The sequence below is a fragment of the Eulemur rufifrons genome, chromosome 3 (assembly GCF_041146395.1).
Source record: "Eulemur rufifrons isolate Redbay chromosome 3, OSU_ERuf_1, whole genome shotgun sequence".
NCBI classification, from domain to species: domain Eukaryota; kingdom Metazoa; phylum Chordata; class Mammalia; order Primates; family Lemuridae; genus Eulemur; species Eulemur rufifrons.
In genome coordinates this window covers 71,976,853-72,048,941 of record NC_090985.1, presented here as the reverse complement: position 1 = coordinate 72,048,941, position 72,089 = coordinate 71,976,853, and the positions used below count along the sequence as shown (strand labels likewise).

Below are 72,089 nucleotides of genomic sequence, written 5' to 3'. Positions count from 1 at the left end.
TTAAAGTCTTTTGAAATTACATAAGACCATTTGAAAATCTTTTGCTACAAATTTATTTCAGTAATATATAATTAAGGCCAAATTTCACCTTGATTATTCATTAGCTTTCTGAGTCTTGTTTCCTGTATAAGGTGAACACTTACTTTACAAAACTGCTGTGAGCATTAAATTAGACAACATCTGTGTAAGATCCTATTATACAATTATCCAATTATTGGCTTATAAAAGGTTCCTCTTAATTATGGATTGAAATCAAACATCCTAAATATTAATTATCTTTAACAGCGTTTGAAATTAGGTAATAATTAGTCCCAACCTTATCATGGAATAGATCAACATAAAATGCCATGTGGCATAGTTGGAAGTGAGTTTGTTCAGTTTTTTTAAGTTCTCATTAAAATATTTTAAAGGCAATCTTGTGCATCACTTCAGGTCTTTCCATCTTAGTTTTAGGTAGAGCTAATTGGTTTTATATAGTATTTCTGTTACACATTTTTGATTTTTGGATTCTGGTTCTCACTGTCATATTAATTTCTGAAGCTCAGTAGCTATTAATAAAACATTGAGCGCAGGTATTGACTGTTGTGGTCCTGAAAGAGAGTAAATTACCCTCTTTGAGAACCTGAGAGACTGGATGTTTCCTATAGTTACTGTTTTGATGTTAGCCTTTTTGAGTGCAACACCATGCTCCATCAGAAGAACATCCCTAAACAAACGAGCCACAACTAATCCTAACACAAATAAAGCTACCACTCTCTTCCTATCCCGAGTTAACACTGGGTCTTAGTGGACTCCTTTGTTTAAGTGAAGGGGTGTGGCTTCATGGTTCTAAAGCCCTTTTTAGCACTTACTATCTCTCTCAGCTATCCTGGTTTATTTGTCTTCCTGAACCTTTAAAAACATCATAAGCTTTAATTTTGTTCCACCTATAGACATTGCTTTGTTCACCATTGGTGAGATACCATATTTTTAGAAAATAATTTAGTGTTTGGAAGGGAGATCTATTTCTTTCAGAGTGATATTTTTATTTGTTTATTTTTCCTGTAAACTGAGTTGGTGTGATAAAATGAGATGCTTCCTTTATGGCTGTGTAGTTCAAACCCTGTTAGAGTAAATGCAGCCTTTTAAGTAGATTTGCTGCATGCATGTGTGCATTTATTCAGCAGCTGCAGTGCAAGCATGGGATGAGGATGGTGACTCACTTTGCTTTCCTCGTACCTCTTGTCTATACCCGGGCAGTTCTCCAGGGCTGGAGAAAAATGCACAATGATGCGGGTAAGTCTCACTTTAAATTCATGACCACTAACTTCAAAAGGGCCAGTGGTGCTGTCCAGCATTCCTTTTAGGCTACCTACTCTCTTGCTTTCTTATATGAGTATTTCCCATTTTTCTCCTCTCCATCATTAATTGTCCCCTCCCTAACCCCATTCCCACCCCCACCCCAATGCTGATGAGAAAATAAAAAGCACCAGAAGGAAATGTCTAACCTCTCTCCTGACCTTATCTACTAATGTATCTATATCTGCACCCAGGTACTCTGCGGAACTTCAGTTATTAATATGCCCTGTTATTAAGGCCAATCCTCAGCTCGTCTGATTTGCATGCCCCCTTGCCTACTATCTCTTTTAGCAATTGTCCCTTTTCTCTTCCCCATTGTAAGTGATCCTTTGCTTTTACCACATCATTCCTATCTGCATACTCACATATTAAATAGTTCCTGTCTTAAAAGAAAAAGAGAAAGGAATGAAAACACTTCCTGGAGACTTCACGGTTCCCTACAGATACCGCCCCATTTCTCTGTGCCTCTTTGCAGGAGAACTTTTCAGGAGTTGTCCACTCTAGCTTTCCTTCTACTCTTTCTTGAAATTTCTCCATTAAGGTTTTTGGCCCCACCACTCTACCAAAACAGCTCCGATCAAGGTCACCAGTGATCTTTCCAAAGACAAATCACTGATAAGTTCTCGGTGACTTGCCCTGACAGCAGTACTTGACATGGTTACTCTTTCTTACACTCTCTTCCCTTGGATTCCAAGACCCCACTCTTCCTGCCTCTCTGACCTCAGTGGCAGGTTCATCCTCCTTTCCCAGACCTTAAACTGCCCTAGAGTCAGTCTTTGAGCCCCTTCTCTTTCTATGCTCACCTCCTGTGTGAATCTAGGGTATTTCATCTTGTTGTCTAAAATGTCTGCTCGCTGATGACTGCCAGATTTCTCTATCCAGCTTACACCTGTCCCCTAAGCCACAAACTCATGTTCAGTGGTCTCCTTGGTTTTTCCCCTTGGATGTCAGAATGTCCGAGATAAGTTCTTGATTTTTAATGCCCCAAACCCGTTCCTCCTGTAGTATTCCTCCACTGTAATTGCTCACGTTGAAAACTATCATCCTTGACTCCTCTCTCAGTATCTACTGCTTACTGTACCTTCAGAACACATCCAGACTCTCACCAATTCTTACCACCTCCACAGCTGCCCCCTCTATCCACGCCACTACCATCTCTTGAGTGGACTATTGTCATAGCTTCTCATTGGCCTTTCTTCTGCCTCCACCCCCTACAGAAGATTCTCCATATTGCCACCAGAAGGAGCCTTTTAAAATGTGAAATCAGATCACCATGTGCTCAAAGCTCTCCAGCGGCTCTCCATTTCACTGGGAGTAAAAGCTGAAGCCCTTACAATGGCTTGCAAAGCCCCACTGATCTGGCCCCTTGCTGTCTCTGTGGCCTTATTGTCTTTATCTCCTCTCTCCCTTTCCCTCGCTCCCACCCTTCCTCCCCTCACCATTTTCCCTCTGGTCATTCAGGCCATACTGGCCTGCCTGCCTTTCTCTCTCTGAAGGAACTACACCTCCCACTTCAGAGCCTATGTGCTTGCTGCTTCCTCTGCCCAGATGCTCTTCCACCAGATATTTGCAGGGGTCACTTTCTCCATTCAGTTCTATTGTCACCCTATCAGAGAGTGCCTCCCAGAAAATCCTATTTAATATAGCACCTTTCTCCTACCTGCATTCCCTCCAAATACAGTTATTGGTATATTATTAATACCCCTCCTCGCTTTGGGGGCAGGGGCTTTATTCTGTCACTGTTGTATCCCAGAACCCAGCCCAGAACATGGTAGGTGTTAAATGAATGGAAGAATGTAGTAGAGATGGGGATCCATGGTATGATTCTGTTAAACATGAAAGTCTCAAGTTATTTAATAAAAGTTTTTAAGAATTCACAGGCAACATGTTTTTAAAACACTGTATAAAACAAGGTAGGTCTGTATACATACAAACTCTAAATCTTTCCCATGATCTGTTTTGACCTGTATTTGATGATGAGGCTATTACTAACCAACACTTAACTATGCAGCAGACATTGTGTAAGATTATCTAGTTTAATCCCCACAATACCTCTACTCAGTATATGCTGTTATCTCATTTTACAAAACAGGAAATGAGGCTTAGTAAATTTAAGAGACCAGCTGGAGATAGGAAGTAGTGCTGGGAAGAAGTGCTAGGGGAATTCAGTGTTCTTACGAATGCTAAAATAAAAGCCTTCTGAAGATCCTTTTAAGTGTTGGTCATTTATATGCTTATATACTTAAATAGAAAAGTCCTGAGAAAATAATGTTTAGTTTTAGAAATCAAGGGTTAAATGTGATTGTTAAGTAGTAACAAGTATAAATGAGATAGCTTTTTAAAATTTTGAGCTAAAAGTTAGGTCTCATGGCACTTTGCCTAATGGCCTAGAATAGCTCTTGTGGTCTGGTTCATATAAACATGTTCCAGTACCCAAAGCGGTGAGCTGTTGCTATGGTTGTGAACGCCGTTGTCTGTGAGTACATAGATACCCATAACACAGAGCCCCGGCTTGAAGTGCTCTGGGTTACTTCTCTAGACAGCCTCTTCAGAGGACGGTGAGAAGTGAATCCTCAGCTTCAGATTTGTGCAGTTAACTATGCAGTAGTAGTCTACTGCTCTTCAGAAAAACAGCCTCCCAGTCCAGAACAGAAATTCTATAAAGGTAGATAAAACAGAGAGAGGGAATTGCTAAGTATAGGGGAAGAAGTTATCAGTGAAAGCATGCCTAGTCCTACTCTTTATTTTCTGGTTCTTTAGAAAAGATCATGCCACAGCAGAGTTGGGGGCCCCAAAGAGCCCCATTTTCCAGTTATTCCTTCTCTTTGCCACGTCCTACGTACTCTCCTGGTCCACTGAAGCATGAATCCCCTTCTTGAAGAAGACCTGAATGATTAGGCAGTAGTAACCTGGGATTTTTAGTAGCACAAAAAAATGGACTAAGCCAGCCATAGTGGCACATGCTGGTGATCCCAGCTACTCTAAAAGCTGAGGTGGGAGGATCCCTTGAGTCCAGGAGTTCAAATCCAGCCTGGGCAGCATAGCAAGGACCCATTGCTTAAAATAATAGTAATAATCATCATCATTTCTGTTATTAGTTAAAAAAAAAAAATGAACTGAGAGAACTGACATTTGACTTAAGGTTCCAAATGGCTGTGAAGTGAGCCATAGCTGTTGGTGGCACTTGCTCCCTGTGGAAAGTAGGTCCTGGTTGCAAACACTATATCCTGTGCTGGGTTTTTGTAGGAGCTAATTTTTTACATAATCAAGAAAGTGGTGATGCCCTGGGAGAGCTGGTAACCAATTATGTGAAGCTAAATCTTGTTTATTAATTTAGATGATATGCTGAAAATTGTCAGTAGGGGCATAAATAAGTTTTTTCATTACTAACATGAATCTTAAATGTGGCTCTGCATGGAAGGCAGGTTATTGTCTAGTCTACTCTAAAAAAGAGCTGTAGGGTAACCTTTTCTTTGAGGTTCTTTGTTCTATTGAGAATAAATGTCAGAAATGTGAGTGGGAACTAATTAGAAGAATTGTACAGCATTCTTGAATTCATTCATAACATGATAGGATGTAATATTTTTGTTGATCTTAATGCGAATGAAACTACCAAGCTTTTATATAATAGTTGCTCATAGAACAACCTTGTGCTACTGATTTTGATTTCTTGTTGATTTTATGCCCTATATTGGCATTATTCATTCCTCTATTTTCATTGTGAGTTTTAAAAATGCAGATAGTTATTTCAAGGTATTACAAATGTGTGTATAATGCAAAATTTCCCAAGTGTCTTCATTACCAAAGTAAATTGCTGAGATACAATTTTTCAAAGCTTCAAAAAATAATTAAGGCCATCTTTAGATGATACTGTTTATGAACAGAGGAGTAAGATAGGAGGTGACACGGATAGACAATTAGTAGCTCCTCCGCAGGATTAGTCCATAAGGTGACGTGAAGGATTCTTACTGTGTTCTTTTATTTTTGTAGGCTTTGTGTCATGACCTTAATTTTTTCTTTTTCTGTTCCAACATCTGCTAGCTTTTAAAGAGAATAATTTCTTTGGTATTTGCAGTGTTTGGGAGATGCTTTGAACATACCCAGCCATTGTCTCCAAGCAACTGACTGGGTCAAATTTGGGATTGGACTCTCATGCTGTGAACTTAATAATCAACCCTTTTTGGCTCTAAAATATGAATTGCCTTTTTATTTCATTGTTTTCCTTGTTTGTTTCTCCTAAACAGGCTGCAGATACTTTGGCTGTGAGGCAAAAAAGAAGAATTTATGATATCACCAATGTCTTAGAAGGAATTGACCTGATTGAAAAAAAGTCAAAAAATAGTATCCAGTGGAAGTAAGTTACAAACCAGCACCCTATTCTAAAACCTTTATTTTTCTTCCCTTTGCTCTGTAACAATCTGACTTCTCCAGTATTTCTCTCTCCTAAATCCTCTATTTCAGCACTTTGCTCTAGTCCCACCAGGCTCATTAGGTTCCCCTGGACATACTGCCCTGGGCCTCTGTATATGTCACCCTCGTGTTGGGATGTTCCCTCACTTTCTTGGCTGTTGAATTTTCACTCTTAAAGTTCAAATCTTACTTTCTCCCGCAAGCTACTCATTTGGCATACATAGCTACTGCTTTGCATTATTAGTCCCTTTCTGCCTAAGCCTTTATCTACCCAAATAATATAAAGTCCTTGAAACAGGAACTATGTCTTATGCATAGGAATATGTACTTTGTAAATAATAATTGATTAAAATGCATGTTGTTATTTATTAACTGTTGCCCGGTTATATATTTGAACGTAACAAATACTTTCTGTTCTTCACATGTGTCCTCTTCTTAGAGGGTTTTTTTTTTTTTTAAATTCTATCAATATACTAAAAGGTTGCAATTTCTTTCTCTAGCTCCTCAGTCAGTCTACATTATGAGACTGCTAGGTGTGGCTACTGAGCATTGACATATTTTTGGCACCTCAGTCATCAGCCTGACCTTACAGATGCCAAAAAACACTGTAGAGCAGATTGAGAATTTTTGTAATTTGGTGGTTCTAATCAGTAAATTTTCTAAGCAAATATGTTCTGAGGTATGGTGTTTAAAATTTCTAAGGATTTCAGTGCTTGATCTTTAGAAGAGTATAAAGATTTTTGTTTTAAATATATTTCTAAATAAATCAGTTTTACTACAACAAAAATTAAGTGATGTTAACCTAGGTCTGATATTGGGGATGCTAATTCTCATATCTTTTTAAGAGGTGTCGGCGCTGGCTGTAATACTAAAGAAGTCATAGATAGATTAAGATATCTTAAAGCTGAAATTGAAGATCTAGAACTGAAGGAAAGAGAACTTGATCAGCAGAAGCTGTGGCTACAGCAGAGCATCAAAAATGTGATGGATGACACCTCTAATAATAGATATCCTTTTAAATAAGCTATGTATATACATATAGCTATGGAATATGTATATATAAGATTTTTTTAGTCTGAAGCTCAGTTACTTTAGTGTTTTAGAGAGTTAAGTTTTATTAGTGAATAAAACATTTTAATTTTATAATCTTATAATATATACTAATATTTTAAAAATTTTACCTTTTTAAGTTACATAATACATCCATTGACATTATTCCTGTGTTGTACTGAAGAAAAACAAAGATTAGGCTACTTTTAGTCTATGTATTGATAGGATACAATATGCTAGCCGAAGTGTGCTTAGGTGGTCTGTGAATATTGGAAGCCATTGTTAAGTGTATAGGTATGTTTAAATAATTATGTCCTCCAGTATTTTGAAGTGGTAAAAATGCAGCAACTCTCAACGTTTTGAAAAATTTTGGTTTGAAGATGAGATATCACCTGCACACAATCAATCCATGATACTTTCTAATGTTGACCCGAAGATATTAATAGTTCCTACTGGAGGAGAAAGGTCCAAGGCTTGTGTGTCTGTATTACCTTGGGGGAAAAACATTGGTGATATGTACTCCATGTGTTTCTCATAAACCCCTGTTTTCTCTTAGATATATGCAATTCTCTTCCTTTATGAACTTACCTGTACTCTAAGGAAACTAGCCACATTTTATCTTGTATCACCCCTCGTGAAATTTTGACTAATGTATACAATGTAATTTATTTTTCATGTTGTGTTTGGTGAACAAGTCCATAATCTCATTTGTTATTTCCTTTCTGTGGGTCAGAGCTCCTTAACAGTTTGAGAACAATGGGAGTTTTTAAGCTGTGCCTTGTGGAGCCCCAAGATTCAAAAGCCATTGATCTATTTGACCTTAGACTTTGCTGCCCTGGTTTGTAAGATTCTGGCCACTCTCAATTCTCCAAACCATGATTATGTTTTTATATTTTATATAATTTTTTTTTCCTGTATGTTATGATACTTTGATAACCTAAGAAAAACCTTTCTGGCTGAGTAAAGACTGCCCATCCTGGGACTAGCTGATTCTTAGAAACAGCAAGGACTCAGCCAGGATCATGCCTTTGATATACAAACTAACCAGTCCAGAACCAGATGACTCTCTCTGGCCTGTACACTGCATGTGGAAATACTTCTCTGCCTTAATCATCCCAGGGCCAGGTACCAGACAACTAGGGACCACCCTTATAGCTTAGAACTTGTCAAAATTATTCAAACTAGCCCATCCTGAAGTGTTCACCCTGTCCTGTCTTGCCTTTCCCAAGGAAATTCCAATAAAGGTTTGTCTCCTGCCCCCTGACCACCCTAGTGTCTTTCCCATGTAGCTCTGCATGGCTGCCCTGCCTCCTGTCTGTAGGACTTGTGAGTAAAATAAATAAACTTTGTCTTCCCGAGCCTCTCCCATCTCCTCTTGTGGTCTCCTCTGACAGATCATCTTATAAAAGAACATAAAACAGTGACCCCAGAAGATTCTCGATGTGGAGGCTTATATGGTTGCTCTCCACTCCTGATGGCCTCCTTTTGCCCACCTACTCCCTTCTTGATAGCCCCTGCTTCCATGAGGAATGTGCATTGTTTTCCATATCTCTCCCAAGGATCCTAAGATGTCACAAAAATCGGAATGGCTTCTCTTCCGAGCAAGGGATGAGAACTCCTCTTATGGACCCTTATTTCATTGTGTTTGCCTTTTTTTACGTGACCATGTGTGCATTTGGCCATTTAGTTATTCCGGCCATTAGATTATCTTAATTTAAATGCCTAGACCTTGATATAAATGTTCCTTAACTCTTAGGATAGTAGTACATTTTCCTATGTAACTCATGATGACATCTGTAATTGCTTTAATGGTAAGTACTTTTAGATTTTTTTTCTTACGTTCTTCCTCTGTTAATCCATTCAGTGTAGAGTGTACTCATTGTACACTGAATATCCATGTACTCATTAGTCTCAGGAGTTACAGACATTGTGTTTCACTCTGCAGTGCTGTGTATTGATAGCCTGCTTTTGTTTCTGTTTTTATAAGAATTGCTTTGCACAGCTTTCACTTCATTGGCTCCCTTGGTAGTCATAAACTCTGTGGGGGGAGGGGGGGCAGGGGATGGAGGAGAAACTAAATCAGCATAGGGTTAAGCAACAGTTTCAAAGTCAGAGTCACAGAGTCAGTAACCAAACTTGAATTAGAACATGGTTCGCATCAGCACTGTAGAGGCAGCAGGTGTGCTGATCACAAATGAAACTTGAAGCAAGCATGAGGGAAGAATTAGTGAATCCATTTTATAACCATTCAACCTACTCCTATTCAGTTCTCTACCTCCATGTTTTCCCTTTGAAATGATAACATCATGTTAATAATAATTAATTACTGTAACTAAAATGGAGGGACTTGTATTCCCATAATTATAACACAAGTAAAATGAAATTTTGCATATACATTTGTACTTAATTATGCATGTTCCATTAAAAGGACAGCCTTGTGTTGTCTACATATTAAAAAAAAATTCTCCCAAGTATCTTGTCAAGTGGAGTCTGACTTTCCATGTAAAAGTATGTTGGAAATATGTGTGGGTTTATTGCTCTATTTTGCCACCATATTTCCTGAGCTTTCTAAGAAAGTTTGGGGAAAGTTTTATTAATCTGCAACTCAACAGAAATCCGTTGTAGAATTTGACTTCAAAAATAACTTCATTTAAGCTCAAGATTTCACAGTATCATACTTAATCTCTAGTATCTTCAGTCATTTAAATAGATCAAATAAACTTAATTGAAGCTAAAGGGTTTTAAGAATTGCAGACTTTATGGGAGGCTACAGTGAAAGCAAAATTAACTTGAGCTGAATTTGTTAATGAGAATGGAGCTAACACTGAGTATTTACCCTGTTCTCAGAGCTAATACATGCATCATCCCATTTAATCCTTAAAATAAACCTATGTAGTAGGTTATATGTCCCCCATTTTATAGAATTAAAAACCAAAGCCCAGGGTCATCCAGCCTGGGATTGAACCAAACATTCTGACTCCAGAGCCTATACTCTTGCCACTGTATTCTGTGATCAATATTTTCTACAATTTTTTATGTTTATTTTTTTGAATAGGTGATACACTTTTGGCCATTCAGGCACCTTCTGGTACACAGTTGGAGGTACCTATTCCAGAAATGGTATGCAGAATAACTTTTATATAAGTGGAAAAATGGATCTACTGTGTCAAGAGGGACAAGTATATTTTCCTTAGCTCAGTATGAGCTATTAATAGTTGTTATGTAAACATTTTTGAGTTACTACTTTAAAGTTTTATATCTGAAAATGTTGGTATCTGAATCAATGTCTTTAATACTTTTGTAAAATTGGAGAAGTAACAATGAATCATAAATGATTTTTAAGATTGGCCATATTATTAGACATTTCTTGATATTCAATAGCTCAATAAAATGTAAAAACATGTAATCAAAATGTTAAGTCATTTTGTTAAATCATTTTGATTACTTTTTAAAAAATTTATTTGAGCTACAGGATATCAAGAAGTGACAAATGATGTGGTCAATAATCTTCGAAAATCAGTTAAAATGACCACATCTATAACTAATAAAAAATCCCAACTGAGGAAAAAGTGAATTGCCCTAAATTAGGTCTTTTAAAAAACATTTTCTTGCTTACTGAGTCAAAGGCATTTATTTACTCTATGCTGTAAATGAGTTTCATGATTTTAGTTTTCAGGTTCAGATTTTCTAAAACAAACTGATTTGAAAGCTATAACAGCCAAAAAAGAGAGTAGAAAAAGATTACTATATATCTACCTGGCCTCCCCACCATTCTAGAAGTTTGTATTCAGGCATTTATAGTACAGTCTGAAGCCTGGGGGTACAAATTAATTTTCGGAACTGCAGGGATTTTATATTTATTTCTCTGTAGGAAAAATCAGTTGTCTTTGTACTTACAAAATGGGGAAACAGTTTTGATTTGTGAAATAGTTGTAAACTAAGAGAGCATGTTGAGATGAAGACATCCATGGTGGCCAGCTACCTCCAGTAGATGGAGTTCCTGCATATGGAGAATGCTTGGAGCACTGCTGAGCACTGACATGTATAATACACACAGTGAAAATGGATGGTTGCCAGAATTCTACAACCGAGAGTTTTTGCTGATCGGTGATTGAGAAAAGTTTACTTTTTAGAAACAAGTGGTTTACATCCCTCAATATCTCATTCTACTCTTGTGTTTTGACTTAATGATTTTATTTTGTTATATGAATTTAGTTATTAGTCCCCAGTAGCTTTGCCTGTCTTATTGTTAATGTTTCAAGGAAGCTAGAATTGTTAGTAATTATTCATTTGTTTATACCCAATAACTTCAAAGGGTCAGAATGGACAAAAGAAATACCAGATCAATCTAAAGAGTCATTCAGGACCTATCCACGTGCTGCTTATAAATAAAGAGTCCAGTTCATCTAAGCCCGTGGTTTTTCCTGTTCCTCCACCTGATGACCTCACACAGTCTTCCTCTCAGTCCTCAACTCCAGTGACTCCACAGAAATCCAACACAGCAACTCAGAACCTGCCTGAGCAACATGTTTCTGAAAGAAGCCAGAATCTCCTCCAGCAGACACCAGCTACAGATATATCTTCCGGTGGGTTCAGAGCCTTTGTTTTACAAATTAGAGAGGGGAAAGTATGAATACAGATTGAGTATCCCTTATCCAAAGTGCTTGGGACCAGAAGCATTTTGGATTTTTTTAGATTTTGGAATATTTGCATATACATAATGAGATATCTTAGGGGTGGGGCCCAAGTCTAAACACAAAATTCATTTATATTTTATATATACCTTATAGCCTGAAGGTAATATTATAACAATATTTTCAGTAATTTTATGTGCACAAAACAAAGTTTTGACTGTGCATTGACTGATCCATCACATGAGGTCAGGTATGGAATTTTCCACTTATGGCATCATGTTTGTGCTCAAAGTTTCAGATTTTGAATTTTCAGATTAGGGATGTTCAACCTGTACTACAGTCACGCGCCACATAATAATGTTTCAGTCAATGATGGACCATGGTTACAATGGTCCCATAAAATAAGGGAGCTATGTAATGGAGTAGGCCATGCCATCTAGGTTTGTGTAAGTACTCTATCATGTTCTCATGATGCATTTCTCTGCATAAGTTGGAGAGCTTTTCTGAATTTATCAGTTGTGACGTTATTCTGTTGTCTAATACAGAAGGCAAAAGAGTAAGCTTAATTTAATGAACAAGTATTCATTTAGTGTCTCTTGTTTACCCAGCACTGGGATAGGTATTTATGATAAAAATTTAAAAACAGATCCTGTGTTTATATTACTACATGTGTGTCTTACACACACACACACACACACACACTCTCAGAAATATTCAATCAAGTATAATATTAACGTGGTTAAGACTATATATAGAACTATGAATACTGAGAAATGGAAGAATTTATGGGCCAAGGTTTGCTGTTTTCCTTAGGATTCCATTTTTGGGATCAATTAAGCCAAAACTATTCCTTTCCCTTCTTTTACTATTTACCTATGTCAGCTTTTATCTCAAGTTTACTTGGTAAGGTTCTTTTATCTCTGAGTGTGTTTAGTATAAATAATTGAAATATGTTCTATCTACCTTTAAGAAAAATCAAACTTGTGTAGAACATAGTAACTTATGCCTCCTGTTTCTCCATATTGTTATACTTTTTAATTGGGAAGCTTAGTTTTATAAAGTTGATAAATGGTCTCAACTCCAATTATTTGGGAAATCTTGCCTTCCTAAATTCCTTGCATTTCATCTATGAAATGATAAATAGCTAAAATACTAAAGACTGGGTATCAGGAGTAGGAAGCACAACTCCTAAATTTATAAAAATTTCCTTGTTACCCAGTCTTTCCCACTGGTTACATGGCTAGGTATTTAGCAACTCCTTAGTATTCCAAATAAAGGGGTTCATGGTAGGCATTTTCTCAATGATTGCTGAATAGATTAGTTGTGCCAATATAGATGTCATATTGTAGATAATTAAAAACTATTGCACATAATCCAAATTATTTATTTTTACCTCTGGGATGTGTCTCATTACTATTTTGAGAATTTACAGTAGTTAAAAGTGAAGCTAAAAAGGTCTAACTGGACATGAAATGTTTTTTAGCATCTTTTTGCGCCATCCTTCCCTTTCCTTCCCCTAAAAATATTGCTATACTATTTGCCACTTGGATGCACAATAGAAGGCATAGTTCTTAAAAAGCTTATATTCTAATTGGGATAAATAAAGCAGGCAAGCTCTATATGGTTTAGTTTAGACATAGTTAGTACATTGGCTTCCATATGGTTTTATATTTGAAAATACTAGGGAAAGTAATTTTGGGGCAGATTAGAGAGGGCCTCGAATATCAGAGTGAGTTAGGACTTTTAGCCAATAAGCCAGCGAAGATTTGTGACCAAGGAAGTTGCACAATTAGAGCTATACAGTGCTGAGCACAGGATAACATGATTGGGAAAGAAGATGCTTTTGGCCTTGGGAAGCAAAAGAGATCAGAGGCTATGGAGATTGAAGATTAGATATCTGCACCTATGTAACAGAGAACATTAAGGCTGAAATAGTGATGAGAGTGGGAGTCGGAAGAAAAATAACAGATTTGGTGAATATTATTTAGGCAAAATAAGCAACATTTGATGTGTATGAGATCTGGAGATAAAGCAGACAGGAGGAATAGAAAGTGATGTTAAAGTTTTAAGGTTGGGTGACTGGGAGAATTACAATACCACTGACTCTGTAAAACTGAGTTAGTTTTGGGAGTAGGATGATGAGTCTTCTGGTTTTCATCTTGAGTTGTGAAGTATGAAAGTAATGCCAGACACAGAGTAGGTACTCGTGAGAATGATCTTTCCACAAAGTACCAGGACTTTAACTTTGCAATGTCAGTCAGGATGCTTCTATGGCTACCTGTGTTTAAATATAAGTGTCTTTTACTGTTAAAATATGTAAACAGAAATGTAACAAAACTTTTTTACATTTCTGTTTCCAGCAGGATCTATTAGTGGTGATATCATTGATGAGTTAATGTCTTCTGATGGTAAGTAGGTTAAAATTTTACTACCTTATACATCAATAATGCTTTTCTACAATTTGTAAATGACACGATTTAAAAGAAATGAAGAACTTATATTTTCTAACTGCTTTACTATGATGATTCATGAAAATCCTCCCCTAATAATACTTTACAGTAAATGACAGGCATCCTTCCGAATTTATTTTTCTTTGCCTGCATTTTGATGGAAAGAAATCCATTTGGGGATACTTCTCACCTTCCTGAATAAACTTATCAACTGTTGGCACACCAGCCCTTTCTACTCCTGAAGAATCTGGCCCAAGAAGAGTAAAATAGCCTATCTAAATCAACAGGTGATCAGAACACTCACTTGCGTAAATACCCCTACCATGGCCAATTTCAGCCTGCCAATGTGAAGTCAACGAACTATTACTAGCATTAGCCATGTTGTCATCTAATCTGAAAAATTCTTAAAAATCAGTTAGCCACAATGTGCTAATTACTTTAATAATTTTTCTCTGGGCTTCATCTTTTTATAGGTTCTTGGATTCAGAGTTCTAGTTCCTAACAAATATAACAGAGACCTAGCAAATGGTACACTAACCACTTAGAGATATACTAAACACTTATGTAGAAGCAGGCAATGTCAGCAAATTTAGTAAGTCTAGTTCATAATTGTTTTTAAAGTGGCAAACAAAATAAACTTTGATCAATGTTTTTAATCATACATCTTAGTGACAAGTTGAATAAAATTTTAACCTCTATTTCTCAAACTAATACCAATAATCAATGTACAAATTGTCACTAAATGAGAATCTCTTAAAATATATATTAAACAAGTCATTAATTTGATCATTTTCCTATACTTAAAAAATTCATGTGTCAGCCAGGTGCAGTGGCTCACGGCTATAATCCTAGGACTCTGGGAGGCCCAGGCGGGTGGATCGCGTGAGGTCAGGAGTTCGAGCAGCCTGAGCAAGAGTGAGACCCCATCTCTACTAAAAATAGAAAGAAATTATCTGGCCAACTAAAAATATATATAGAAAAAATTAGCTGGGCATGGTGGCACATGCCTGTAGTCCCAGCTACTTGGGAGGCTGAGGCAGTAGGATCGCTTAAGCCCAGGAGTTTGAGGTTGCTGTGAGCTAGGCTGACGCCACAGCACTCACTCTAGCCCGGGCAACAAAGTGAGACTCTGTCTCAAAAAAAAAAAAAAAAATTTCATGTGTCACAACAAACAATTTAATTTGGATTGATGTATTTAAGCATATTTTATGTTTTATAGAAACGATCTTTAACACTGAATTTATTTTTTGTTTGCAGTGTTTCCTCTCTTAAGGCTTTCTCCTACCCCAGCAGATGACTACAACTTTAATTTAGATGATAATGAAGGAGTCTGTGATCTGTTTGATGTCCAGATACTAAATTATTAGATTCTATGGAAACTTGGGACTGTTATCTACCTCTAACTGTGTAACATTTTAGACTTCTTAATAACCTAAGTATTTAAAATAATGAATGTAACACCTTTTTAGTTCACTGATACTGAAGTCTTTTTCCCTAATACTTTCTTTTTTACTTCACAAAACTTCAACCATAAAAACATAGGGCTCTGATTGCTTCATGGGAAAAGTGGTTTAATATCCACCAACTTCCCTACCCTCCCACCCCCCCAAGTAATTACATTCTGCGATTTCAACTTTTCTTCCAGTTCTGAATTCTTCTGTTTTTTTTTCCTCCTATGAGAGGAGAGTTAAAATAGACTACAGCTCAGCAAAAACAAAATAAGTTGGCCAAGGGCTCATCATTTGTTTGTCTTATATTTTTACTGCCATGAAATTGTATTTCTGTATGTCCTTCAATCCAAACAGACATTCACTGCCACTTATAAAGTGAAGGATGTAAATGAGGATATATAACTGTTTCAGTGAACAGATTTTGTGAAGTGCCTTCTGTTTTAGCACTTTAAGTTTATCACATTTTGTTGACTTCTGACATTCCACTTTCCTAGATTATTAGGAAAGATCTGTTTATGTAGTTTATTTTTTAAATGTGCCAATGCCTGTACATTAACAAGATTTTTAAAAATAAAATTGTATAAAACATTTAATTTATTGGTCTTTTTGGGGAATTAGCTATATCATCACTGTATTACAATTGAGCCATTAATCTTGTAGCTTCATCAACATTAACTGGTTCGCTTTCATGAGGCGGCTGAGGAATCTAAAGGGAGAAAGTGTTATATTGAAAAACTTAGATAACAACAGCAAACAAAAATGACTTGTATATAATCTGTTATCCAATTAAATTTCTTCTAGTCATACCTTTGGAAGTACAATAAGTTCTTATATTCAGACTCATTGTTTTAGAGTCTGAATATGACTAAACATGCTATATATACTATAGAGCCAAGTACACTGAAGAGCCAAGTCCTAAAAATTACACTCAACATACAGGTTTGGAAAATTTGGAGTTTAATTTGTTAGCCCTCAATTTATAGGCTATAAACAAAGCAAGTGATTTCTACTTACCAATTCTTTCTCCACAGGTTCAAGAGAAAGGCCTTTTGAGAAGTGGGCAAGTTCCTTTTGTATATTTACAAAAGCTTTATTGACTCTCTTAACTTTTTCATCATTCATAATGTTTATCTTTTAAAAAAGAAAAAAAGCATTAATCTATGTTCTCATAGCCATGAAAGATAAAATATGTTCAACCTTAACCTTGTTAAACCTAAAAATCTAAAAACTCTTATCTACAAATTGGGGATAATTCACACTAAAATTCTTAATCTTATTGGGAAATTTGAGACAAAAGGTTTTGATTTCCAAAAATAAGATTTATGTGGATATGCCTCACACTTAGACTTTACTAATATAGGAAGGCCAAAATATGTCCGATAAGGTGATTTGTAATTAGATATATATATTTGGTCTTTGTCCCCATTTCCTGTCATACAACTTCTAAAATCCTTGGAATCTGCAGAGGGATATGCCTGTCTTTTGAATGCTAACGAGATGGCTTATGGCTAAGGTCTCTTTAGATAACTTCAGGATAGGGGCTGGTCACCTGAAGGACCCTCCCAGGGTTAGAAAGTTGGGACTTTTAGCTTAGGGAGGGGAAAGGGAGATAAGATGAGGGTTAAATTAATCAGAAATGGCCAATAAGATTTAATCAATCATGCCTACATAATGAAACCTCCATAAAACACCAAAAGAATAGGGTTTGGAGAGCATCTGGATGGATAGCGAAACACACAGAGGTCCCTGCAGAGTAGTATGCCCCTTCCGCATACACCCCTTGTCCTAGGCATCTGCCATTTGGCTGTGCGTCTCTTAGGTTGGTACAAAAGTAATTGCGGTTTCTGACTGTGAATTTTAAATTATAACTAGGCTCAAACACATCTTTTTAATCAAAATAGGAACCATTACAATGAACACATTTTTGCCAATGAGAAATAAGTTTGTTTATTCCTGTAGTGTAAAAATCCATGCTTCAGGATTCCATAAACTCTTGGAAAGCATTCTCTGCATCCTGCTGGTTGTGGAAGTGTTTTCCCTGCAAAAAGTTGTCAAAATGCTTGAAGAAGTGGTGGTTGGTGAGAGGTCAGGTGAATATGGTGGATGAGGCAAAACTTTGTAGCCCAATTCATTCAACTTTTGAAGCGTTGGTTGTGTGACCTGTGGTCGGGTGTTGTTATGGAGAAGAATTGGGCCCTTTTTATTGACCAATGCTAGCTGCAGGGAATGCAGTTTTTGGTGCATCTCATCAATTTGTTGAGCATACTTCTCAGATGTAATAGTTTCGTTGGGATTCAGAAAGCTGTAGTGGATCAGACTGGCAGCAGACCACCAAACAATGACCATGACCTTTTTTTGGTGCACGTTTGGCTTTGGGAAGTGATTTAGAACTTCTTTTCAGTCCAACCAATGAGCCGGTCTTCACCAGCTGTCGTATAAAATGTGGTGTAGTTTCTAAAGCCACTTCACATTTGAAATTTTTCTTACCTTAGAAAGTTTCTAGTTATCTGAATGTCTAGTTTTGTATTCTTTTGTGTATGTTCACTGTTTCTCAGTATTACCACTTGAATAATTCTCTGTACAGGGGGGTTTGTGCTATACACTGGGGTGTCTAATTGCAGCAATAAAGCCTTTCTTTAAAAAGGAAAAAAAAAAATCCACTTTTTATTGCACATCACAATCCAACAGAGAAATGGTTCATTCTTGTTGCGTACAATAAGAGAAGATGACACTTCAAAACGATGATTTTTTTGATTTTTGGTCAGCTCATAAGGCACTCACTTTTCAAGCTTTTTCACCTTTCCAATTTGCTTCAAATGCCAAACGACCGTAGAACAGTTGACATTGAGTTCTTCAGCAACTTCTCGTGTAGTTGTAAGAGGATCAGCTTCAATGATTGCTCTCAACTGGCTGTTGTCAACTTCTGATGGCTGGCCACTGTGCTCCTCATCTTCAAGGCTCTCATCTCCTTTGCCAAACTTCTTGAACCATCACTGCACTGTGTTGTTCTTCTTCTTCTTCTTTTTTTTTTTTTTTTTTCATTTCAGCTCATTATGGGGGTACAAAAGTTCAGGTTATATATATTGCCCATGCCTCCCCATCCCCCTGAGTCTGAGCTTCAAGCGTGTCCATTCCCTAGACAGTGCACATCGCACTCATCATGTAGGTCCTGGGCCAAATACATTGTTGATGTTGCAAGTTGTCTCTGCTGCTTTATGACCCATTTTGAACTCGAATAAGAAAATTGCTCAGATTTGCTTTTTGTCTAACATCATTTCCATAGTCTAAAATAAATATAAGTGGCAAGTAATGTCATTAGCAAAAAAAGCATAAAGCAAGAAATGTGCATTAAAATGATGTATAACATACCCACATTTATTTAAGAATGTATTCCAATATCAAACGGCAAATTTCAACAATGCTAAAACTGCAATTACTTTTGCACCAACCTTAATAAAATCCTTTATAACATAACATAATAAATCAATAAAAGTAAGTAGTGTTTTCCTGGGTTATGTGAGCTGCTCCAGCAAATTAATAGAACCCAAGGAGGGGGTTATGGGGGTTAGAAGTTCAGGTAAAACAACCTGGGGCTTGCAACTGGCATCACAAGTGGAGGGGGCAGTCTTGTGGGGACTGAACCCACAACCTGGGAGGTCTGATGCCATCTCCAGGTAGACAGTGTCAGATTTGAATTAAATTAGAGGACACCCAGCTGATGCCTGCTGGTGATTCACCTGCAGAATTGCTTGGTGTGGGGAAAACCCCCACAAATCTTCTATCAGAAGTGGTGAGTGTCTATGTGAGAGAAAGAACAGGAGAAACTTGAGTTTGTTTTTTCCTATATTCTTACAGTGACTGTGATTTTTCTGGGCTATGGTACTGTCATCCCTTATCTATAAAAAAAGAAACCTAGATCAAATACTTTTAATGTCTTCTAACAGTACATCTCTGAATCCTTCCTTAACCTTTTTGTCTGAATGGAATTTCCCTGAGGACAGCTTCCCTTGCAGTCCTCCTCTTTTGAGTATAAGAGGTTAGGCTGGTGGTCTTGTTCTTCACTGCTGCTAGCAAACAATTTCTCCTTCAAAACCCTCAGCTCCTTTGCATCTTATGCCGCCCACCCACAGATCTCTCTTAGATCCTACCTATCAGCACATGTGAAGGTTCTAGTACCTCCCATCCAAACAAAATAATCTTCCTCAAGTATACCAAGCTTTTCCATAGCTCAGAGCCTCTGCACTTGCTATTATCTCTGCCTAGCACACACTGCTCCCAACACTTCCCAGCTCCTTATCATTCTGGTCTTGGTTTCAGTGTCACCTATGAGCAAAATCCAATGTAAAATTGTCATCCCCAAACCCCCATCACATCATCCAGCTTTATTTCGTTTTTAGCATTTACAAAATCATAAAACTGCTCAACCAAAAAGCGTAACTGACTAGCTCATGAAAGTTGGAAGATAAAATGTTACATTCCTATGGACTATTATAATTACTGAGTCCTAGAGAGCTGACTCCACCTACTACCAACACTTGAAAACATTTTCTTAAGGAATTTTCTTAAAAGACTCTACTTAATCTTGATGAAGAAATTTCTCAAGTATTTTGAAATATAAACAAAGAAACTCCTTTGTTTTCAAATTTTACATGTCAAGAAATAAAATATTTTATCTTAACAGGATTTTGAGTTTCAGTTATCTTCAGACAGATAAGAATTACTAAGGAGAAAATAGAATGGGTGCTCACTGACATCCCGTCTTGGCTCTATTAATATGTTCTTGGATGTATTTCCCATACTGTGGTTTTTCATGATTTTTATGCTCTAATAAAGCTATTAAACTGTTACATGGAGCTTCACATATTTGTAGTTAAAATGCTTTTTTCTTACATTTGGATTCAAGGAAAGGTGGTTATCCTTCATTTTTTTTAAGCAAATGTTTAAGATCATCTTGCCTTTGTACAAAAAGCTAAAAAAAATTTTTTTAAAATATCTAGTTCAGTAGCTTATAACTGTGCTTTGCTTTAAGTCAAGAAGAGTACTTTATTAATACTCACCTTCTTAAGATTAGTTGTAACTGGTTTTGCTTTGTTTTTAGCCTTAAAGTTTTTTTGGCTGGCTATGTGAAATACATTCCTGGACTTCTGCCCTCTTAATTTGTTCTTGGCCATTGTCTAGGAAAGAAAGAAAATAAGTTCAATTAAATTCCCTACATTTATGAACTAAATCATTTTAATTTTTAAAGCAAAGGTACCAATTAAGTCTAAGAAATTCCATCTTACCTCCTGATTATTTTAGAAGTTGCTGCATGTATTAAATTACTTCCATGTCTACCCCTACTATTGTATCTAATTCTGTTCTGCGTCCCCAGCACCTGGCCCACGGGAGGCACCCAATTAACATCTGCTGGTTGAATTCATTTACCAGCACAACTACTTTTTCTCAGCAGCATCTCTGATGAGGTTAACCATCACCATCTATCCCTCTACTCCTCTACTACACTATTTTGGTTCCTGTCATACTTTAGGGACTGACTCTGTCTCCTTCTTGACTTCTTTTTCGTTCCTTTTTACTCTTTCCACTTTCTCTCCTGTGCATCCCGTCAAAATCAGTTCTTAATCCTCAACTCCCTACCTCCCTCTCTCCCTTAAATTACTTTTTTTTTTTTTTATTAATATAGGGTCTCATTATGTTGCCCAGCTAGAATGCAGTGGCATCATCATGGCTCACAGCAACCTCAAACTCCTGGGATCAAGCAATCCTCCTGGCTCAGCCTCCCAAGTAGCTGGGACTACAGGCAAGCGCCACCATACCCAGCTAATTTTTCTATTTTTAGTAGAGGCAGGGTCTCACTCTTACTCAAGCTGGTCTCAAACACTTGACCTCAGGCTATCCTCCCACCTCAGCCACCCAGCGTGCAAGGATTACAGGGGTGAGCCACCATGCTCAGCCACTTAAATTACTTTTATGACTTCCATATCACCTCTATGTGAATGGCTCTTGCCTTGAAACCTTGGATATTTTCTTCTCTCTGTAGCTAGACATGCATTAAGCTGGTAAATTCTACCTTAGAAACATCTCTCAAATCTGTCTTTAGTAACATATGTGAAAACAATTTAAAAAATATTAATAGTTAACGCTTATTGGGCTTTTACGTACAAGCACTATGCTAATAGCATTTTATATGTTTTAACTAATTTACACATCACAACAATCCTCTGTGGGAGGTAGTATTATCCCCATTTTACAGATAAAAACTGGTACAAAGAGAAGTTAATTTGCCCGACACCACACTTTTAGTAACCAGGGGATGCCAGGACTTACAGGTGACTAGATCAGAGCTAACATCATGTAATATTGCCTCTCATGTATAAAAAAAAAGCAATACAAAGACATGGTGTGGTATTGCATGGTTCAGAATGGAGTTACTGCTCAGTCCCAAGGTCCATTAGGTTAGACCACAGGTTGTCAAATTATGCCCATGGACCAATCATGCCAGGAACCTGTCTTTGTAACTAAAGTTTAATTGGAACACAGCTCCGTCCACTCAATTATGTATTGTCTACAGCTGCTTTCCTAGTACAACTATGACCCACAAAGCCTAAGATACTTACTGTCTCGCCTTTTATAGAAAGTTTGCCAACCCCTGGCTTAAGCCATCTGCACAAATGGCTATCTGGCACAGTGCTATGTGATGAACCTTCCCAACGTTAAGAACCTTCAATGGCTCTCCCAATGCATAAGGGGCAATATGCCTTGGCCTAGAATATTACTGCTACCCTGAATCTAGCCTAAATTTGTCAAACACATCTCCTGCTACCTCTATATACACACTGCACTAGCCAGTCTAGACTACTGACTGTTCTATGAAGACACCTTGCACATTTTCTTTCCTTTGCTCACTTAGTATCTCTTGACCAAAATTTTTCTCTTCCTTCAATGTAGCCTCAGGGGCAGCAACACTTCTGAAACCCAATAGTACTCCTACTTAAAAACATTATTATCACAGAAGCAGCAAAACACACAATAAAACTCCTCAACTCAAGTAATCTAAAAGCCTCCTAATAGTAACCAAAACCCAGTCACTCATCTAGTATTTATTAATCAATTACTGTGTGTCAGGTGTGGTACAGAACTGATAAAAATGTGTGTTTATAGATTAAAAATATATGGAACATAAACACCTAATGTTAAGTGATATATACAGAACATACACAAATAGACATGATAGGTATAATGTGTATTACATATGATACTATATATAACATACATATGGAACATAGGTGTTGTTAAGGATAGCATACAAATGAGGACGCAAGAGGAAGAGGTCTACTAGAGTTGGGGATGTAAGCAAGGTTCGCGGAGAAGCTAATACGCATGTTGGGGGCATACGGAAATTCTCTGATAACCACGTGAAAACTGCGATCATGAAAGCCCAAAACTGGGGACCCTGCCAAGAGAGTAAGGCCCCTCTCTTGCTCTCCATCCGTTAGGTGAGGCCCCTTTAGGGACTGTCACAGCTGCAAAGATCAGCCTGTCTCAAGGGCCACCGCTCCCAGGCAGCCTTCATCCTTGGCTAACCCATGAGGGTAGAAAGACCTGGCTGTCTTGGCCCCACTGGAGGCAGCTCTAGCTCTGGGCCTCACCAGGGAGCAAACATCACAGCTTGACTCCCCCTGTCCATCCCGCCTCTCCCAGCCCTTCCTTCCACAGGTGCTGGCCCCAGAAGCCCCCTCACAGCCACCCTCCCAGTCTGCTTCCTGCGTGCCTACCTGAGACTCATTTCTGGGCAACACCAACAGCTACCAGGGGTTCGGCCTGCTGCCCAATAGGGCTGCGTGAGGCACAGCGCGACGGAATCCAGCCTCCGCGCCACCGCAGCACGAAGCCGGCCCAATCCCGCCCCAACCCCGGTAAACTTCACAACTCCCAGAAAAATTTCTTTATTAACCTCTCACCAGACCTTGGATATCCGCGTGTAGCTTCTTAAACTCCAGGTGATGTCATCTGCACGTACAGGGTCCCGGAAGTTCCGAGAGGAGGTAGCCAGTCAAAATTCCGTTCACGAGCCGTAGTCCCGCCCATCGGGTGTAACCCCGCCCACAGGTCCCGGTCTATAAATAGAACGAAGCCCCGCCCACCGAGCGTAATCCGCCCACAGAGCCGGTTCCCGCCCCGCTGGCGTAGTCCCGCCCACAGAGCGCTCGCCGTTCCGTCTAGTAAGGTGCCCGAAGCAGAGCGAAGCCCCGCCCACAAAGTGCGGTTTCCCCACAGCTGGAACTTTTAGACGTGGTTGTGGACGTGTTCTCTCGTCAAGCGAACTAGAAGCGTTAGGGAGCCAAGTCTCGACTTCCCCGGGTTGGTACCTGTACGGAAAACACCCGAGGTGCTTTTGAGACACTGAGCCGTGGGGACTGTCACGCTTGTAGTCAGCCCTCAGCCACTGATTCCTGGCTGGCTCTGCCCACGCTCCAGGGAGGAGGCGCTGCGTACTTCTGGGTGGTTTCTGGCACGCGGCTGGGAAGATCCTGAGCTATAATCTCTGAAAGGAAAATTTGTGATGAGCGAGAAGTTATAAATGCTGTTCTCATTGCAGCTTCTTTGTTTCAGAAAGAGAATTTCTGACAGCACGGCAAAGGCACATGAAACTAGGCACAATATAACATATAAAAATAAAACAAGTACCAGGGAACTTAGAAAAACCTGGGAGAAACATTTTTGCTTTCCAGTTGTATGTATCTATGTTTCCTAATTAGGACATTCTGGGTTGAATAATTTAAAAAATTGACTCAATTCTTCCAAAAGAATATTCTCATTAAAGCTAACAGTTTTCACATGTATCTTTATTTGTTGAGGTCACAGGAAAAGCCAGATTTCAAACAAATGTACTGATATTAATATGCCATTTTGTAACTTAAAAAAAAATTCAGCCTACACTATGCTCTAAGTACCAAAATGAGGCAATAGTACCACCCCTCTTTTGCAAGTGAGAATAATACTAAGGCTCAGAGTTTAAACCATTTGCGGGCAGCCATACAACTAGTAATTAACAAAGCAGATGTTTTTTTAAAAACTAGGTGTTTGTTAGTTTTTGTAAACTAGCAAATCACAGATCCACATTTGTTGGCACTTGGTCAAGTCCACTTTCCAACAAATCAGCCACTTGTCTACTTACAGAAGGATGAGCCATTTGAACAATAAATCTTTTTACTATGTTTATGCTCATCACAAAAAATTAAGGACTACATTAAAGGAAGGAATAATTGCCTGTCAACATATGTTTATTCAAACTTTTGTATTCTTTCTAAAGAGCAACCTTTTTAAAAAAAAAAAACCTTAAAATGCTGGTATAAAATGTCTAGAATATGTGGGAACAAAACCAAAGCTACAGAAAATCATTAGATTATTTTACAAGGCCAGAGTTATTGACAAATACTGAAACAAATAGGCAGGTATAATTATGGTTCCTTGAATGTAAAGCTGTTAGTGTATATGTAGGAGACAAAGAAATAAATGTAATGCAATGACATTACAGTGTTTATGAAAACTTGTAGGCCTAGCTTTTCTTTTGAAATGATAAGAAAGAGATATACTAAGGAAATAACATGGTTACACCGGCAAGAGCAGAGGCATTGTATAAGGTAAAAGTGAGGAGGCATGAAATTCTGTTTTACCTCTCCCACCAATAAACCAGTGTGACCTTGGAAAAGTTATTTCATTTCTCTGTGCCTTTCCCGTAGGTATGTACATGGTCATTATACCCACTTCAGAGAACATTCATTATGTGCTCAGCATCCCTTTCTGGGTAACTACGTTTCTCCCATTAAGTAGTCCTGGTTGGGCGGATAATTACAGTCCTGCGAGGATTTTCTGACTACAGTTAGTGGAGAATGCTTCCTCTTGCATTTGGTGTCTTTGTGCTGGGATGATGTAAAATGGAGGCTATCTCCTCCCCCAACTAGGAGGAAGCCTGTCTATAGTGGGAGAAAGTGAGAGCAATACACAAAAGCAAACAGCTGAACAGAACAAGAGGATTCTGACGATCTCATCTGAGTCCTTGCACTGAGCCATAGGTGGAAGAAAGATCCATCATCCCTCATGGGCTTAAACTACCTTGGGCTATTTTTTTTTTTAATCACTTGTACCTGAAAGAGTCTTTTTTTTTTTTTTCTTTTTCGTTTTTAAAGATGGAGTCTTACTCTGTCACCTGGGCTAGAGTGCTGTGGCATGAGCCTAGCTCACAGCAACCTCACACTTCTGGGCTCAAGTGATCTTCCTGCCTCAGCCTCCCAAGTAGCTGGGACTACCAGCTGCACCACCATGCCCGGCTAATTTTCTATTTTTAGTAGAGATGGGGTCTCACTGTTGCTCAGGCTGGGCTCAAACTCCTGAGCTTAAACAATCTTCCCATCTTGGCCTGCCAGAATGCTAAGATTACAGATGTGAGCCACCACACCCGGCCCCTGGAAGAGTCTTGACTCTATTGCTGTCCTACCTGCTTCATATGATTATTGTGCAGAGTTAATGACATACAAAACAGAAAAAAAGGATCATATTAATTTTCTAAGAGCCATATTTACATATGAACCAAATGAACCATATATATAGAAAGAAAAGAAAATAGCTTCAAGTTTTTTAGTCTTTAAAAATACATACAAAAATCATATTTCCAGCTTTTCTAACAATCTTAAAAATGGATAGAATAAAAAATTTAAAAAACACATCTCTCAGAAACCTTAGTTTTCCTGCTGAGACTAGAGAATGCAGAGTTCTTCACACACCCCTGGTCTTCAGAGAACTGTCTCGGAAGCAACTCAACAAGTAAACAAAGATAATTAGGAAGAAAAAAATGAGAGCACATGTGAATAATCATAAACCGTCTATCACAAAACTCACAGCCCTCTACCAGAACAAAGCCAGCCTTGTGCAGATGTTACTCCATAAGAAACTTATTTTGTCTGTTTAACTTCCACCACTTCTCTCCACCACTTGGTTTTACTCAATCAAAATGTTATAGTTTGAACACCTAGGCTCTGTGAGGGCTCAAAGGAAGTTCATGACTTGTTTCTTTCTCTTAAAGAGGGCACAAGCATCTCGATTGTGAATGCACAGGGAACAATGATTCTTGACAGAAAGAGGTAAAAACTATGATAAATGCACAAATATATGTTATTTATGGAAGGAGATACTTTTGAATTCTGGAAACATTTAGGTTGAAGCTTCCATCTGATTGTCTTAGAGAAGAAATAGGCAGATTACAGCCCAAAGGCCAGATCTAGCCCACTAGTTTTTTTATATAGCACATTCTTTGTATAGCTAAGAATGATTTTACATTTCAAAATGGGGAAAAAGTCAAAATAAGAACAATATGTTGTGACACATGCATGTTCTATTAAGTTTGTATCTCAATGTCCACAAATAAAGTTTCACTGGAACACAGTTATACTCATTTGGTTGCATATTATCTATGTCTGCATTCATGTTACAATTGTAGAGCTGAGTAGTTGGGACAGAAACCACGTAGTCTGTAAAGCCTGACCCTTTACCAACTTTAAAACTTTAAAAAACTTTACCAATGCCTGAATTAGAGGATGAGCAACATTGCTGGTATAATTGTTTGAAGTATTACTGCTTTATACTCAAAGATACAGGCAGCTTAAAGGAATGAAAGGCATTTTTGTCTCCCAGCATTGCAAGATATGCTGGGAGATAAACCGTTATGTCATGAGTTTGACTCCCCTTACCTCTAATGGTTATTAATAATTTTCATGCTTATGGGCTGAAAATGGAAGTTCCCTGGATCTTTCTTAGGGAGTAGAAAAGACAAATGGCTCAATTCTAGGGGAGAAGGTGAGCCTGGGAGAATGATTGCGAGGCTGGTGGTTAAGGGCTTTCTGCAAGTGCTTTAGACCATATCCCTGTGGAACACACCATCACAGCCTTAGGAACTGTTGCATAAGATCCCTACACTCCCTAGCATTCTGGGAGGCTGAGGAGGGCGGATCGTTTGAATTCTGGAGTTCAGTTCGAGACCAGCGGAGCAAGGGCGAGACCTCGTCTCTGCTATAAAAATAGAAAGAAATTAGCTGGACAACTAAAAATATATAGAAAAAAATTAGCCAGGCATGGTGGCGCATGCCTGTAGTTCCAGCTACTCGGGAGGCTGAGGCAGGAGGATTGCTTGAGGCCAGGAATTTGAGGTTGCTGTGAGCTAGGCTGACACCAAGGCACTGTAGCCTGGGTGACAGAGTGAGACTGTCTCAAAAAAAAAAAAAAAGATCCCTGCATCAGTAAGTATGACAGAGGGAATGGAGCCTTCTACATTCAAACGTAATCTGGACTTGGCACTGAGCATCTCAGCAGCCACTGTGATGAACTGAAAACTAGATAAAATTTCCCATTTTCCGGACACTGAGTAAGGGACTTCCTGTTAAATATATACTTACGGTGGAAATTGAATTTTGATGCCAAATTAAGGAGCTAAAGTTAGAGTCAGATTTAATTTGATTTAAAAATTAAATGTTTCTTAAACTCCAGCATTTTAGATGGTAAAAATGGAGGTATTAATATAAGGACTTCTAGGGTTAGAGCATAACATGAGCAAACCCTAGAACCAGAGCTGGACATACATGCTTGTAGGAGTGGGGCCAGGGTGATGTCATTGAAGATAGGCTGGTAAGGGGAGCTAATGAAGGGCCTCACCAACCACGAAGAGTTTATGTTACTATTACTCTGAAATATTTTCAAACCAACAGAAAAATTACAAGAATAATACAAGCTTTTTTTCCCTGAACGTTTTGAGAGTAAGTTACTGATAAGATGCTCACTCATCTGCAAATACTTTAGTATTTCCTGCAAATAAGGAGATTCTCTCTTGTAACCACAATGCAGCCCTCAAAACACAAGAATTGAACACTGACACATTACTACCATCTAATCCGCAATCATCAATCAAATTCTCTCAATTATCCCAATAATGTCTTGTATAGCAAAAGAATCTTATTCAGGATAAAATGTTGCATTTAGTTGTCATATCTCTTTAGTCAACTCTTATCTGGAGCATCTCGATCTTTCCTTAACCTTTCTAGCTTGACACTTTTGAAAATAACAATTGAACCATTTTGTAGAATGTCTCTTAACTGCGGTTTTTCTGTTTCTTCTTTATTATATTTAGGTATGCTATGTTGTGGGGTGGGGAGAAAGGAGGGCCAGAAATACCACAGAAGTGATGCTGTGATCTCTCATTGAATCCTATCAGGTGGCACATGATTGCGTTGGTTCCTTTACATGTTACATTACTTTGATCACTCGATTAAGATGATACCCACCAGGTTTCTCCACTATGAAGTTATTCCTTCCTCTCTTTTAATCAATAAACATTTTGTAAGGAGCTATTTGAATCTATGTAAATACCCCATTACTCATCAAACTTCCACATACTGATTTTTGGTACACATTGATGTTTCTTGGCTGAATTAATTATTCCTATGATGATTGCCAAATTATAATTTTTTTATTTCCATCACTCCTTCTGTAGCCATCACTTGACATTCCATTGCAAGTAAAAGCTTTCTCCTGTACCTATTTATTTATTTATGTTGGTATGAGCTCATGAGTTGCTATCTTATTCAATAGAGTATAGTCTTTTATTATCACAATTTACTTTGATGTTCATATTGCCCAGATTTGCCCAGTAAATGCTCTGCTCCTTCAAGCTCTCTCACCTGTCCCCACCCTTCTTTGACTACTTCCTTACTTTCTGGCACAATGAAGCATTCCAGGTTCATCTTGGACCTATGCTTCACCAGTCTTAGAATCAGTCATTTGTTCATGGAGCCCTGGTTCCTTTTAGTGAAAAATGATATTTAAAAAACAAGATCTGCTGATGCTTCCAGGTCTTCTTAGTGGGCAGAGCTAGGCAGTATGCACATGTATGTACATACTATTTGTCTATCTATCTACTTATCTATAAATATTCACACACCTCACCAGTGATATTTATTTCTATATGTACAAACCATGAGTTCATGCTGGTAGCTCCAATTCCAATTAAATACTATAGGTTTTATTTTAGTTTTCTATCTTTCCATTAATGTAATTTTTTTCTTGATCAGTGAGAAACCTGGGTCCTTTATCCTAAATATATGTACTCATGTGGTTTATCTTCCTGTATATAAACAATCTTCCTTCACTGTTGCCACCTACCTCCCCCACCCCCACCCCATGCAGGTTTCCTCCTCACCCATCTGGGCTCCTGACATCCACCTGGGCTGCTGCCACCCGCATAGATGGTTTCCTAACCCTGCTCAGGCTCTGACTATCCCTGGGCTATTGCCATCTGCCCTCCTCCTTTTATGACCTAATGTCTTTTAGACTAAGGAGGAAAGAAAGGAAGGAAGGAGGGAGAAGTGAAGGAAGGAAAGAAGTCAAGCTGATAGCAGAGTTTGAGATTTTATTCTATAGGCAACGAAGAACTTCTTCCCTCCACCTCTCTGCCCAGACACACACGTGCACACATGAGATGACTTATAGGAAATAATTTGGGAGGCAGCTGTTCAGGAAATAAATGAAGAGGCCTAATGAGGAGATGTAGATCCTTGGATGACTGTGCACTTACTATGACTCCTCTGAGTATCCATTTCATGAAGCACAGTCAATAAAAATTGTATTCAGTCTGTGAAGTTTCTTTGTGGGTCAAATAAATGGTAAAGCTACCCTCCAATGAAATCTGCAATTCTTGTGAGGAGCCAATTAGATTGTAAAAATTTTCATGACTGATTGTGGAAATGGGAAGTCCTTTTTTGTAACCCCTCCGTGACAGAGCATTTGTTTCTAGACTATGAATGAACATTTACAACATAGTCCATATAAGAAAATAGGACAAAATAAACAGGATCCACCACCTTTCTATCGAGGCCAAATTCCTGGAAATATCTGAGGGTAAGAACCAGTCAAGAAAAACAGATGGTTAACTCTTTGTAGTGAAGAAAAAGTGACTTACTTCAGCAGATTATTATGAAGCTGCAGGACGTAGGTCACAGGTTTTAGCTTCTTACTATACATTTGCTATATTTAAATACCATATTACTTTAATGTATGTTTGTCTCTCATGCACTCTTTAGAGCCCAGGAAAAAAATCACCTTTGGATTTCCATCCAAGATCACCTATTTCCATCACATGGGAGGGATGACATAAGCATTTGCTGAATGAAAAAAAAACTTACTGAAATGTAAACAGTAGGCAAGGGTTTGTAGCCAACACATTAAAAATGATTGTAAAGCACTATCACTGTTAGCATGACTAAGATATATCTAGAAGAACACTTTTTGTCTTCTTGTTCCACCGTTCTTTGAAAGTAATAGGTGCTCCACAAATATGTTATGAATTTAGCAGATCTTATCCAGAGTGATCTCCTGGCCAAATGCCTAGAGATCTCGATCCTGAACTAATCACAGTCACAAAGGAGGGTTTGCATATGAAATATTCAAAGGTCAAGAACGGTCAAATACATATCACAAAAGTAATAAAAACATCCAAAGGGTACATGAAGTCCTTCCACATTTTTTATGATGCTTGGTTAAAATATAAGTAATGGTTAAAAATTTCAGGAATTGTGAAATATTTAGCAGATGTGTGTTTAAAACTTCGAAAGTTGGCAAAGGCAAAGAAGGCAGTGTTCCTTTTAATAAAATTGCAATTTGACACTCAATTTTAGCAATATTTAAAAGCAAAAAATGAAAGAATGCACTGCTTTGTTACTATCAAGCTTACTTGATAATGTAAACTCTCAGCTATCAAAAACTCAACAGTGATTTTGCTTTTCAGTTAAAAGTGTTATATTCAGAGTCCACACAGACTAAAGCAGACAGTTTTCTGCTGCTTTTTCCCTCCTCTTTTCTGTGTTATTTTGTAGCAACTCTGTTGTGCTGAGATCTTACTAAGAATTGCATAGGCATCTATATTATGATAAGTACAACAAAAATACTGAGGACCATAGATATTTCACAAACATTCAGCTCCTTAAAAACTTTTTTTTCCCTTTTGGATTAGACAAGTCAGTGTAGAAATTTGGAAAACTCAGAAAAGCATAAAGAAGAAAATGAATAACCAGCAATTATTGCGTTCTGATCTCACTCGCCATCATCTTTCTCTCATTTGAGTTGTTGTAATTGCTTTGTAACTAGTCCCCCTGCTTTAATCTCTACCTAACCTCGCAGCCAGAGGGATCTTGCTAAAATGTTAATCAGATCATGTCATTCCTCAGCTCAAAACCCTCCAGTGTTCTCTCATCACTCAGAATAAAAGCAAAGCACTTATGATGGCCTGTGGAGCCCAGTGTCATTCCCTACATCCCTGTGGCTGTATTACTGTTCATTCATCATATCAGGTGATGCCGGGCGCACTCCTGCTCTCAGTCCCTCTGCCTGGAGCGCTTTTCCCACTCTCACACCCCTTTCAGGTATTCCTCAAATGTTATCTTTTCAGTGAGGACCTCCCTAACTAGCTCCATAAAATTGCAGGTCCTCCAACATCCCTGCCCCCCTTGTCTGATGTCCCCATTGTCACTGTATATAGAGTTTTGTTGTTGTTGTTTAATCTATTTCCTTCTGCTTGAATGTAAACTCCATAAAAGTAGGTCTTTTTATCTGGTTTCCTCTGCTGTTGTATTAGTTTTCTAATGCCACATAACAAATTGCCCCAAAATTTAGTAGCTCAAGACAACAATCATCATTTACTATCCCATGATTGCAGTGGGTCTGGAGTTTGGGAAGGGCTTGGCTGGACGGTTCTGGCTCGGGGGGCTTTCCTGAGGTTCCAGTCAGATGTTGCCTGAGGCTGCGGTTATCTAAAGGCTGGACTGGGGCTGGGGGTCTGCTTCCAAAGTGGCTCACTCACGTGGCTACAAGCCGGTGCTGGCTGTGACTATGATGCCCCAAGTCCCCTCCAGGGGGACCTCTTCACAGAGCTGGCTCATGACATGGCAGCTGGCTTCCCTCAGGCTGAGTGATCCAAGAGAGTAAGGGGGAAATCAGTGCTTTTTATGACAGCCTCAGAAGTCCTACACCATCCCTTCTACTGTATTTTACTAATCATATGTGACTCCTGATTCAGTAAGGAAGAAGACTACACTAGGTTGAATACCAGCAGGTTGGAATCCTTAACTATCATTTACTATCTTGGAGGCTGGCTAATGCAGCTGCCATTTCCCCTGTGCCTAAAACAGTGCTTGGCATGTAATAGGTGCTCAGTAAGTACTTTAATTAAAATAATTAGAAGGAGTAAATTCCGCCACTCAGAATTTTTGATATATTTCTTTTCTTTTTTCCCTAGCAGAACCCAACTACAATATGGTATGATATATTTCTTTACAGTCTTTTTTTCTAGGCATATATACTATATTGTTTATTAAAATTGGAATTTCTCTCTAGATAAAAATTTATAATCTATATATCTGAATATACATACATGTTAATAAGTAGTTTGGAAATATGATATTTAATGTATTTCAAAAATTATATCATTGATATACATAAGTTGTTTCAACCCTCTTCTTATTATTATTTCTGTTGTTTCTAGATTTTTTTTCTGTTTTTTTTTTTTTTTTTTTTGAGATAGAGTCTCACTCTGTTGCCCAGGCTAGAGTGAGTGCCGTGGCGTCAGCCTAGCTCACAGCAACCTCAAACTCCTGGGCTCAAGCAATCCTCCTGTCTCAGCCTCCCGAGTAGCTGGGACTACAGGCATGCACCACCATGCCCGGCTAATTTTTTCTATATATATTTTTAGCTGTCCATATAATTTCTTTCTATTTTTAGTAGAGATGGGGTCTCGCTCTTGCTCAGGCTGGTCTCGAACTCCTGAGCTCAAACGATCCGCCCACCTCGGCCTCCCAGAGTGCTAGGATTACAGGCGTGAGCCACAGCGCCCGGCCTTTTTTTCTGTTATAAATACACTGTGATGAACATTCTTGCACACACATCTTTGCCAGAATCTCTTGATATTTTCTTGGGACTATATCTAAAAATAGAATTTAAAGTTATGAACATTTACAATTCTTAATTTAAATTATCAAATGGCTCCCAAAATATCACCTATTTTACATTTCTCTCAGTAGTGTATGAACATGCACCTATTTTGTCATGTCCTCATTAACATGGATTGTTAATACTTTTTTAGAAGTTGAAAAATTTTGATTAAGAGGAAATGGGAGAAAGATTTTTTAAACATATTTTGAATTTTGTTTTCGGTTTATAGTATAGTTTTCCCCCTTTTATGTAAAATTAACTGATTTTTAGGAGTTAAAATACACAAAATTTAGAGGTGAGGTGAGAAACAGAAAATCAGGAATTGCTATAATTAAGTTTCTGACTTGTGCAACTGGGTGGATGGTGGTGCCATTAGATGAAACATAGAAAACAGGGAGAGGGAAGTTGGGACAGGGAGGAAGAATATAAGGGCATTTTAAACACCTTAAGGTGAAGCAGTTGTATACAATTCCGTAGATCTAGAGCTGTGCTGCCCAGTATAGTAGCCACTAGCCTCATGTGGCCATCAAGCACTTGTCCTGTGGCGAGCCTGAACTGTGATGTGCTGTTACAGTAAAGTACACTCCAGATTGGGAACACTTCATAAGGAAAAGAAAAGTAAAACATATGATTGTATCAGTTAATGTCCAATCAGGAGACAGAAATCAGACAGTAATTTGAACAGGAAAAGTTTACTGTAAAGAATTATTAAGTATAACAGGGCGAGTGTAAACATGTAAAAGAAAACCTTAAAGAGGATTATGAGGCTAAGGAGGTTTCCAAGGAAGGACAAGTTTGGATGCCAGCCTCCTCCCCAAAGCTGAGATCATTGGAGAAGTTGTGGTTGCAGCCCAATGGATGGCAGAGAAGTTCACTGGGTTGCCCAGGCCAGAGCTGGTCCATAGTTGCCAGGAGAGCAGGAAACATGGCTCCAGGGGACAGGTGGGCTAAGGCTAGCATGCAAGTATGCAGGTGTGCAGAGGGACACAGAGCACAGGGAACCAATTCTCTGGCAGGGCGATGCATGGCCTAGAGTGCACAGTGTCCACGTTAGGAAGGCCGTGGGAAATGCCCTTTGAGGTGCAGGCAGGTTGAGGCTGGTGGGCAGGCAAGCAGAGGGAGTTGAGCATATGCTTGCCAACAGGCTGGCATGAGACCTAGAGTGTGTGGGGTTTGCTTTGCAAGGGGCCATGAGGTGGTCACTGGGCTGAGGTCAGCGTTGTGGGCTTGCTGAGGGACTGCAGACTCTGGATGTGCTGCTGCACCAGAGTGCCCCCCGCCCCATGTCTCCACACGTGTGCTGCTGATAGCAGACCAGTAGGCGCAAGAAGTAAACAAAAAAAATGGGGCACAATCGTTCATGCTTGTAATCCTAGCATTCTGGGAGGCTGAGGCAGTAGGATTGCTTGAGGTCAGGAGTTTGAGACCAGCCTGAGTAAGGGCAAGACCCTTTCTCTACTAAAAATAGAGAAAATTAGCCAACCATGGTGGCGAGCGCCTGTAGTCCCAGCTACTCAGGAGGCTGAGGCAGGAGGATTGCTTGAGCCCAGGAATTTGAGGTTGCTGTGAGCTAGGCTGACACCACGGCACTCTAGCCTGGGCAACAGAGTGAGACTATGTCTCAAAAAAAAAAAAAGAAAAAGAAAAAGAAAAAGAAATTAAAATAAAAATTTAAAAAAATGAAGCACTCTAGAACCAGGAAGAGAATTTCCTTTCTCTTGCAATGATCTTCTGTTGAAGAAAGCTTCATATTGTGGTTGCTGCAAAGAAATTCTTAGCTTTATTACCACAGAGGTGGTAATGCATGGTGAAGTTAGAGCTGAAAGGCAATAAATTGATAACTGACACACTCAGTATTTTTACATTGATTCATGTTGAAATTATGATACTGGGATAGTTTGGGTTAATAATATATATCATTAAGACTAATTTCATTCTTAAAAAAACTTTTAAATATGTAATTAGTAAAAAATTTAAATTTACATATATGGTTAGCACTTGCAAGGTGCTCAAATAGATATCTGAGGTAGGGAGATTAATTCCATAGAAATTGATGGAAGTATCCAGGAGGAAAGTGTAGAGAGAGGAGAAATCCCAGTAGGAAGCTCCAAACTCCCTAAATTTATAGGTTGGTGTAATGGTTAACTTTATGTGTCAATTTGACTGGGCCATAGGGTGCCAAGATATTTCGTCAAACATTATTCTGAGTGTTTTTGGATGAGAATAAAACTTAAATCAGTTGACCAAATAAGGCAGACTGCTGTCCCTAAAGTGAGTGGGCCTCATCCAATTAGTTGAAGGTGTGAATAGAATAAAAAAACTGATGACTCCCTTCCAAGTGAGAGAAAATTCCTCTTGCCTGATTATCTTTGAGATGGGACATTGGTTTTTTCCTACCCTAGGACTCAAATGGAAACATTGGCTCTTCCTGGGTCTCGAGCCTGCAGGCCCTTTGGACTGAAACTGCACCTTCAGCTCTTCTGGGTCTCTGGCCTCCAGCCTGCCAACTCCCTGTGCAGATCTTGGGACTTGTCAGACTCTATGATGAGGTGAGCCAATTCTTTGTAATAAGTCTCCCTTTCTCTCTCTCTATATATATATGTATGTGTATGTATATACTAGACACACACACACACACACACATATAAAATCTGTTTCTCTGGGGTACCCTAACACATAACACAGTTGGGTATAGAAAGAAAAACCCAAGGAATACTATAAAGGGTGAGTGGAAAGCAAGTGGGAGATGTGTAGTAAGAGAGGGATTTTCCCCTAAAGAGAAGAAATTCTAGAACATGTTAGCACGCTGATGGCAATGATGATGAAGAGGGAATGGAGTTGGCAAAGTAGGCTATAAAGAATATGACGGTAGATGTCTGGGGGGAGTGTGAAGTTTTGCTAGGTACCTAGGGCAAGTGCAGCAAGCTTTCAGTGGTGGGATGGTAGGATCCAGGTGGGGAACTTCTCAGGGTGAGGATAAATTACACCTTCCTTGGTGGTGAAGTGGGGATATGGGTGCTGCTCTTGACAGAACAGCTGCCCTTTCCTAAAGAGACTTGGGACTCTGCACACTGGGACAGAGTCCCTGACAATGTGGCTTGTCTCTCTAGAGGACTAGGGAACCTTGCTCACCTCAGTTCCCTGTTGGGTAAACGTCAGATGATGATAGCCATTTTGGTTGACATTTAATGTTTCTAAAAAGATCACCTGGAAAAATGTGCATCTCAGAGAGCGGGTGTATATGCCCTAATAAAAGAATATGATCTCATACTTTTCTATTTCTTTAATATGTTATTGTGTTAATTAAATATTTTTGTGGCTAGATTTGTAACTTTCCTAGAGGACAGAAAGGAATAGGTAAACCTTATAAGAGCTGTTGACATGATGCCCGTGGCACCCCTAATATTTCTCTGCTGTTATATTTCAAAGAGTTGACAGCACTAGAGTGACATTGAGTTATTCAGTCTAAGCCAAGGAACTGTTAATTAAATTCTTTGAAAGCTGAATTATTTTGGCCTGAACTATCTGAACTTTTCAAAATTGATCAGATGTTTATACAAGTTTATTTCCTTTTAAAGGATCTTGGTATTCTCTTTTTCTCTTTCATACTTTACCTATTTTTGTAATATGCTCAAATAAGATATGAAACACTACAAAATAGGGTGTGGATAAATGTCTATCAGAAAACTGGGTGATATTAAACAAAGGAACAAAAATTTAGATCTAGAACAGGGTTTTAGCAACGTGTTCTTATCTGACAATATAGGACAAAGAAATGTTTGACTCTAGTTTCCGAAAGCTATCACCGGAGAAGTGACTTGAGAAGTGATTCATTGAGGTTCTACCCTTTTAATTTTGGTCTGAGACTCCTCATCCTGGCATGAAACCTAGGTCATCTGAGCAAGTCATTTAACTCCTTGGCTCTCAAATTCCTCCTTGGGAGATTGTATTATGAGAGCTTAACCTTAGGATAACCTTAGGAATGGAAAATTAAAGAAATTGAGACCTCCATATAGACCATAAAATCAACACTCTCCACAAGATATCAAGTGACAAGAGTCCTGTGGTTAATAAATCCCTGCTGCACAAATCACAGGACTCACAGAATGAAGGAAACTGGGCACAATTTGGAGAGCACCTTGGACTTGGGACTCTGCACACTGGGGCCGTGTCCCTCCCTGACAGTGTGGCTTGCCTCTCTAGGGAACTGGGGAACCTTGCTCACCTCAGTTCCCTGTTCAGTAAAAGTTAGATGATGATTGCTACTTTGGTTCACATTTAAAGTTTCTAAGAAGAATACCTGGAAAAATGTGTATCTCAGAGAGTATGTGTATATGCCTTAATGAAAGAATATGAATTCATACTTTGATATTTCCTTAATATGTTACTGTGTTAATTAAATATTTTTATGGCTAGATTTGTAACTTACAAGTGCTGCCTATTATGACACACAGTGTCATTAAAGAGGAGAACAGACATAAGCAAGTTTTGTTGCAAAGGAAGCTTAAACTGGATCTAACTTGTTCTAGAGTAAAATGGAACAAAATACACCCCTCCCCCACAAAAAAAAGAGTGAGGTAGACTTGATGATCATATCCTGGGTCAGAATTCCTGGCTTCTCTAGTCAGTGTTAATCTTCCTTTACTAGTTTGCACTTAATGGTTGTGAATTCTAAGGCAAGAGGTTCTTTGTTAAGGAGAAAATGCACAAATGCATAGTTATGAAGGGTTATTTAGTAAGTTAATGGGATCAATGATTTCAGGAAGTAGAAGGTTTTTGTCCCCCTAATTTTTTTGAAAAAATTTCAAACCTATAGAAAAGTTGTAAGAATAGTATCGTGAGCTCCCAAATATCTGTCAGCTAGATTCGCCAATTACTGATCGAGACATTTGGAAGTCAGTTTCAGATATCAATGTACTTCCCCCGGATACCTGCAGCATTCATCCCCTAAAGCATTCCTTGTATCACTATCACACCTAGGAAAATTAACATTACTCAATTATATTACACATATGTTGTACATACTTAAATTTCCCCAATTGTCCCCAAAACATTGATTACAGCTTTTTTCCCACCTAAAATCTAATTGAGAGTCACACATTGAGTTTGTTGCGTATCTGTTGTCTCTTTCAATCCTAGACTATGTGAATATCCTGGTACCCTAAACTTTCATCCAGAAGTTTTAGCACACATCACTGATTTTGCCTGAACCAGGCATTACATCGGCCCTGCAAAAATGGTGGCTATAAAATCCTATCATATTATTTCATCTGTATTAAGTAGCTAGCATAAAGATCCCTCTCATTCTCTCTTTCTCTGTGAGCATCACTATGCACTTGTGGATATTTGTGGGGGGTGTTATCATCTATTACTATCATTATTTTTTTTTGGTTAAATTGTCCCAAATTTGGCAGTAAGCTAGCTCATCTCTCTGTGTGTGTGTGTGTGTGTGTGTGTGTGTGTGTTTTACATGACCTCATTAGTTTTTGAGCACTTGTAGCTTTCTGGAATAAAAAATATTTTCTGGGTCATCTTGATCTTTCCTTGCTCTAGCCCTGAAACTGGTCACTTCTCCGAGGATCTCTGGTTCCTTCAAACAGGGGATGGTGTTTAGAAACCAAGATCTGGGTGCTGGGTGTCTCAGAGCAAGGTGTAGATTCAGATTTGTAGGACCTGAAGCTAATATAATTTAGAGATTTTTTTTTAAAAAAAGAGGAATGCAAAATTACATATATAAAATTAGGTATATGGCCTTAGAAGAGATCTCTAAGTGAGGAGTTATAGATTTGAAGTTTTATTAGCTCTATTATTGGGATATTATTGTTTTTAGGATCTTTCTGTGAATGGAATATTCCAATCCAACACCACAAGGTTCTTCTTTAGCTTCTGTCATTTCAAATTTTTATATAAACCAGGATGAAAATCATGGTTCCAGAGATCATCAGTATATTTACTCATTTGTTCTATCTTAGAATATTGACAAAAATGGGTTTAGAATTATAACACCAGTATTCCTACCAAAAACAACCTACTAGGAAAGTTCAAGATTTTTGTGTAGTGCTTCTCAATGTGTTATCTATCTTACTAAGTATATACAGCTAGATTACTATATTAGAATGTTACTTAACCTTTTCTGAATGGTTATAATATCAATTCAATATACAGTTAACTTCATTTGTTTCTGTTTGAATTCAATTTTAGGGTTGACTTTTTTATTCTCTTTGATTTAATTTAATTTTTTAAAAATGCAAAACATTTATGATTAGATGTCAAAAAGATACATTGAGAAGTTTCACTCTCATCCCTATCACTCCACCCCATTCACACCCATCCTCTATAAAGAATCATTTTTGTTAATTTGTGGTTTATCCTTCACAGATTTTTTTGCAAAGACATGAAAACAGACATACAAATTCTTAGTTATCTCTCTTTTTTAAAACAAAACATAGTATATTATACACACTCTTTTGTACCTTTGCTTCCCCCTGGCCTCCAGAATATGTCCCAGTACTCACTCTATATCTGCTCTTGGAGAGCTTCTTTATTCTTTTTATAGCTGGATAGTAGTTCATTGTATGGATGCTCTACAGATGATCTAACCAGTTTCCTGTGAATGGTAATTTAATTGTTTCCAATATTTAGGTCAATATTTTGGAAAATTATATAGACTGCACTATGAATTTAAACCAGAGAGAAATGTGTACCCAAGCAATAAAAGTAAGCATTTGGGAAGCATTTGAAGTCCATCAACCAGAACTTAGTGAACACTTTTGGTTCATTCATTCATTCATCTATTAATTAAACAACTATTACTGGGTATCAGGAATTGACATTTACTCAGAGCATTTGTTCTGCAGAGAGCAGGTCTATGCAAACCTACCACCAAAGTCTGAGGAAGCTGAGAGGCTGAAGAAAGAGGCTGACAAATCCACCTGCTCAGAGAGAAACATTTAATAGGGACTTATGAACAAAAGCCACGTCTCAGGTGGCAGCAGCAAGAAGAGAGAAGATTGTGGATCCGGGCTCCATTACATTCAGGACATGGGGTTTATATATATACCTTAGGAAAGGAATGTGTGCGAGGATTGAAATTCACCCTTCACGGAAAGGCAAGAAGAATGCTAAGTGAATCTGCCTCAGGGTGGATTAACAATAACAATAGATAAAGTAGAAATCTTAAAGGCCTTCCTGGAACAGCGGTTAACCCGAAGTCAACATGCTGGATTAGCATCCTGGATGGAGTTGCTTTAGCCTCCACAGCATTATTCACCTGGATATGCTAAATTATCTGAGTTACTGAAAATGGGTTTACTAGGTTCTTTACAGAAAGGTTGCTTGAGTTTATAAAATATGAAGCAGCTGACCTGAGAAAAGGACACTAGGAGAAAGTGGTTCATGGAATTTTGAGTTACTACTATCGTTTTCATTGCCTACATACCATGCCTAAATTTGTCCCCAAATATTTGAAGTCTATGTTCATAGACTTAGAGCAGAATTAGGGCACTTAGCAAAGTAATCCAGGGTTGACTTTTCAAGACAATATTCTTAAATACACACATATAAAAGACATACACATATAAAAACACATACAATATATGTATGTAATATATATTCTTCTGTAATGAAAGTGAATATAAATCAGATCTTATTCTTAAAAGTTTGGTTTCTGTTATGAACACAATTTTATCAGAAAATATGGAAGGGAGAAAGCCAGGGACTTCTCTTAGATTCAAGAGGAGCATAAAGTTTATTGTACTTAAAGCTGTATGAAAACTTTTTTTCTCATGTTGCTTTCTTGTCTCACTAAGAACTACATCAGCAGAAGGAGGTACAGGTTGCGGTATGAGGCATTGGGGTCAGATCTAAAGAGGAATAGTTAAATTGATTCTTACTTAGTGGTGCCCAAACAATGCCCCGATCACCAAGAGTCCTCCTCGCCCCCAAACTTGTGATTACTACACTATGCCGGAGCTGAATGGAGAGCAAGAGAAAAAAATACTTAAAACAGTCACTCTCACCATCTTTTACGGAAGGCTCCTGCCCATTAGGAAGCTCTTTGCATTAGTTTGTCCGTAAATAATAGCGCACACAGTTCAATTTGAAATTTCAAACTGACCTAAACTCCAACCCTCAGGCAGCTGAAACAGTAATTATAATCCTGGCAGGTCACACAGTTCTCTTAATTTCTCGCTCAGACCCAGAACACCCACTACCTCAGGCTAGAAATTCAAGGCTCTGCAGCTAGTTCCGCCTGCAGTTTAGGGCAGCGAGCCTACCAAGTATCTAGGAAAAGATGACCTGAAAACCTTCCTTCTTGCGGGTTCAGGAAGGCAGCAGAACTTTGTGATCAAATATCAACAACCGGGTTTGGTTTCCTCATTCCCTAACCCAGAGGCCCGCAGAGTGAGAGTACGAGGTAGGGAACAGGATGAAGGGGCGAAGGAGCCAGCCCACCGCGGGGATCTTGCTTTCTAAGAGCGACCTCCTGCCCCTATTAGCCGCGTGACCTGGGGCGGGTCACCTAGCATCTCTGTAGCCTTCTTTCCTTTATCTCCTAATTTCGGGGCAAGTATATCTTCCTCCTGGGAATACTGAGAGGACCTATTGGAAAAATGTGGGTAAACGTCTAAGGCCCTGGCCCATGGTAAACCCTTAATAAAAAGTAGCTATTTTTAAATGGTGGTTATTAACGCCACTGCCATCACCAACCTCTTGACGTGGCCGCCAGGATCCCCACCTCCCAGCCTGGCAGCTCCAGGCCCCGGTGACTCATTTATTTCTAGGACAGCCCTCTAGGCAACACTTTCCAGAATGACTGCTTCTCAGAAGGCAGGAAATCCTCTCTGGAAACCCTTCTCTTTCCTTCTCTCTCCAACCCAACCTCCCATTCCTGAGTCCAAACTGGGACTCAGAGGGATTCGTGCCCAGGGCTCAGCCCAGCCCCGCGGGCGCCACCATCCTCCCCGCACGCCGCTGCCCCCTGGAGGACGAGGCCAGGAGCGCCCTGGCCCTGGGGTTCCAGGGCTCCCACTTCTGCGAGCTGCACCCCGAGGTCCCCGCCCTAAACTGGCTCCCGCCCGCGCGCCCGCCCCGCTCCCTCGCTGCTGTCGCTGCCGGGCCCCGTCTTCCTCTGCCTCGTACCCGGAGGGACCATGGCGAGGCTCAGCTGGGGATACGCCGAACACAACGGTGAGCGCCTTTTCCTGATCGGAGGGGGGCTTTGCGCAGGGGCTGCCCAGGGGGCTGGCCCGATGCCCGGGCGCCCGCGGACCACACGCTGCTGACCTCTCACTCGCGAGCAACTTTTGGGTTCCTCTTTCAACTGAGAAGCACTTCTCAGAGCCGAATGCAGGAAGCGGAGGGCAGCTTTGCCAGTGTAGACAGGGAAAGCCTCTTTTGTGGGGTGTTGGTAGCGGAGGTGAGTGTTGGTGTGTGTTAGCTGTATTGAGATTCCCCAGACCCCGGAATCTTCCTGCATAGTTCGTTCACCTTCATTTGAAGAGCAGAGGACTTTCCCCTGTAACAATCACTTATCAATTAAAGGCTTAGAGATTAGAAGTCTGATGACATACTTTAATGAAATAAGGACAAGTTCGCTCTTAGTCATTTAAGCTCATTATTCACTTGGGAAAAACAAATCATGGAAAAATCTTTGAAAATATGTTTAAGAAATCTTAACTTGCATTGTGACACTGAAGATTAAGTTGCCTTCTTGGCAAACCAAAAATGCTGCAAATTTCTTAATAGCTGTTACTGTAAAATATTCCCATAGCAATTTGCAGTTGGTTGACTGTTACTGTTGACTTTAGTAAGCCTAGAGATTCTTGCTGGGAAGTGAAGTTATATTTTGGGCTACTTCACATTTTTCTTCCTCTCTTTCCAGACTTATCCGTGCAGAGACTGAAGATTAGCAAAGGATTATTGAAATTATAAAACATTGATAAAAATTTATTGATAGGAGAGACAATAATAAGATGTATAACTTTCTTTTTGTATATCCTAAGTTATCAAAAGTAAAGCATTTTTCTTGTGTTTAGATTAAACTGAATTGTTTCTAGTAATGATTATTTGAAATAATTGCAAAGTGACACCAAGAAAGCCTATAGTGAATGACGGCCCAAATTAGGGGTGTATTAGCTCAATTTAGCATTCCACAATGTATACATATTTCAAAATATCAATCGTGCTGCACACCATTAATAAACACAATTTTTATTTGCCAATTTTAAAAAGTAAATAAATGATAACAGAAAAATTAAGGCTGTGAATAATAATACATTCCTTTGATTATTTGCACATACATTATTGAACAGTACTGTATAGACAAATTTTATGGAAAATTTACTTTCAGAAACAGAAAAATTCCATTTCTAATTGTATGGCCTGTTTAAAGTTATGATTAACATGCTAGCTTAAACATGGTAGGGGGTGAAATTTAGCACTTTAATAATCGTAAGTGTAATATAGCCAGATTTTTTTTGGATAGAGTTCATAATTATAATCTTACTTTTTTCTAATTTCCAGTTTATATTTAGGGACAAAACACAAAACAATTTCCCTCTCTGCTGAAATCATTTTTATTATTATTTTTTAAATCTTTTTTTATATAAGGAATGATATAGCTGATATTATTGTTATTTAATAGTCACTGGGTGGCAACAGTGCCCTCATGGTACTTAAGAAGAAGAAGGGTATATCAATCGATGGGTACTGATTACTCTTTAATAGATTAGAATTTATTGGCCCCAGTAAAGCTCATCTTCAGAAATTTTAAAAATCCACTTTAGAAAAGCCATTTATAAGGAGTGATTTTTGCATTTTTGTTAGGGATTGTAGGACTATTCCCTTCTTTTAGATGAAATCACTCTCTGAGGACCACACCTTTCAGTAGATTAACTGTGGCAAAATCCTGCTGGAAATGTGTTGTATCTTGACTAGGCAAGTTTTGTTGCCTGTTTTCTGTTTAGACATTGGCAAAACCAGCCCCTGGGCAGATAAAAGGAAACGAATTGGGAATGGCAGAACTGATAAAATGGATCATAAAGTGGTGAAGCTCTGAAAGGGTACCGCTTTCACAAACAACTTACAACATCTTCCACCAACCTTTGATCGTCATACTGGTTTAGTTTAGGGAATGTGATGTTACTGAAAACTGTATATCCCTGAGGATATTTAAAAGTTCCTGAATCAAGTTTGGAAACATCATATGTCTCTACTTAAGAATGATGTTTAAAGTTGGACATTGTAGAAAATTTTAAAAGGGTGCCTTTTTAAAGGCAGGGAAATGAACTGACTGTAGTGTTTAATAAATAATACTGGGTATTTGATGCAAAGTATTGATATTTTTATTTTATTTTGGTTTAACTTTTCTTTTGAAAATAATTTTGCTTATAAGGAACCGGAAATAGGAGAACAAAGGAATTAGGAGGAGAAAGAAGCTCTTTCCTAATTGGAAAAATGTCAACAACATGTTGTAGCACATGCATTGCATATTTGAAATCTAATTCTCATTAGGTTAGCCTATACTTGGTGGCAGTAAAATAGAAGGCAGACAGATACATAACGTGTCTGATTTGTGACCTTGATGCAGTTCTGATTTTTTGAATAGAGGATCAGGATGATAGTTGCCCCTTTTGTTGGAATTCAAATGTAACATTGGCAATAACCACAGAAGGACCTTGTGAAATGTAGAAGAGAAGAAATAAATTACAACTTAACTTCACTGCAGATAATCAACAGTATTATATTTCCAGACATGGTGCAGCCATTTTATTCAGATTATCCTATGTGAAAATTTTTGTGTTTTTTTTGGTATGCCAGTTGGACATCATGGTAATTGAGTTGAGGCCTGGGTGACACTAGAACATACCAGTGAGTGATAGAAGAAAGAAGAAAGAACTAGGGACAGCATCTTTAAGAGGGATACCCTTTCTTTGATATACAGCTTTCTCAGCTCCTTTGACTCTCCCAACCCCACAAACTTGACCTCTGGAGCAACCACAGCTCTTTCTTGGAGCTGAGACTGAATCTCATTGTTTTCAATGATGAACTGTGCTATTGTTTTCATTTTGATAGAAGGGTACCTTTGGAAAGTACTTTATAAAATTTACACGCTCCTTTGTCTACAAGTGTTACTGTAATTCTGAAAATGACTTCTGCAAACCAGGAGTTTCCCACATCTATAATAAAAACAACTAGTCTTATAAAAAAAATTAGATGTCAGGGTTCTGAACGTGAGAATCTCATTTTATTAATTTTTGTTTTTTCTTTGGTCTCAAGTCTCAAGCATAGTACATTATGCTTGATGAATGTTTGTTGAATGAAAGAACTTACTTAGTCCTTTTCTTTTGATCCTATATATTTAATTAAGGTCCCGTTCACTGGAATAAATTTTTCCCTATTGCCGACGGTGATCAGCAATCTCCAATTGAGATTAAAACCAAAGAGGCGAAATATGACTCTTCCCTCCGACCCCTTAGCATCAAGTATGACCCAAGCTCAGCTAAAATCATCAGCAACAGCGGCCATTCCTTCAGTGTGGACTTTGATGACACAGAGGACAAGTCAGGTTGGCATTTTTTTTCGTTTTTTGAGGGGCAGGGGGTGACGGGTTTGGTTGATTAGGCTGTACTTTCTTATCTTTCATATTTTATATTTGCTAGACTGGGAATTTGCCAAATTGAAGTATATTTTTTTCTTCATGTGAATTGAGATATCCTTTGTATATCTGGACCTTCAGATAATGTTACCTTAAAAAAATACAAAAGGGTATTTAGAAAAGGGTATGTTGCCTGATAATTTAAAATTGATCTGTTATTATAACTTCACTTAGTATTTATAATTATGAAAATATTGAAGTTTAGTAGTATTTTATAAATAATCCATGATTTGTTTCTGTAAAGTTTTAGTCATAATTATTTTAGCATTTCTTTGCAAACATATAGCATCATTTGTACATTGTTTAATAGAAAAAGGTTAGTTTTAAAAAATATCTTATTCTCTTACTATATTTTATTTTTATTTACAAAAAAATTTTTTGAAACAGGGCCTCACTCTATTTCCCGGGCTAGAGTACAGTGGCGTTCTCATAACTCATTACAACCTCAAACTCCTGGACTCAAACTATCCTCCAGCCATAGTCTCTCGAGTAGCTGGGACTACAAGCATATACCACCACACTTGGATAATTTTTCTAATTTTTATAGAGATGAGGGCTCACTATGTTGCCCAGGCTGGTCTTGAACTCCTGGCCTCAAGTGATTCTCCCACCTTGCCCTCCCAGAGTGCTGGGATTACAGGCATGAGCCACCACTCCAGGGTCATTTTCTTATTTTAATCATAAAAGTAATATGCACATATAATAAATAATATAATAAATAATACAGAAACATATGATAAAAATTAATATTTCTTTTCCCCCACTGCCTCTCCTGAAGCAACCAATGTTATATTCTTCCATAACATTTCAATGCTTAAGTCATGCATACATACATACATTTGTATTATGCTTATTTTGCATTTTCTTTTTAAAAATAAATTTGAAGTAATGCTATACTACTTAGAAAATTTTCCCCATTTAAAAATATTTCATAGACATCTTTCCAGATTCAAATATGTAGATCTAATGCTCTTATTTAAGAAACTGAATTGTATCAGCTATGCTTGTGTCATAATTTATGGATCGTTCGCCTAACAATGGACATTTAAAGGAGGAAAAGAAGTTTAATTTTTTTTTTTTTTTTTTTGAGACTCAGTCTGTTGCCTGGGCTAGAGTGCCGTGGTGTCAGCCTCGCTCACAGCAACCTCAAACTCCTGGGCTCAAGGATACTCCTTCCTCAGCCTCCCAAGTAGCTGGGACTACAGGCACGCGCCACCATGCCCGGCTAATTTTTTTCTATATATTTTTTAGGTGTCCAGCTAATTTTCTTTCTATTTTTAGTAGAGATGGGGTCTCTTTCTTGCTCAGGCTGGTCTCGAACTCCTGAGCTCAAACGATCCACCGGCCTCGGCCTCCCAGAGTGCTAGGATTACAGGCATGACCTACTGCGCCTGGCCGGTTTAATTTTTTTTTAAAGAACGAATATTTAAAACACCTATTTACTGTATATTTCTTACTAGTACTTTTTCTAGAATTTGTAATAAACGTTTTGTTTGATTAGTTCATGGGATAATGTCTTTCACACTGTGAATAAAGGATCCATCAAATAAAACTTTATTTGTTAATTTATTAGCTAAATGAAGAAGAAAAGAACATTTTCTTAAACATTTAATTCTTCAAGCATACCTACTGTCTGAGCATAGATACTGCCCAAGGTATCATGTTTACAAGCAAAATGAGAGAAAAGATTAGATTCATATTTTAAAATACTTTTTAAGGCTTCTGAAAAATTATTTTTATTTTTAGTTTAATATTTGGATGATGTTGTATTTGCTCTATTAATGAAAACTTATAGTTAAATTCAGAAAGTCCGTAATTAGAAGAAAGTTTTCACTTATTCATTAAGCTCAGATTTATTTTAGTAGTAATATCTTGTATTCCTGTAAAGCTTTATTGTTAGCAAAAATTATAAGCCCACACAAATTTCTTCCTTTTTTTTGTCAAATTCATAAAAGTGATACATTTTCATCAAAGCATTGTAAAAAATGAATAAAGAAAAATTAACTCATGGTATTTTCAACATTTTTGGGGGTTAAAGGAGGAGAGACCTGGCTTTTTATATATATTCAATTGTATTTCCTTCAGGCTCTTAATTTTGTGAATCTGTGATAATAAGTGTGATGAATATAATTAGTACATTGGCTTCTTAATGCAAAGTTTATACCACCCATAATCGTAGTTTGACACTGTTTAAAATATCTCAAACGTAAAAAAGGTGAGGCTACCCATTCCTCGTTTTAGAATAAGAAATTATTAGATTGTACTTCATCGAAAACTTTATGTCTTTTCTTTATAAATGTAGGTAGCTTTAGTGGTAAAAAAAATATTCCTACTCTAATTTGCTCCGTAACAATACAGGTCTCTCTCTTTCTTCCTCTTTTCCTCTCTTCCTCTCATTTTCCCTCTAACTTGGGTTAATCATGAAACCAGTTTTTTTCAGATTTGATACTTTGTGATTAGTAATGTGTGCTCTTTCCCTTAAACAAAGATCTTGTTCTTATCTAGATCACAGTGAAATTACCAGTATTAATTGAAAATGTCCATGAAGTACTTTGTACTCCTTTGAGACAGAAGCTATGTAGATATGGGTCATGATCTTATTCTTTTTTTTGTCAAGATAAACCAAAAGAGATTGTCTTATGTTGATTTTGGGGATTAAATCAATGAAAAAGTAGAAATCACTATAGTTAAACAAAATAAGTTGTTGCTTTTTTTTTTTTTTTTTTTGGTAAACTGTAAAAAACACAAAGACACTTTCTATAGCAAAACCCTTTTTAATTTCCATAAAAGTTTCCATGAAAAGTGGCCGGGCGCTGTGGCTCACGCCTGTAATCCTAGCACTCTGGGAGGCCGAGGTGGGCGGATCGTTTGAGCTCAGGAGTTCGAGACCAGCCTGAGCAAGAGCGAGACCCCATCTCTACTAAAAAATAGAAAGAAATTATATGGACAGCTAAAAATATATATAGAAAAAAATTAGCCAGGCATGGTGGTGCATGCCTGTAGTCCCAACAACTTGGAGGCTGAGACAGGAGGATCCCTTGAGCCCAGGAGTTTGAGGTTGCTGTGAGCTAGGCTGACGCCACGGCACTCACTCTAGCCTGGGCAACAAAGTGAGACTCTGTCTCAAAAAAAAAAAAAAAAAAATGTTTCCATGAAAAGTAGCCATTCTTGACCAAAATTAACTCTCAATCCCACAGTCAATAAACCACAGGCATGAGATCTTCCTCAGGGTCCTTGCAGGGCTTGTTTGGCTGGGCACATCCATATCCCATAGTTAATCTTCCATGAACCACCCTTCAGAATTTTAATAGTCCTTTAAAAAGGAAGCAGGTGGATGTGAAACTCTTTAGGAAGAATTCCGATTGGCTGTTGTGTACAGGGGAAATCGTAATCTCATGAGGAAAGACTAGGCTGTTCTCACCCCAGCTACTGGTCTTTCTTGACTCAGACAGTATCTTACCTCTTTGGGAACCTCACCTGACTGGTTCTGCCACCCTTGCTGGGGTGTCCAGGGCCTCCTGGACTTGTCCTATCACAGAACTTTCCATGCTGTGTTGTAATTGCTTCTCTGTTTTTCCACTGAGCTAGAGACTCCCTAAGGCCAATAGCTATGTCTTACTTGTCTACCTAGCATGGTGCCTGGCACACAGTAGGAACTCAATGAATGTAAGTTACCCCCCAAAAAACTTTTTTTCTATGATGGAAGGATGTGGAAAATACTATGATATGGCATGAGGGTACATTAGGATACATAGATTAAGTCCCAATTACAGTCTCATTATCTAGTTCTAGGTAACTGCCTGAAGTCATCCAAATTCACAAGATCTTAAATTATATATTAAAAAACAAACAAACAAACAACAAACAGAAAAAGATATAGGGTGTGGACATATCTTATGTGTGTAATCCCCCCAGGAGCCAAGATATCCAGGAAAATGAATTGGTAATCTACAACAATGTGATAATTATATATTTAAAAACTTTGTTGTAATTATCTGTTTCCTTCACTAGACTAGGTTTCTTGAGGATACGAACAGCCATGCTCATCATTGCATGCTCAGCATTGAATAGGTGCTGGCCCCTGGTATGCACTTAATAACTGTTGAGTGAATGAATGATCAGAAAGCAGCTTGACGTGGATATACTCTGAGCAAAAGAAGTCAAATGCAAGGAAGGCTCTCCTGGCACCATAAAGCATACAACGCCCCAGTGACTGGGAGAGTCCATGTCCTTTGATCTCTCTCTTTCTCATGATGTAATCCTGGCAGATTTGTAGCCCTTCTTTCCCTGGATTCCATGCTAATCAATCACATGTGTGCTTTTCATTCAGCTTTACGTCAAAGAGCCAGCTTACCATACAGTGATTAAGTTATGGCTTTTGTTGGGTTCACCAGTTCTAAGAATATACCCTTTAGTGATTCCCAGGTAACTTCAGTAGCAGCCTTACAAACTAACATGTGCGGAGGCGTACTTTTCCAGGTGAGGTCTTTTATTTTGTCTTAGTAATATTAATCAATCCAGGCACTGTCCTAGGCACTGGAAATAGAGGCGACCAAGACAATTTCTGCCTTAAAGCAGTTTATATACTAATGGGATAGACAGTAGGTATATGAGCAGACAAATGTGGTGATTTATAATAATTTTTTTTTCTGATCTTGTTGCCAGCTTGTTCTTATCATTCAAGACAGCTGACTTCAGTGTAGTTTAGGAAAATGAGCAGGGTCAGCAAATTACCATTTAAAAAGTCAAATGCACTAGAGAAGCACACATGTCAAGTTTCACAATGTTGTTGGTCATTGCAGCATATAGCCAATAGCAAAGATTCTTTTACTAAGATATTATATTTTTCCTTAACTTTTATGGGATGTAACCCTGGTTTCTTAATCTCTGGAGACCTCCTATATGATTGTGTATTATTTGGAATAGATTTTAAAAGAATAAATTCTAAATGAAAGAGTAAATAGACTATACGAGTGTTGTCCGGAAAGTGTTCAGCCATGTAATATGAAAAATAGAGACATTTATTGAAGAAGATATAAGAAACATTGTACATAGGACAATGACACCTCAGTCCTCTTCAAAGTAGGCACCTTGGAACCTCACACAGTTCTCCCAGCGTCTCTTAATCCAACCCATACATGTTCAACATTCTCAGGTGTTCTGCTTGTTGCAGGTCTTCCAGAATGTGGATCACTTTCAACATATTCTTGACCATCTTTAAAATGTTTGGGCCACACTTTTATTTGTGCTGCACTAATTGCATCATCCCCGAAAGCCTTCTGAATCTTCTGAATAGTTTCCATGGAGGAATGTTCAAGCTTAATGTAAAATTTGATGCACATTCATTGATCTACTTGCTCAGTAATTTTGAATGTGACGGCCACACAGTACACATGCTCACTCAATGGCATCTAGCACCCCACTGACTAATACAGTGAAGTCATCATTGTTCACGCATGAGCATTTCAGTCCACTCTCCTTGGCTGCCAGGTTACATCGATGTCACCCAAATAGTTCTCATTATATTAACAATGGTTGGATACTTTCCAGACATCCATCATATATGTCAAGTGTGATTTTGGAGAAATAACTCGTTTTTTAACATTAAATGAAGACAATATTTATTTACTTATCTAAGTTGAAAAGTAAGATGAATAATTTGACACTTGAGGACACTAAATTCATTCTCATTAAAAATAATTTTTATTGTCATTATTCATTCTATACCATAGTTTAGGTGTTTTATTATAGACTGCCTCAAAGTCATTAACAAATAAACCTTGATATTTTGACTTACTTTTTCCCATCTTGTATTTCTTTGGAAGAAGACTGCTCCAAGAAAATGGTCTTCTCCGCAATTAGGCATTTGCTGATCATGATCCCAGGTTGGATATTTTAGTTGAAAGATTCAAATGTGGAGTCCAAATATGTAAAGTGTAAGGCAATCCTAGTTGCTTGACTAAGCACAGCTGTGATAAGCTGGCTTTAAACCCTGGACTCAGAGCAGACTTTCCAGAGATCAACCATTATTCTTGGATGTTTCCCTAACAATGTGTGTTTTTTTGTATCACTTTCTTTCTCCAGAGATCAACCATTATTCTTGGATGTTTCCCTAACAATGTGTGTTTTTTTGTATCACTTTCTTTCTCCAGAGCCAGTTTGCTTGCATAGTTTCCCAAAGTCAATTCCACATTGATTACTCAAGCTCTCTAATCTGCTTTTTATCTGTGAAGGAATGACTTTATGGTTCAGCTCAGTTTTCATTATGCAACAGCAAGGAAAAGAAAAAAACACAATAGAGCTATTGATTTCTTTTCATTTAGAATGCCATTTCATTTATAACGTATACAGATTGTGTAATGTATACGGACTGTGGTGTCACTTATGGAAATGTGCCTTTTAAATTAATTTATCTGTGAATCACCTTGAAAGTATTTGTAAAAAGACAAATCAAATATTTTATCATTCATTCATCAAATATTTATTGTGTATCTTCTCTGCTAAGTGATGGCAACAGTGGGGACCCAAACAGTCTTTGACCTCATGAATATTGTCCAGTGGGACAAAAAACAGTAAAATTATTCGTTTTTAACAGGGCAACAGGAGACCAAGCCCTAGAGTTTGATCTAAGTGGCTCTCTCTTCTCTTTTATGTTTTAGAGTGCTTTGAAAATAGCTATCTTTACTTATTATAATGAAATCTGGATCCAAATAAATCTGAAGGAAGCCCCAACCATTCAACCTTCCAAACAATATATATTATGTAAGCTCATAATTTTTTCCTAGGCAGTTTTGAGAATTTTTGAAGTTAAGGATCATCCAATTCAATCTCCTAATTAAAAATAGAAAGATAAACACAAATACGGACAAGGAAGCTGAAGCCCACAGAGGCTTAAGTGAGTTTTGAAAGCTCACATAATTTAGCGGCTACACTGGGTCTGTACCCAGGTCTGCAAGATTCCAATCACTTGCAAATCGTAATCACCCATGTTCAGCTTCATCTGAGTCAAACTGAGTAAGGAAGAAGTGAGTTCAGCCAGCTGTACTGGTCAATGCACATGGCAGTCTGGTCCATTCCCTCTCCTACAGCATAGCTCAAGGAGAGGTTTGCCTTAGGCAAATGTATTATCTTTTCTGCTTTTTTCCCCCTCTTGCTTTGTATAGATGACTGCATGTGATAATTTTTAACATCTTATATAAGGCAGATCATTCTTGACAAATTTTGCAACAGTGTTTATAGGGCATCTCTGAAGAGGAAGGTAATTTAAATTAAACTATTGTTAAAGCTGTGCCTCTCCAATCTAACACTTAATTCTACTGGGTGTTAATGGAAGTTTAGTAATGCTTATGGTATATCCAGCATCCAGCACTTCCTTCTCCCCCCATATCCTTTAGACATGCTCAATAAAGAGACAGTTTAGGGATTATGTTTTCTATTAAGAAGCTTTTCTAGATACTTAAGATATTATTGTATTGGTATTGTTTTAGAGATGATATTTATTGAGGGAAAGTACTAAAATGTGCTTTGCCAAATTGACAAAGATGTGACAGGTTTTTTAAAAGGTTAATTTTGTCCTGTATTTCACGTTTCCCCAAGAATATAGAATTTAAATACAAAAGATGTGCTCACTTGGCCAATTTTTATAGTAATAATAACAGTGATAGGATAGTATTTAATAGTAATAGGTAACATGTCCATGGTGCTAATTGTGTGTCAGGCAGTGAAAGTGCTTTGTGTTTAATTTTTCTTCTATTTTCGTGACAACATTAGGAGTAGGTCCCATCACTGTGTTCAGTTTTTAGACATGGGAGTTAGTTTGTCCAGGATCACACAGTTAGTAAAAGAGAGTGTGATGGCAGGGTGTGGTGGCTCATGCCTGTAATCCTAACACTATGGGAGGCTGAGGCGAGAGGATCACTCAAGTCCAGGAGTTTGAGACCAGCCTGAGCAACATAGTGAGACCATATCTCTACAAAAAATACAAAAGTTAGCCAGGTGTGCTAGCATGTGCCTGTAGTCCCAGCTACTCGGGAGGCTGAGGCAGGAGGATTGCTTGAGCCCAGGAGTTTGAGGTTGCTGTGAGCTATGATAATGCCGCTAAACTCTAGCCGGGGTAACAGAGTGAAACTGTTTCAAAAAAAAAAGAAAAAAAAAGCCTAACCATAATGCTGCACTGCTCTATCAAGGTCAAACTGTATCTTTGCATATCACATCCTTATTCAGAGAGGCTGGCTTATCCTCAGGGCTGTTCCTTGCCTTTCAGAATTTCTAATTTCTTCTACTTTTTAAACAGTCCCAGGTGTTCCATAAAAATCTGTATTGTGGACTCTAACCTTTTAAAACGTTTTGTTTTCACTTCACACACATCTAAAAGTTGTATGCTTTTCAGCAAACCGAATGACACATTTGTAAAGAATTCTTTGGAGGACACGGACACACAGAGTAATTCAGGGAGATGTTGCAGGTTGCGGCAGCATCTGTAAATATTTTTTTCTTGCTAACAATTTAAAATCTGTCGGTGTTTAGTTCTGCGTGGGGGTCCTCTCACTGGAAGCTACAGGTTACGACAGTTCCACCTTCACTGGGGGTGCGCTGACGACCACGGCTCCGAGCACGTGGTGGATGGAGTGAGATACGCCGCAGAGGTAAGCCACCACACATGCCACCACACACCTCTTTGAGTCAGGGTTTGCCTGTGTGGTGAGATTTGAGGGGTGTAGGGGGCAACTGTCTTGACCCAAAATAGATCCCAAGCCAATTAGGTATCTCAGTGCCTAAAACTGCTTTATTCATTCAATACGAGAATTTATAAATACAAGAGCTTCAAATGTTGTCCTTCTAAGCATTAAGGTAACCCTGGGAATTTAGGATTATCTGTTCGCATTTTAGAAATGAGTAAACTGGAGACAGGAGAGTTTAACTAATTGATCCAGCTAGGAAACATTGAGATAGGTTTAAACCCAGGTCTGTCTGATACCAAATTACAAATTCTTTCTACCTATCTGTTGTATCTCCTGAAAGGCCAGTGAGAAGGGAGAGAAAGAAACATTTGTTTTTTAAGTCCAACTGTGTTCATATTTGGGCCAGACACAAACATATATTAATATGTAAAGCCCACATTTAAACAGGTGACAGGAAATGGCAAAATTCCACTTAGCAAAAAAATATAAGGACACAAACTCTCCTCCTAAACTCTACGTTACCTCTGCATTTTCAGGTATAAAATAGAATCTCTGTTAATTATTGAGGTCATTGGTAAAACATAGCACAAGAAAGCATTTATTGACTTGTTTTTTTTTTCCACTGGGAAGTTAGTCCTTTTTCTTTATAATTACATTCATTAATAATACTCTGCTTTTTCTAATCCTCCGCTTAAAGAGCAAAGTGTAATATGCTTCAAGTTTTAATATAATTAAATATTACTAACACCCAACTTGACCATGAGATGAAAGTGAATTATTGGATGACTAAACCAAAACTATTCAAGTGAAAATAATTTGGCTTGTGAGTCAGCCAGGCAAGACAGAGCAATGTTACCAGGCACGTACAATACCTTTCTTCATGCTCTCATGGTTCCTGAGCTGTGGAGTTTGGATGTACCTGTATAGCCCTGCTGTTCAAAGACATCCAGCAAACAACTTTGTCCTAATTTCACTCTTCCATTAACATGTGCAACTGCCCTTGAGGATATTATCCAAAATGTCTGTTTTGCCAAGTAAATCACTTTTGTTTGAAGCCAGGTGCCTTAGGGTATGACATCTGCTCTGTCCTCAGGGTAGAGGAATAGAATGTACCTATACAGTGTTCTCTGGTGATGTACAAAGATGCCAAGAATGGAGAAAGTGGAACTCCTGAATCTGTGGGATGTCTCAGTTTGGATCATCTGCAGAATAGTTTTTCTGTTTGCTTTCTAAAGTTTTATGTTCTAAATTTAACATATTGTTCTAAATCTTGAAATCTCCCTGGGGGTTAATTGTTGGCTGCTTTGGATCACTGGACTTTAATTTTCCTTTGCAGCTTAGGGAAATTGATTACATTGCTTTCTGGTTATGCCTTGTACTTTAATACACTTGAAAGTATGATGTACTCTCAGAGAGGTTTACTGCCAGTTGGCAAGTAGTTTTTTGAAAAGGGCTCTCGTATCCTGAGGCTCAGAGTCCTGTCCTGAAGATTAATGGCTGTGTTTGCAGATAAAGCTTTGTGGACAAAGGTTTGACTGCAATTTCATACTGTTCTTTAGTATGCATCTAAGGCTATTTGTTATTTTATTGGTTCATATATTCGTTCACTCTGTAAGAATTCATTGAGAGCAACCACATCCCCAATCTTTGCACAGTGAACTCATGCTTACCTGAAGGGAGTGCTGGAAAGAAGTAGCGATGCCACAGGTCCCGTAACATGCAGCCTAAACCAAACTTGGGGTCAGAGAAGCTTTCCTGTGGCAGAGGCTTTTGACTGGAATTCTGAAGGCTGAAGGGGAGGGAGCCAGGCCAAGGGGAGAGACAGCAGTGGTTTTGCATGGAACCATGGGTGAGGACTTGGGGTGGAAAAGAGCCTCATACCTTTGAAGAACAGAATGGCCTGTGTGATCAGAGCATGGAGAATGAAGGGGAGAGTTGTCAGAGGCAGAGTCAAAGAGGCTAAGTATGGCCGGGTCTTACTGAGCTAAGACGTGGTAAGGATTATGAACTTGATTCTAAATGCAATGGGAAGCCACTGAATGGCTTTGAATTGGGAAGTGGTCATATTTGCATTTCAAAAATATCATTCAAGCTCCAGTTTGAGAATAGGTTGGGTTGAAGCAGGAGTGGCTAAGGAGAGCTTTTGAGGATGCTTTTGGGGAAGTTCCAGCGGCCAGTTGATGGTGTAGGTGTAGACGGCTGGCTGGCTGGAAGTGGCAACAAAACCCCTGTGGGGTTTGTTGATTGATCGGGTTTTAGGGTGAGAGAGGGCAGGAGTCCGTGTTTCTGGTGTCGAGATAGGAAATGCTGATAGAGAAAGAGGAAATCTGAGTCAAATCTCAGGGTTGCTGGGGGGGGAGAGGCGGACAATAAACAAATAAACAAATGGTACGTGGTGAGTTCTTTGATGAGAATAATACCATGTGATCTGGTTGAGGGACTTGAGTGGTTAGGAAAGGCCACTTTGAGATGTCAGTGGAACTGAGACTGAATGACAAGAAGAAAACACTATAAAAAATCTAGAGAGAGCTTTCCAGGAAGTGGGAACAGCAAGTCCAAATGCTCTAAGGTAGGAATGAGGTTGGCATGTTCAAGCAGAGGAAGACACTGGCCTATAGGATTGGAATTAATGAGAAAGGAAAAGTCGTGGGCTGTGCCCTAGAGAGGCAGGCAGAGGCCACACCACACTGAGTTGTTGAGCAAGGTGAGCAGTTGGGAATTTATCTTTAATGTAGTGGGAAGAAGACAATAGAAGGTTTTGAGCAGGGGAATGACACACTCTGCTCTATATTTTATAAAATATAACTGGCTACTGTGTGGGCAGGAGGCTATTGGCCAAACGTTGAAGCAGGGAGATAAATTAGAAGGTTACAGAAGTCGTTGAAGTGAGCAATGATGGTAATTTTGACTATGGGGGTAGTGGAAATGAGGAGAGCTGGATAGATGCATGATATGTTTGGGAGGTAAAGTCAGTGGGACTTGTGGATAGATAGGATGTTGTAATTTAAGGAAGGAAAAAGAAGAATCTAGAAACACTCTTAAGGCTTTGGCTTAAGCAACCCGGAGCCTGGTTGTATGAATACCATTAACTGAGATGTGCAAGCCCAGGAAGGAGCAGGTGGAAGAGGGGAATTAACTTTGTGTTTTGGACATGTTAAGTTTGAGATGCCTCGTAGGCATTCTAGGCTCATGTAGGTGGTTGGATACAAACCTGGAGTTTAAAGAAGAGGTCAGGGCTGGAGATGGTGGCATTTGGGAGTCACTTGCATTTGGTTTCAGGTTCAAAAGAATACCTTTATGCTCACACCTAGAAACGATTCCAAGGGGTTAAGTATCATCAAGTTATTTCCTTATAAAATCAAAAAAAAAAAAAAAGAAGAAGGAAAGAAACAAAAGGAAGAAAAAACTATTTAAAACTGCAACATATAAAAATTTAATTTGGGGCCTAATATGATGATTTGTGACATTACAGAGAGATTAAAGTGATTAATTATCCCCAAAGCATCTAAAAAAACTGGGCTAATCATCCACTCTGTGTTTGGAACTTTATCTGATTATAGTTTATACAGAATATATAATAAGCATTTTAAATATGTAGTTAATCATGAACCTGTGATTTCAACACTCATGGTGGATTTTTGGCATAGTACTTGGCAGTATATTTTACATGCCACTAATACGCAGTTTAAAACTCAAAAGTTGCATAAAATTATTATTTAGAAGTTATTTTCCACTAGAGAAGAATCTTATAATTTCTGTTTTTGCAGTGGCTACAATTTCTTGTCATTCAGCGTCAAATCACTGCTGTTGTCATTATTGGTCAGGAAATGTGTTTGTTATTTTGTTTTTTTAAGTTTTCATTCAAATATTAATACAAATGATGATAAAAGAGATATCAGTTCCTCTGTGAAGGTATTGCTGCCAGTGAAGCAAGGTATGTTGAAAAAACAAAAAGATTTTCTTGTTCTAGTTTCCCATCATATTTTATATAGTCATTGTATTTTTTAACTAGCAGAAGATGGTTACATATAGGATATATATATGTGTGTATATATATATATATATCTGTGTGTGTGTATATATATATTTTTTTTTTCATCTCTCTTTAGTTACACATTCATTTTCTGACCGATTGTGGTTGTGACCCTAAAGAAGTCACTTCACATCTTTCTATCTCTTTGGCGTCATCTCTTACTAAGTGAGCTGATGCATTGGCACAGAGCCACGTAAAACAACTTTAACATCCTTATCAGCCCTTCCCTGACAGCATAGCATCATCTATTGCATGTGAGCCAGATGAATTATGTTTTCAGGTTTCTTTCCTCCCCCAACTATCTCACATCACCTTGGAACTTGGCACACAGGAATCTGCTTTTATCTTTTCTGTCTGGGTATCTCACCAATCTTCCTTGATTATTTGTGGATGGTACACTGTTTTATAGTTTTATAGTTGACTGTTTATGGTAACTCTTATCTATCCAGAAATCCCCTCTTATTAGTTGCCCGGTAGAGTTATATTTAAAGGATGGGATAAAAACCTGTATTTGAATATACTAAATTCTCTCTGTAACAGTCGGCTAAAAGGGTGATTTGGGTGTGAAGACCCACATCAGTGTTTCATTCCTTATGTGCCAAGAGGATTCATGAGAAGATCTTGTCTGAAGTCGGTCCCTCGTATCAGGTCCTTGGACAGCATGGCCTGGCCTTCACTGTTTATGATCGTAGCTAAATCTTTTGGGTGTGTCACAGTGCTCTTTGGCTTCTATCTCGGTTTGTCCTTCCCTTAACCAGGACTGAGGACTCTCCAAAAGTGATTTTCTGCTTCATTGTTATTTTACAATCTTTCCCATTTGTTCATGTGTTTGGGATCCTGCATTTTTTACAATGGTAGAATATTTAGGACACCTTTGGGTTTTGCATAAGGTTACTTGAGTGTAGATAGAGTTGAGAAGTAGGTGAAGTCCGTTTTCCAGAGTTCCAGGTCCCTCCAACTCCTTCCCTTCCCACTTCTTTCCTTTCATTCTTCAGTAACACCAACTGCCCCCTAATGTTTTCCTCTGACAACTTTGGTTCCTAGACCCCAAAGCCTCTTTTTCCTCCTTAAAACTTGCTCTTAGAAAAGGATCTGAACATAATCATAGAAGGTAGTCAATGTATAAGAAATGATAAGCAAGTGAGGTGATGGCTATGTTAATTAGCCTGATTAAATCATTCCACATTGTGTACATATATCAAAGCATTACATTGTGCCCCATAAATGTATTCAATTATGATATGGCAATTAAAATTAATCTTTAATAAAAATAGCATGAATACTGCTTAAAATAGTTACTCATGAGGACAGTTTGTATTTTCAAGCCATAAAAAGTCTTAAACTGTAGTGGTAAACATCTAACTGGGCAGTGCCAGGAACAGCCACACTGTCCTTGGCAGTGGGATTGTCCCTGAGAACCTGTTGTGCAAGAGGTTGACTTCTCCACCCACCTGCGAGCCCAAGCCCTTTCAGTGGAACTCTGCTGCCAGCTGCAATTGGATATCAGGCTGCTCCATTGCAATCCCATCTGTGGAAAACACGGAAGAGCCCCAAGTTACTTGGGAGCAGTGGTGGGAGTTTGCTGGGGCCAGCAGGGCTGGGAAGGATGCTCAGGGCATTCTAAATAGTCTTTACTATAGTGCATCACAGACTAGGTTAGTGATCTTAATCCTTCAGTACTTGAACTTTTGTTTTTGGACAAAAGTAAATAGGAAGATTCTGTCCAGGGTTCTTGTAAAGAATACATTATACATATCCCTATGGGTGAACGGTACCAGGACATCTACATAAATGTTTTATTTGCATTTATGTTTTTCAGGATGTTTAAAAAAACATTTGAACCATGTTGTGTATCTCCCTTTCAGCTCCATGTTGTCCATTGGAATTCAGGCAAATACCCCAGCTTTGTCGAGGCAGCTCATGAGCCAGATGGACTAGCTGTCTTGGGAGTATTTTTACAGGTGAGAGTCCATTGATTTCATAATCAGCCAGGTTGGGTAGAGAGGTTTCAGTCATGGAGAAGACGTTCAACCGTTTTTAAATAATAAACTAATTCTAGGGTTACTATTCCTTTTGAAATATATATATATGTCTAGGAGCATTGCTCATGATTCTTCTCATTGTCCATTGGTCAATAAAGAGAATAGCAGCAGAAATAGCAGTTGAGTTCCTGAGAAGAAAAAATTTATTCGGGGCTGTTCCTGGTTACACACTATTTAGAGATGTGGGACCGAATAAAGTTAAGTTCCTGATTCTTGAAGCACTTGTCTGACCACAGTGGCATGTTGTCCCAATGTGCAGACCAATTTTTAACATATTAGCTGCCATGAGAATTGTATTTAACTCATTCTAGTTTTGATCCCGGGTCTGCATGAAGCATATATAAAATCTTACTTGTCGATGTTCTTAAATGAATGTTGTAGTAAATGAATAGATGTCAATAAATTTCATTTTTCTATTTATGTTTACCTTTAAATTACACTTCAAGTTTTTATTCTGTTTTCATAATAAAACACTGGCCCCAAGGAAAAGTTTATGACTTTTTTGTGCGGCAGTCAATGTGTTAAAAAAATTTTGTTGTATTCTCCTTTGTCTAATATTTGCATGTGGTCAGACAAGTATTGTTATCATACCTGGGGACGGGTTGGGCCTCTCAACTCCCACTGCCACTACATTCTTGCAGGGTGTGACCATTGCCACACCACGTACTCTGCATGTGAGGTGGTAACTCTTGGAGCTGAGGTTAGAGGAGCATGCCGGGGAGCCATGGATGGCAGTAGTTCTTTGCCTTTGGCCACCAAGTCTGGATGGTGACAGTAGGTTTCAGGTGTGACAAGAGACTACACCTTAATCCTGAAGGGTTTAAAACCTTCAGGTAGATTCAGAACACCCCTGATGAGACCTCAAATCATTTTAGGCAGCAAATTGGAGATGTTTTCTTCTAATATTTTGTTGCCATCATAAGTTAGTTTGGATCTAGGGTCTGAATGCGCCATCTGGCTTAGTTGTGCAGATATTTCATTAGAGTTTCCTAATCAAAGTTTCTCTCAAGTTAACCTATATCTTAAAGCTGAAAAAATATGAAGCTCTTACTACTAGTTTTAGAACCAACTTGAAAGTTCAGTACAGAAACCCTGTAATACTATCTTGTTGTTCAGATTCTTCTGGTGTGATAAGGCCCGCAGGTAAAAGAGAAACTTTGTTACAGAACAATCACTGTATGTTCTGAGCTGGCTTAGGTTTTTTTAAAAAAATAACTTAAAAATAGTGGCTGAAATGGAGTGATTTGGACTTGATGCGTTACAGTCACCATTTCTTTTGAAATGTCATGTTTTTAGATTGGTGAACATAATTCCCAGCTGCAAAAGATTACTGACATTTTGGATTCCATTAAAGAAAAGGTAAAATGAATTACTATTTGCTAATGATTAACATATTTCCTTGTTCTCTCCTGAATTCTCTTATCTTTCTTTTTGAGACTTAGACCTTAGACGTAGCAAACTCTGCCTGTTTTGAAGGAAGTTTGCAACATACTTGACCAAAAAAGCAGAAGTAACCTACTACCACTTATCTTTTGAAAATTATGAAAGGGTCTTAAATTATCTAAAATAATCACTAATAAATATATTTATACCTAATTAATTTCTGGTATTGTTGTATTATAGAATAAGTCCTTAATCATAACATGTTTTAAAGACCACTTATATTAAAACAAATCTATTGCTTTTTAAATAATTCTATATGATGTGCTGCCTTTTCTAAAATTTTTAAGATGAAGACAGATGCTTTTTTTAGATACTAAAAGAAGATATTAAATAATTCCATATTATTTTATTGGATGTATATGTTTTGAAGCTGTGTAAGGCTATCCCCATTATAATTTGCAGGAATTCTCTTTGTTCCCCCAGGGTAAACAAACTCGATTCACAAATTTTGACCCATTATCTCTGCTTCCACCATCCTGGGACTACTGGACATACCCTGGTTCTCTTACGGTTCCACCTCTTCTCGAGAGTGTCACATGGATTATTTTAAAACAACCTATAAACATCAGCTCTCAACAGGTAGATAACCTCTCCTCTTCCAAGTTGATCCTGATTCACTCAGAGTAAACTGGGCTGAATCTTTCTTTCTTTTTTTTTTTTTTAAGCTCTGCTCTTCATTTCTGCCACATTATGAAGCCTGTGTTTTCCCTTAATTAGATGGGTGGTTGGAGTAGATGAGATTTATGTCCCCTTCTTTGACTTTCTGTGATTAGATTCTTTCTTTCCCACTTCTTAGAAATATATTATGCAGAGTGACACTGATGAAAGTGAAGCATCATTTAAGGGCTATAATTGTTTGCTTTTGTTTTCTTTTGTTTGGTCTGGGATATAAACAGGCTGGAATACAAACAAGAAAATCAAGAGAGAGCCTGCTCCTAGAAGGTGACATTCTCCTGTCTAACCTCAGTCCCTGCACCTGCTTCTCCCACAGATTTCAAAGTGAACCTTGAGAACAGTGATAAGTGCAGTGCCCTACGAAACGTGTGCCTGCTAAGGTGAAGAGGTCATATTGTGTACTTAAAAATTTGTTGAAAGAGTAGATCTCATGTTAAGTGTTCTTACTACAATTAAAGAAGAAGAAGAAGGAGACAGGGAGGAAGGAAGGAGGGGGAGGAGGAGGAGAGGGAAGAGGAGGAGGAGGAGGAAGAGGAGGAGAAGTTGTTGATCCTGTAGTTTTGTTGACAGCACTTTTGTGCAGGTGCCTGAGGGGTTTTTAAGCATTTGCTGAGAGGCTGCGGGGTGGCCACCTATGCTCTTCTTATGGAGACATTTACTCACTCATTTTTCTGTTAAGTGCTTATTGAGCTCCCATGGTAGGCCAAGAGTCTGCAAGCTCAGGATATCCTGTCTTTAACACGCAGAAACTCTGCCTGGAGCTCTGGACCATTTGGCTGACTAATCTGACAGGTGGATGCTGTGTGTTCCAGGATGTTATGCCTCTTAGTAGATTTTGTTTTGTTGTGTTTTTGTTTTTGTTGTCCTTTTTGAATTAGGTGCTGCAGTACCTTAACATGAACATAGTCTAGTAATTTTTGCAGTTTATAAAGTACCCCTATTCTCGGCTTGCCCACCTCTCTAGCTGTCCCCGCCTCCCCCACCTCCACCCCACCGGCATCAGACTAGATCTGGTTCACCTTTACCGAGATCATTCATTTCAAGTAACATTTCCTCCGGGGTGTTGAACATATCCAGCTTTCTGTTGAGTGTTTCTCCTCATTGACCTTGTCTTTAGGATTAAAAACAAATAATATCCTGATGTATATTTTATTAAAACATTTTATAAAAGTCCCAGATAGAAATCCAGAGCTGGACTGACATGAAAACTTCTGTGAACTTTTTCCATCATCTTATCATGATAAAAATGGCCTGCCACTGATTCAGTGGCCTTATTAATAGAGTTCATTTTTCTCCTCTTCACATGCTAAGCTGTTTACTCTTTGTTAAATTTAAATGGTTAATGTTAAGAATTAGTAAATTATAACATCAAGACAGTAAATAATAAGGGGATCATGTTTTCCCTCATATTTCAAGGATATCTTTATTCCAAGGCACTTGGAAAATAACTTTTTATTTTGTTTTCAATCTACTGATGATTTGGAAGAGAATATATCAAAATATATACTTTAGTTCCTTAAAAATAATAAAGTTAATTTTATTAAAAATAACCTCCTACAAATTTAGAAATTATAACTGCGTAGCTGTGGATTTACTACTTTATCTTATTTGAGGCTCAATGAATTAATATTTTTAATGTGTCTTTTATGCTGTACAGTATATAAAAGAATAGCTGGGTTTTAGAGCTATAGTGTGATTGTTAATTCACATTGAAGTATTCACTTAAATCTACTGTAGCAGGAATAATTTCAGTCATTTTAATTTTTAGCAAGATTGAGGAAGTTATTTGGGTAATAATTCAAGTTATTATAATTTGATATTATGGTGGTTTTAAATGTGAAGCAAAAGATATTTTAAAAATCTGATCCCAGTCTAACCATGAGAAAAACGTCAGACAGAACTCAGTTGAGGGACATTCTACAAAATACCTGATCAATACTGTCAAGGTCCTCAAAACTAGAGGGTCATCAAAAACAAGGTAAGTCTGAGAAACTGTCACAATCAAAAAATGCCTAAGGCAATATGACTACCTAATGTAATATTGTTTCCTGGATAGTATCCTGGAACAGAAAAAGACATTAGGTAAAAATAAGGAAATCTGAATAGAAGGACTTTAGTTAATGATGAAATATTAATATTGATTCGTTAGTCATGGAAAAGGTACCATACTAATAGAAGATGTTACGATTAATGGAAACTAAGTGTGGGGTATATGGGAAGTATTTGTAGTGTTTTTGCAATAATTTTGTAAATCTAAAATTATTCTACAGTAAAAAGTTTAAAAAATCCAAAACATGAGCAGGTTGATAAAATTATTCAGTTGCTTAGCTCTTTCATGTAAAGTAAAATGAAAATGTCTTTTGTATATACCACTGATTTAAAGAGTTACTTTCCAAAAGATAAATTTTTTTTTTTTTTTTTTTTTTTGAGACAGAGTCTCACTCTGTTGCCCCAGCTAGAGTGCTGTGGCGTCAGCCTAGCTCACAGCAACCTCAAGCTCCCGGGCTCAAGCCATCCTCCTGCCTCAGCCTCCCGAGTAGCTGGGACTATAGGCATGCACCACCAGGCCTGGCTAATTCTTTCTATATATATTTTTAGTTGTCCATATAATTTCTTTCTATTTTTAGTAGAGACAGGGTCTCACTCTTGCTCAGGCTGGTCTCGAACTCCTGAGCTCAAACGATCCATCCACCTCGGCCTCTCAGAGTGCTAGGATTACAGGCGTGAGCCACCTCGCCCGGCCCAAAAGATAATTTTTAATCTAAATTTTGGCAGCTCTTTTAGTCACTTAGAAACAATGTTTTTATTCACTTTCCAATTCCAGCATATAATGTCACTAGTTGTGAAGAATAAATCTTCTTTTTAATGAGTAGAAGCCAAATTTTTTTTCTAGGGTTTTCTACTGCTATTTCTTGCCAAGTCACTGTTTGACCTAGGGGGCACATAAGATGTTTTCATTTTCTTTTTCTTGATTCAAATCCATTTTTCTTTCTTAGAGTCACTCACTGAGGACTAAGTTCTTGATTTAAGTGCCATGCCATTGAGCAGGTAGATAAACTGCTTTCCAATACTTTTTTTTTTTTTTGTTATTGTTGTTTGAGACAGGGTCTCACTCTGTCATCAAGGCTAGAGTGCAGTGGCATCATCATATCTCACTGCAACCTCAAACTCCTGGGCTCAAATGATCTTCCTGCCTCAGCCTCCCAGGTAGCTGAGACTACAGGCATGCACCACCACACCTGACTAATTTTTCTATTTTTTGTAGAAATGGGGCTTGCTATGCTGCCCAGGCTGGTCTTAAGTGATCCTCCCATTTCCACCTCCCGAAGTGCTGGGATTACCAGTATAAGCCACCATGCCCAGCCTTTGCTTTCTGATACTTTTGATAACAAATCTGTCATTTTCTTTGGAAGGCTGACTTTTCTTGCCAGATCTCTTTGGGCTATCCTAAATCATCTAAGTTGACTTACTCAGCTGCTCAAATTCAATGTGCAAAATACTTGGCTTTGATTCTATTCTCCTTTTTAAAAAATCCTCTTTTTTGTTTTTGTTATTTGCATACAGTAAAACTCACAAATTTTAAATGCTCAATTGCTGATTTTGGTAATGGAAGTTAAGAAGAGGAGAGACTATTTGTCATTCATGAAATGAGGAAAGACTTCATGGGAAACAACCATTGGGATGGTTAAAAGATTAAAAGGTGGCAACTGGTTGGGGTAGCAAAGGAAAGGAAGGAATTTCAAGAAGGAACAGCATAAATAAGGGCAAGAAAGGGAAATGCAGAAAATATGTGGGCAGCTTTGTACCTGTGGTTCTCAAACTTTAGTGTGTCCAGGAACCACCTGGGGAAGCCTATAAAAATGTAGATATTTGGGTCTTATTAAAAATTCTGATTCAGAGGTCTGCAGCAGGGTCCAGGAATCTGAATTTTTAAGAATTAACCCAAAGTGTTTCATTCAGATGCTCTGGGACCACCTTTCACAAAACTGCCTTCGAGTAAGACCAGCGTGTGGATTGATTGATCAATCTAGGAAGATTAGTTGGAATAGGGTAGTTGAGAGGACTGGAAGCCATGCCAACGAGTTTGTTTTGGGTGCATATTAAATTGTTAGAAATGTTATATATTTTAGAGATATATTTTGAAATGTTTACACTGAAATGATATGATGCTTCGAATTTACTTCAAAATCTGGTCTGGGCAGGATGGGAAGGGGAGAGAGAGCTTGAGTGAGAGTACGGATGAAAAACTGGCTGTGTGTTGATGATTGCTAAAGCTAGGTGATGGATTCATGGTGGTTTATTACACAGCTGTTTCTACCTTTATGTATGTTTGAATGTTTCAATAATAAAAAGTAAAAAAAGAGAGATTGGGGGAAATGGGAAAAACAGAAAACAAGTTAGAGATGCAGTATAGTTCAGTGGTTAGTGCATGGTTTATTGGCCAGATAGCTTATTTATTGAAACTTCCTAGCTATGCCTCAAGTTCCCCATCTGTAAAATGGGATAATTGTATATTATTGATAGGGTTATTTGGGGGATTAAATCAGATGATATAATATAAAGCACTCAACACAGTCCCTTGCCCTTCATGTTCTGTAAGAGTAGAGCTTATTTTTATTATTACTCAACTTTAGCAGACAGTGGAGTGCGATTAAAGATGTTTGAGCATGAGGGTGACATAAAGCTGTTTACAGAACTGTTAGAAAAGAGTATTTCAGCTGACTGAGGTGATTACACAAGGAAATTAAAATTTTAGTATTAGAGCCAAGGAAACCAGCAAAACGGGTCACACCTACCACAGCCTCAAAGCTGAACTGGACATAATCCTGCCAGGAGCCTAGAGATGCTGAGTTAGCCTTAGTGACAGAGGGGCAGGTTTCCTGCCAGGACAAAGCCTGGAACCACATGAGGGCGTAAGACTGGTGGGGGCCAGCCAGGGATGTGCATTTCAAGGCCAGTGCAGTGGTGGAGGACACCAGATCCAAGAGAAATCTGTGTGGGTACGGGCAGGTGCGGGGTCTACTTAGCTGGGCCAAATGATTGGAAGACTCGGAGTCATACAGCAAAGGGGCTTCATGAGACATCTGGACAGGTTTAGGGACTCTCGCCCAAATGAGCAGGCTGGGCGAAGAAAGATCTAAAGTCACATGCAGTTCTAGACTGGTGAGGCCAAAGATCGCAGCAAAGGGAGCCACGATCAGTTTCCAGTCGGGCCGAATGGGGGTGTGAGGCAGATGTGGAAGGAAAGTCAAGCGCAAGTTTTGAGAGGAATCAGTAGTATCCCCGGGGAGGCAAGTTGTGCTAGTGGAGACCTGTGAACCAGCATTCTGATTCAGGACTCGGGATTCCTGCACAGCCCCCTGGAATGTCTGCTCCAGACAGACCTGGATTGTCATGATCTGCAGAAGGCAGGGCGTCTTCCTGATGGTCCCAGAGGTTAGGTTTTATTAGCTTCTTCACCAGAGATTCTCTTAAGTCTCATCTGGTTTGAGCTATAATGATCTGGTCTAATGAAACATAAGTAATGGTAAGTTGTAAACACTTGCCTCCTCCTTCCCATATCTGTACTCTTATTTTAAAAGCCACCTCAAAATATCACTTGTGGAAATACATGGTTGGTTGTATATGATGGACAGTCCTGTCTCCATAAAGCTGGTTATAAACTGTTGCCTGTTTATTATAAAGGACCTCTCTCTCCTCTGCCTCCCATTCTCGTTAGTACTGTACAAGAAATATTTTAGGCCTCAGGTAAATGATGATGATGGAAACCCAAAGGGTGTGTCTTAGTCTGAATTTGCTTGACTCTAAGATTAGATGATTAAAAAAGTTTAGAGAGTGGAGATTCTCATTCCTAATAATTTGTCCTCATGAAAACAAAACAAAACAAAAACATCAAAAACTTGTATAAATTGACAATATATTTTTTGGTGAATATTTCTGAGAAGATAGAATTATTCAGGTACTTTTTCAATCTTCATTTTACTACTGTAGACCTGTCCTAAATCTTAACAAATAATATTAAGCCACCAAGGAACTGTTAAAAATTTACAAAACTTACCTATAAGAGAAAAACTTTTCAGCAATTATTATTATTATTTTTTTGCTTTTTTGAGACAGAGTCTCACTCTATTGCCCGGGCTAGAGTGCCGTGGCGTCAGCCTAGCTCACAGCAACCTCAAACTCCTGGGCTCAAGCAATCCTTCTGCCTCGGCCTCCCAAGTAGCTGGGACTACAGGCATGTGCTACTATACCTGGCTAATTTTTTCTATATATTTTTAGTTGTCTAGCTAGTTTCTTTCTATTTTTAGTAGAGATGGGGTCTTGCTCTTGCTCAGGCTGGTCTTGAACTCCTGAGCTCAAACGATCCGCCCACCCCGGCCTCTCAGAGTGCTAGGATTACAGGCGGGAGCCACCGTGCCCCGGCCTTTTCAGCAATTAAATAGTGATGTAGATTGATATTTATTGACATGTAAAAATACCCAGAATATATACTAAGTGAAAAATATCAGGTTACAAGGCAGCATGTATAGTTGAGCCCATTTGTGTAATAAAACATGTCAGGTGTAGGGGCGGGTGTGTGTGTGTGTTTATAGATTGAAAAATAATCTTTGATTTCTAGGTATGTACTCTTTAAACTACATTTTCAATGTTTCTTCTTATTACTTTGATCTGCAAATAAAGACTGCTTATATACTTAATTTTTGAACCCGTAGGTATTTGTACAGTGATGAAAATTTGGCAAATAGTTGCTTTATTATGTGTGACCCTTAACAGAACATTTTCATTGCAATATTTTTAGGCCCTAGTTATAGACATAAAACTATGTTTCTGAATTTTTTTATGCAGGGTAATTTGTTAACATTGGTGTGACCTTCTATGTTGAAACTAACTCTCCTCTTTTCTTTGACAGCTGGCCAAATTCCGCAGTCTCTTGTGTACAGCAGAGGGGGAAGCAGCAGCTTTTTTGTTGAGCAACCACCGTCCCCCACAGCCCCTGAAGGACCGCAAAGTGAGAGCCTCTTTCCGTTAAAAGTTGTCACCAGTGGACCACCCCAAACATGACTGTGGAGAGCCAATGAAATGAAACAAAAGACAAAAATCCCTGCTAATAGTTTGCTTCCTAGAATTCAAACTTACGGGTACCATTTTACTATCAGCTTCAGTGCCACAAAGAAAACAGGATCTCTTTAATTAAACTAACATCACTCCTCTGTGTCAGATTCGTATTCATGGATATTCAAGCAGTGAACGTTTTTGACATTTATCAAAACCCATGAAATATGTCTACTTCAACCTGCGTGAAAACATGGTCAACGTTGTAAACCTCACAATGTATCAGAATTTATACCTTGCCATAGATACTGAATTAGTTACAGCTCTCAGTGGTGTTAAGTGAAAAACCTAAATTTACTTCCCAACTGATAGGATTGTGATACCTTTTTTGAAACAAGTGATTCTGCTTAATGTTTTGTTATTATTTCAATTCATAAAAAGGAGATACTATTTCCTTTTAACGTGAATTTTTATGATGATTATGTTACTGATCCTCATTGGACAATAGCTTTAATAAAATGAACAAAATGAGCGTTAGAGAGAAGGGATATAGCTACTTAATGTGTCTACTCCACAGATTAAAAATAACCCATACAGTTTTGGTGAAGAATTCCTCAGGATGTCAGTGGCTATTCGCACTGTCATGAATCACACCATATATCGTATTCACTCAGTAACGTTAATGATGAACTGACTAATAATTGACAAGACACATTGCTTGACAGTTTATGGCCTTAACATGGTTTGAAACTAACAGATTATATGGTTTCAGTGTAGGCAGAGCTGCCCTCAAGCATGGTGAACAGGTTGGCTATTTTTGTCCTGTGTTTTGGCAGCAGAGAAGGAAGTCATCCTGTGTGGGTCCTTGTTCTGTCAATTGGTGGGAAAAAAATCACTTGAATCTCATATAAATCTATAATTGGTCCATAAATCTGTCTTCTCATTTCCATGGCAAAGCCCATTTCTCTTTTTGTACATGCCCTTCCATTTCTTAAGTAATTTTTGCAAGGTGGTGCTTGATATTAATTTTAAGCTATCTCTTGTTTATTTGCTTGTTTTTGGTGGAGGAGGATGGGGACAGTGTTCCTTTTGCCCTTTCTTGTACAAATGGAGTGACACTAAGCATTAACTTAACAACCACATTTAAGACTTGAACACACGCTATGCTGCTGTCATCTTCTGACCCAAGTTTACCTGAGTTTCCTTGATTTTGATGGTTTATGTCAGACATCGCTCTTCCTCTGGATGTAGATTTTAATGATTGAAATTATTCTGCAATATTCTTGGTAGAATAACTGAGTATCAGTAAGTCGTGTAAATGATGTATCCTGTCGCATAAGATGAGCTCCTGAAGAGTGAAGCTGATACCTGGGCCATTGTTCTTTTCCCCTCACCATGTCTAGCATGAGGCCTAACAGAAGATTGATAGGTAGTAATTATTTACAGAATTAAATGTTTTTAAAATTTTTATTTGCTATCTTTGCTAAATTATCTCTTTGCTTGAGATCAAGTGCGCTGTCAGTTAATGTGACAAGTAAAATGTTATCTCTTGAAAATAGTTTCTTTTTAAAGGAGTGCTTATGAAATCTAACTTGTGTAACCAGAAGTTCTAATGGTTTTGAAAACACCAGTGTTGAATGGAAAGGTGTTTCTTCAGTTTGGAAAGACATGGGGAAAGACATGTTGTGAAGTGTCCGTGTCAGGGAGAGAAGCCTGTTTTCTCAGAGAATATAAATTGGTGTATCTGGAGGGTGTGTAGGGTGGGGAGTCTCTCATTACTGCGTGTGAGAGTTCAACTTTGTAACTTATGATTTCTGCTGCAGTATTGCTACACATTGCACCTTAATGACCAAAAAGGTCTACATAGCACTGATTTATTTGGACATTGTCTGCTAATATATATATATATCTTAGATGCAAAAGGCCTAAGTGTGTGATAAAATTGTTTTATTGCCCCCTTTTTAAACAAATTAAAGAGTTGTAAATACTAGTATAGATCTCTTTTGTTTCCCACAACAAATATTGGATTTATGTTTGCTAAGCATTTTGTGTAGATGCCGTATTTCCCAACACTCAGGTGGTCACTGTGCCCTGGACACCATGTCTTCCAGAACAACACTGCTGGGGGGAGGGACTTACAGAAAGCG

At 38.3% G+C, this 72,089-nt stretch overlaps 3 protein-coding genes across 4 annotated transcripts in view; 2 read left to right on the top strand and 1 right to left on the bottom strand.

The window, feature by feature from the left end:
* E2F5 (E2F transcription factor 5) overlaps nt 1-15,926 on the top strand; it is a 28,717-nt gene extending 12,791 nt beyond the window's left edge. The window contains exons 2-8 of one of the 2 annotated variants that reach the window (XM_069466268.1): nt 5,583-5,692; nt 6,594-6,755; nt 8,566-8,609; nt 9,854-9,918; nt 11,114-11,384; nt 13,796-13,840; nt 15,140-15,926. In XM_069466268.1, the coding sequence (XP_069322369.1) occupies nt 5,583-5,692; nt 6,594-6,755; nt 8,566-8,609; nt 9,854-9,918; nt 11,114-11,384; nt 13,796-13,840; nt 15,140-15,249 (807 nt within the window). In that variant the 3' untranslated portion in view covers nt 15,250-15,926. Of the gene's footprint in view, nt 1-5,582; nt 5,693-6,593; nt 6,756-8,565; nt 8,610-9,853; nt 9,919-11,113; nt 11,385-13,792; nt 13,841-15,139 lie in introns of both variants that reach the window. The other variant, XM_069466267.1, reaches the window with a different exon arrangement.
* Nucleotides 15,437-23,353, bottom strand: RBIS (ribosomal biogenesis factor). The gene is made up of 4 exons (XM_069466270.1): nt 23,297-23,353; nt 20,391-20,507; nt 16,348-16,464; nt 15,437-16,039 (listed from the first exon to the last, which is right to left on the bottom strand). The coding sequence occupies exons 2-4, from the start codon at nt 20,502-20,504 to the stop codon at nt 15,968-15,970; spliced, it is 303 nt and encodes a 100-aa protein (XP_069322371.1). The 5' UTR covers nt 20,505-20,507; nt 23,297-23,353; the 3' UTR covers nt 15,437-15,967.
* Nucleotides 23,354-42,509: 19,156 nt separating this feature from the next.
* CA13 (carbonic anhydrase 13) lies at nt 42,510-69,919 on the top strand. The gene is made up of 7 exons (XM_069465611.1): nt 42,510-42,546; nt 45,728-45,925; nt 54,542-54,660; nt 60,595-60,690; nt 62,068-62,130; nt 62,638-62,793; nt 69,800-69,919. Exons 1-7 carry the CDS (start codon nt 42,510-42,512, stop codon nt 69,917-69,919), a joined length of 789 nt encoding a protein of 262 aa, XP_069321712.1.
* Nucleotides 69,920-72,089: the final 2,170 nt, after the last annotated feature.

Bases quoted from the DNA above. Each gene is read 5' to 3' on its own strand.
- RBIS (XM_069466270.1), bottom strand. From the start codon at position 20,504: ATGGCCAAGAACAAATTAAGAGGGCAGAAGTCCAGGAATGTATTTCAC. The intron at 16,465-20,390 runs GTGAGTATTAAT...CTTTTTTAAAAG, and splicing joins TTACAACTAATCTTAAGAAG to ATAAACATTATGAATGATGA. The intron at 16,040-16,347 runs GTAAGTAGAAAT...TTCTCCCTTTAG, and splicing joins AACCTGTGGAGAAAGAATTG to ATTCCTCAGCCGCCTCATGA.
- CA13 (XM_069465611.1), top strand. From the start codon at position 42,510: ATGGCGAGGCTCAGCTGGGGATACGCCGAACACAACG. The intron at 42,547-45,727 runs GTGAGCGCCTTT...TATTTAATTAAG, and splicing joins GGGATACGCCGAACACAACG to GTCCCGTTCACTGGAATAAA. The intron at 62,131-62,637 runs GTAAAATGAATT...TTGTTCCCCCAG, and splicing joins TGGATTCCATTAAAGAAAAG to GGTAAACAAACTCGATTCAC.